The 71,767-nt window shown below is 42.9% G+C and overlaps 2 protein-coding genes and 2 pseudogenes across 4 annotated transcripts; 3 read left to right on the forward strand and 1 right to left on the reverse strand.

Annotated features, from left to right (window-relative positions):
* Window positions 1-2,267: 2,267 nt before the first annotated feature.
* On the reverse strand, window positions 2,268-10,702 carry LOC129540891 (L-amino-acid oxidase-like). 2 transcript variants are annotated; one of them, XM_055402387.2, is made up of 7 exons: window positions 10,541-10,702; window positions 8,662-8,876; window positions 8,034-8,146; window positions 6,444-6,645; window positions 5,860-5,925; window positions 5,515-5,651; window positions 2,268-4,733 (listed from the first exon to the last, which is right to left on the reverse strand). In XM_055402387.2, the coding sequence occupies exons 1-7, from the start codon at window positions 10,638-10,640 to the stop codon at window positions 3,890-3,892; spliced, it is 1,677 nt and encodes a 558-aa protein (XP_055258362.2). In that variant the 5' UTR covers window positions 10,641-10,702; the 3' UTR covers window positions 2,268-3,889. The 2 variants fall into 2 exon arrangements, with proteins under 2 accessions (XP_055258362.2, XP_088690949.1); XM_088834823.1 differs by lacking the exon at window positions 8,662-8,876 and having other exon boundaries at window positions 10,541-10,581.
* Window positions 10,703-14,171: 3,469 nt separating this feature from the next.
* LOC129541231 (52 kDa repressor of the inhibitor of the protein kinase-like) lies at window positions 14,172-18,802 on the forward strand (annotated as a pseudogene).
* Window positions 18,803-34,649: 15,847 nt separating this feature from the next.
* LOC129541226 (olfactory receptor 2A12-like) lies at window positions 34,650-37,227 on the forward strand. 2 transcript variants are annotated; one of them, XM_088834825.1, is made up of 2 exons: window positions 34,650-34,659; window positions 36,296-37,227. In XM_088834825.1, the coding sequence occupies exons 1-2, from the start codon at window positions 34,650-34,652 to the stop codon at window positions 37,225-37,227; spliced, it is 942 nt and encodes a 313-aa protein (XP_088690951.1). The 2 variants fall into 2 exon arrangements, with proteins under 2 accessions (XP_088690951.1, XP_055258959.2); XM_055402984.2 differs by lacking the exon at window positions 34,650-34,659 and having other exon boundaries at window positions 36,138-37,227.
* Window positions 37,228-58,717: 21,490 nt separating this feature from the next.
* On the forward strand, window positions 58,718-59,625 carry LOC129540311 (olfactory receptor 2A12-like; annotated as a pseudogene).
* Window positions 59,626-71,767: the final 12,142 nt, after the last annotated feature.

Genomic DNA, 71,767 nt, shown 5'->3' on the forward strand with positions numbered 1-71,767 from the left:
CGTGTTATCTCACCATCACCCAGTCAGAGAACTGTGCACAAGCTGATCACAGACCCGGCAACCCAACCGCCCCTGCGCTCTGCCCCACACCTGGCTTTAAAAAATGCTTTGTTGAAACCCTTTGGAGAGTTCAGGGCTTTTTAGAGCATGAGCCCCCATCTCTTTGCATGGCCCAGCAATAAACCTTTCTCTGCTCCAAACTTCGATGTTTCAGTTTGGCCTAACTGTGTGTCGGGCACAGGAACTTGCACTAACAGTTTCTCTCTCCAGACTAGCAGCATTGTGCTGTGGTAAGAGCTAGACTTCTGAGTCAGGCAGTCCTGGCTGTGAATTCTCTTCCAACACCTGGCTGTAGAAGCTTCAGCAAGTCACTCTATCCCACTAAGCTTTGAGTCCTTACCCTTACCCAGGGAATAATTCCTCTCTCAGTGCACTGGAGGCAAAGGCCTCCTGCATGCTCTATGCACATAGAAATCTCCAGGAGCCTTTAGTACATGATCTCTAACCCCTTCAGCTACGATATGCTGGGGTATTACCCTGATTGATCACCTGGGGAAGTGAGACTCAAAGAGATTCAGTGGCTCATGTGGCAGAGGTGGTATGTGCCCTGTCCTTCCCTTAGTCAGGGCTTACCTTGACTTTGCCTTTTGGTTGCTTCCTGTGCCCGAAGAACCCACCACAGTAAGGTCTGATGAAAGGCAATACCTCGCTTCCCACTCCAAAAGAGTATTTTTGGTTACTTGCTTTCCCTGACCCTGAAGCCAGCGAGTGGGTGCTGACCTAGGCTCAGCTAGGATACTCCCATTCATGATTTTGAATCTGGGGGAAATGCAAAAGCATTAGACAGAAATAGCTCTGGCAGCAGTAGACAAGAGCATGGTGGTGGTCCCAATAGCCAAAGCAGCATTCACTGGCCACAGTGAATCTATTCGGCTGCCCCTGTGGCAGGAGCTCGGCTGTGGCTCAGGTCACAGGTCTCCTTTGGCATCTACCCACTTACGTTCCTGTCAATTTTGTGAGCCTCTTGATAGTCTTCCTCAAAGTCCTTTTCAATTTAAATCACTCAGATTTCATTTCAGATTTTTGTCATTGAGAACCTCATGTGCAGTTCTACAATAAAAAACTATCTCTGAACATTTTTATCTTCTGCCTAATACTCCCACCCAAATGCTGGGAGTCATTTCCCTCCGAACTACAGATTGGGTCTGTGGTTCCATCCTCCATTCTCCGCTCCCCCTACTTCATCCTCTTTTGTACAGCTGATTTCCATGCCCCTGGGGCCTCAATTTTATATCCAATGGGCAGAGGCCAGCAAAGAGCCCTTTGCTTCCTTGTTCTTGCCTCTGCTCTTCCCTGATTTGTTTCTTCAGGGTCCTTCTCTTAGCCGAGGGGGTTTATGGTGAGCTCTTCCCCAGGGACCTTGCTCTCCCCCAGTCTCACCTTCTTCTTCTTTCTCTGCCTGGACTTCACTGGGTCAGGATTCCTCCTCTTTTCTAAGAGCCTCAAGAAGGCATGGCCTTTGTCATGACACTAATGGGGTTATTAGATAAACAGTCCAGAAGACAGTTTGGAAAGTGACTCCTCCCTTGATATAGACAGGGTCTAGGGAGTTCACCATGTGCATCATGACTGTTGATGGTGAATCATCTTGCACTGGAAACTCCAAGGGAGCTGATTTAATCCAGGCCTGGAATGGCTCAGCTATATTCCCCAGCCCAGCCTAGAGTAGTGTCCATCTTTTATATTTGTCTGTCTAGCCTATAATTCCTAGAAGATTGTCCCATTTTTCGCTTCCACTGGCTGCTGATCACAAGATCTACTTTCTAGGCTGAGAGGTGGGTCCGACTAAGCAGGTGGATGGGCAGGATGAAAATATAAATGAATGCTCTGGCTTCCTGGGTGGCTCAGTGATAAAGAATCCTCCTGCCAAACTGGAGACGTGAGTTCAACCCCTGGGTCAGGAAGATCCCCTGGAGAAGGAAATGGCAATCAACTCCAGTATTCCTGCCTGAGAAATCCCATGGACAGAGGAACCCGAGGGGCTACAGTCCATGGGGTCGCAAAGAGTTGGACATGACTTAGCAAGTAAAACAACCACCTGGGAGAAAGAAGCGCTTTCTTTCCCCTTGAAGGGCAACCTGTGAGGATGTAATCTTGGAGTTGCTTCTGACTGTATTTCTTGCCAGAAGAATGAAGGAAGCTGTATTAGATTCCTAGGGCTGCTGAAACAAATTACCATAAAATTAGGTGGATTAAAAGAGCAGAAATTTATTTTCTCACAGCAGTGGAGACTAGAAGTTCAAGACTGTGTCACAAGGTTGGTTCCTTCAGAGTGCTCCGAGGCAGAGTCTGTTATATGCCTCCTCCAATTTTTTGGCAGTTTCTGTGATCCTTGGCATTCCTTGGCTTGTAGGTGCATCACCCCAGTCTGCCTCCATCTTCACATGGCTGTCTTCCCTCTGTGTATGTTTGTGTTCAAATTTCCCTCTTATCAGGACACCAATTACTGGATGAGGGACCATACAAATTCAAGATGGCCTCATCTTAACTTGATTACATCTGCAAAGACTATTTCCAAATAAAATCACCTTCACAGGTTTGGGGTAGATATGAATTTTGGGGAACATCATTTAACTCAATGTGGACGTTAACTGAGGAAAGCAGAGTCAAGAGGTGGAAAGAGAGAAGCTTAATGATGACTTATCAATTCCTGAACCCAATTAGTCTTGGTGAAGTAAGCTTCATCCTGGACTTTTCAGATATGTGAGCCAAAGCATTTCTTTTTCCCTAAGGTAGTTTGGGTTTGATTTCCAGCACCTGAATTGGAAAAAGCCTTGACTAATATAGAGGTACATAGAAAACCCAAATTAAGTAGGCTGGGGTTTTAACAATAGACCAAATGCAGTAAGAAAATGTCTCCTCCCTCTATCCCTTCTTCCTATAAATATGCCATTTTCAAGACATCATGCTGATCTTGAGTCCTCCTGGTAGGAAAGCTCTCTAGTGAGAGGGCTTACCACTTTATTTACTTCTGTTTACTTGGATAAAAAAGAGGTAATAGTACCAGAAGATCCACAGTCAGGATGTTTGGGACTCTAGGTAGAAAAAGTTGTGGTTCAAAGGAAAGAGGTCCCTGGGGGTCTAAGTTTGGTCATTAAGAAAGGATTTCAGGAGAGGGAACACTTTCAGCTAAGCCTGGAAGGACAGGGCAGGTGTTAGTGAGGAACAGAGTGTGGAGGGAACATCTAGAATGTAATTGGTATCCTCCTAGGGGGACATGTGGACTGGACAGGCAGAGGCAGGGAGGTGAGTTCTAATTGGTGATGAGGAGATCAGGGTAGAGAGAAAAAGTCCTCAGGCCAGGAGATGTCTAGGAAGCCAGGTCCTGTTTTCCAGGCTCAAAAAAGAGCAAAAAAGAACTGTTATCTCCCATCCACCCTGACTCCAGCTGAACTAAGATGTGAGGCCCCTGGCTCAGGCACTCGATGATGGGGTTTTCTGAACTGTGGGTTCATGTGGCCAATCTGTGTTTTAACAGTGCTATGGTTTGAGTTTGTCTGTTCCTTTAGGGGCTTCTAATTGTAGATGCCAGAAATTTGGGTGTGTTGAAACCTTCCTCTTTTCCTTGTTACTATTATGCAAGCTAAGGTCTGATTCTAGCACCTCCATCTTTGATTTTTTTCCCTATCTCTCCAAATACCCTGACTCTGTTGACCCTTCTCAAGGGCTTGCAGGAGACAGAAGCAGGAAAGGGGATGAATTTGCCAGCTGGGGTCTTTGTCTGGTATTTGGGGGTTCCTGTTTGTGGGCCAGGGAAAGTAACATTGACCTCTCTCCAGGGGCTTTGCCCCCAACTCCTCCCTCAGAGGCTGCCTCCTGCCAGATTCCCTCAGGGATTTCTCTTAGGGTTAGAAATGATTGTGACTGTTGGTGAGGTCTTCTCTCTCTCGGTGATCTCTTTGTCCACGGCAGCCTGGATGTTCTTGGCTACCTGGAGGCCAGACTTGATGGCTGTGTCTATCCAGCCATGGGGCAGGCAGGTGTGCTCGCCAGCAAAGTGGATGCGGCCTTCTGGCTGGAAAAGTTGCTGCGAATAGTCCACAAACTGATAGGGTGTGAACTCAGCGAAGGCGCCCATGGAAAGGGGGTCCAGAGACCAGCGCTTGACCACAGAAGAGGGGCACATGCGCCGCAGCTCCTCCTCAGGAATCTGGTGCACCACCGCCAGGTCCCTCAGGACAATATCCACCACCTGGTCCTGCTTCATGGATATGAAGAAGAGGGAATCTTCGTCCAAGGTGTAGGAGGCCAGCAGGACACCCTTGCCACTGGGGAGGCGGTGGCTGGGGTAGTAGATGTAGCGGGAGGGCAGGTCGGTGATGGAGACCCCGCCCTGGATGCCGTCCCGCTCCCAGAAGGACTCGTTGCATGCCAGAACCACCTTGGTGGCGCTGGTATAATGCACTGAGCTGAGTGCGTCCGTCTTGTCCTGGGAGAGCAGGGGCTCAAAGGTGATGAGACGCGTCGCCTTGGCTGAGGCAGAGATGATGACAAAGTCTGCGGTGAGGGTGTGCAGGGTAGAGTTGGATTCGCCCGTCCGGTAGGAAATCCGGACCTCAGGCCCATCTCTCACTACCTTCTCCACCTTGGAGCCCAGATGGATGGTGCCAGGCTTCAGGCTGGCGTTGAGGGCTTTGGGAAGCTGGTCAAAGCCATCGGTGATCTCGGAAAAGCTGTAGTGGTGAAGAGAGGGAAGCGGGGGGGTGGGGGGGGCGGAGGAGGGGGAGTGTGGGAGGCACAGAGTCAGTCTGCTGAGTTGCCAGCAGAGATCCCAGTCCCAAAAGGGAGGAAGCGGGCCTCCTGCAGTATGTGGTGGATACTTCATGTGTGTTCAGTCCTGTCTGACTCTTTTGCAACCCTATGGACTGTAGCCTACCAGGTTCCTCTGTCCATGGAATTCTCCAGGCAAGAATACTGGAGTGGGGTGCCATTTCCTTCTCCAGGGGATCTTCTGCACCCAGGGATGGAACCTGTGTTTCTTGGGTCTCCTGCATTGCAGGCAGATTCTTTACCATTGAGCAACCTGGGAAGTCCGTGTACTTCACACATCTCACCTTAACTAGTCTCTGTGAGGACGGGTTCATTGCTTACTTTTATAGTTTGGAAAATGAACACCCAGAAAAAAGGGACTTTCTCACAATGACATGTGCAATCTAGCAGGAAAGCCCATGGCTTCAGCCACCATGCAATTCTGCATCCCAGGAGGCATCCTGCAGACCTACGTGTTCCAGCCCTTGCCCGGCTTGTGTGAATCTGAGTTCATGACTTCTCTGAGCCTCAGCCTCCTTAGTGCCCTACTTTCCAAGTGAATATAGCATTAAATGTGATCATCCTTGAAAAATGTGTAGCATGGCACCTGGCACACAGGAACTACTCAGTAATCAAAGTTCCCTTTCTCTGTTCTGCGTGTTTGAGAAAGGGGCAGACTCAAGGTCTGGTCCAGATCAGCCTTACTCATTACTTGTGAAGATCATGTCAATCTGAAGGGACTCCAGAAGGGACTTGTAGTATCCAGCATTCTCATTCATCACATCCTGGATCATCTGTACTGCTCCTCGGTTCAGTATCCCTTCCTTCAGCAGGTAAGCTTGCTGGATGGGAGCATCAGATAGAGGGCACGGAGGAAGGGGCCTCAGTAGGGGCCTGGGGCTGGCAAGGCTGAAGCAGGGGTGAGGGGACTCCAGGGAGGTGAAGCCTTAGGCATTGGAAGAAGGTCCTGGTAGGAAGGGGACAATCCCAGGGGTCTAGGTTGAGCACAGACCCCCTTTCATCGCTATCTTGGGACTTTGCCTCACTCACCTTGGTGGAGTAAGATTCGTTAAAGGACATCAGGTGGCTGCAGTTTAATTCTTTCAGGCTTTTGAGCTGTAGAGAAGAGCAAGGGGTAGCAACGTGAAAGTCATAAAGCCAGAGGCGGGACTTCTGGGTTCTCTGGATGATCCTTTGAAGAGGGTGGGGACTGAGAGGAAGTAGATGGAAGGAAAAGGGGGAGGGAGTTTCTACCTCCTAAATTTTCTCTTTTCCCCCAGATCTCCCCTTCATTTAATTTAAAGGTGAAGACATTTGCTTCAATCCAGGAAGACTGATTCATTACCAAGGATTGGATTACCTGGTGATTCCCCTTCCTTCTACTGCTTAATCAAGGAATGGATGATTGGTCCACATGGGAAAGAAGAGATGGAGCTGGGCACTAGGGCTCGGGTGGCGACATTCTTAGGGGGTGTTAGAAGGAAGATAGACTAATCATAAGAGTATCAGGTAGGAGTAAGGTGGCCTGATGGATGGTCACCTAATTTGCTAGCTGACTTTTGGCCAGACCTGTTTTTTCCTGACCCTGGGGTGGCGGCAGGGGGAGGTGGGGAGAGGGAGGAGGCAGGAGTCACCTTGCCAATGGACTGGTAGAAGAGATTTATAGCATTCTTGCCCTTTTCTCTCAGTTTCATGGAATGGCTTAGAAGCTCTGGGTTGGCCTTAATCTCCCTGGCGCGGTAGCGTTTTCTGTTGATGAGGTACCAGGTGTTGCCATCGTACTGGAGGAACTTGTTTAGCTTCAGGTCCAGCTTCCTGACATAGGTGTGGACCAACCTGGAATAGACACAGGCACAGCATGGCCCTCATCCATGTGACACCTGATTCCTGTTTACCTCACAGTGGAAACTATTTCCAGGAGAACCAGTTTCTTCGCGTGCCCGAGGAGCCCAGCCTGACTGCCTCCTCATCTCTAACCCCTTCTCCTACTGTTGCTTTAGTTCTTTTTCTCCTGTTTTTGCAGAGGGAGACAGGGAGTAGGTAGTTCCCCATGACTGAAAGAAGGCCCTTAAGGAAATCCCAGCATATAGAGCTCAACTACAGAGCCCAAGACATTTTGTTTCAGACAGAATTTAAAATTCCATTTCTAAGTAAGCTTGAAAAGTGAAAGTGTTAGTCACTCAGTTGTGTCCGACTCTTTGCAACACCTTGGACTGTAGCCCACCAGGCTCCTCTGCCCATGAGATTCTCCAGGCAAGAATACTGGAGTGGGTATTCTTGGGGGTCTTCCTGATCCAGGTTCTCCTGCATTGCAGGCATATTCTTTACCATCTGAGCCAACAGAGAAGCCCTAAGTAAGTTTGAGGCCATATCTAAAGACTCCTACTTTGGGCTGCTACTGTTAATTTTTGGTTTTGTTTAGGATAGTGTTTGTAGGGAAATCACAGGTTGAGTTTCCACTTAAGGCAAAAGATCAGGAGAAGCATCTTTTTTTCTTACAAGCCCCAGAACTGGAGGCCAGGTTCTCTTCCAGATTCTGATTTAGAAATTGAGCATATGCTTTGGTGCTAGGTACTCCCTTGATTTTGAGGAGCTTTATTGCTTCCTCCTAGGAGAACCTTAGGTCAGTCACTTAATATCTCTGAGCCCAGTTTCTTGATCTGGGAAAATAGGAAAAATAAGAGTATTACATTATAGGGTTGTGAGAGTCAAATGAATAATGCCCATATAGTACTTAGCACAGGGCCAGGCACATAGTAAGTGTTCACAAATGACAGCTACTATTATTATTATTTATTTTATAGCTTAAAGTAGTATCTGGCCTCCCTGGTGGCTCAGACTATAAAGAATCTGCCTGCAATGCAAGAGACCCGGGTTGGATCCCTGGATTGGGAAGATTCCCTGGAGAAGGGAATGGCTATCCCCTCCAGTATTCTTGCCTGGAGAATCCCGTGGACAGAGGAATCTGGCAGGTTACAGCCCATAGCGTCACAAAAGAGTCAGACAACAACAAATGGTCATTATTAGTTTGGGATCTTCCACTTTCTGTATTACCCTGAGCCCTGAGCCTCGATCATCTCCGTCAGCTGGGGGACCAGACTTGCAGGATTGAATCGCATGAGCAGTGAATCCGAAAGGGCTCTGACACAATGGCAGCAGCCCACCCCCTGCTCCTCTTAATTCTTCCTCCTTGCCTTTTATGCCATCCCTCTCCTGAGACTTACCTGTGGGACTCTGGGATCCGCATGGGCCCCAGTTCAAAGTACCAGCCCTCCTTCTCGTTCCGGAACGTCATCACTCGACCCCCGACGTGGTCACTGGCTTCCAGGATGGTTACCTGGTGTCCAGGGAGGCTGCCGTCACTCCCAGAGTCATGCAGTCCCTTTTCCCACCTGCCCTGGCCACAGGCTTTATTCTGGAATTCCTACCGGTAGGTCCCTGAATGTGCAAGGTAACCAAACTGGGCAGAATGGGGTTTCCTTCCAGAGGGACCTGAGTAACGTCAATGATGCAGAAGGGCTCCAGGGTTGCAGGGGTCAGAACACCTCTTGGCCCTTTCTGGCTAGCATAGTCCTTCTCTACTTTTATTTCCAAAAGAACACAAGTTGCAATGAAGTCTCAGGGGATGCAGTTTTTTGAGGAACGATAACTAAGGGCTAAGCCTGGCGTGCTGTGATTCATGGGGTCGCGGAGAGTTGGACACGACTGAACGACTGAACTGAACTGAACTGAAGAGACCCAGTGGGTTATGCTCAGTTGTCCAAGGGTTAGCTGTAACCCACTCCTTTTCTTTTTTCACCCAACGAAGCAGACTGGAGGTGAATGCTTGAGGTCCCTCCCACACCAGCTTACCTGATGGCCCGCATCTTGCAGGGCCTTGGCTGCCGTCAGCCCTGACATGCCAGCTCCCACCACCACTATGCGCTTGGGCACTGGGGAGGTGTGGAGGCCCTCCTGGGCTGTGACAAGGATAGACTCGTATTCAGGGTCCTGGAAACACTTAGCCAAGTCCTCAAAGAAGCCAAGGCAGCTGGGAGTGGCCAACAAAAGCCCCAAGATCAGGATTCCTGGGGCAGAGAAAGGAATGGGAGCTGGGGCTCTGTACCCTGCTCTACCTGGGATGAGCTTGTCTGTGTGGATGAGTGGGAGTGGTAAGGTCAGGAGTGTCTGTCCAACGTGTGGGTGTAAACATGTGTTTGTGATTGTGTCTGTGTTGTGTGGGATACGAATGATGTGTGAACTATACTAGCTTTAGTTGTGTGATTGTGAATGTTCACGTGTGTGGGTGTGATTGGAAAATCCTGGTTGTGTGCAACTTCCTATTGGAGGGTAAATGTGCCTGCTTCTGATGGTTAGTGTCTGTGTATGAGGTTGTCTATGATAAAATTGTTGTGGTTGTGAGTCTGTGATCATTGCCTGTGTAACTGTGCATTGTTTGTGATTTTATGTGAAATGAGTATGTTGTGGGACAGTGTAGGTACCTGAGTAAATGTGTGGATGAATCTGTACAGAAAAGTGAGAGGTGTTGTAGAAATAGTGCATGTTGGCCTGTGTTTGGAGGAGGGAGAATGATATGTATGTGTTTGCTTGAGTTTGAGAGAGGATTTGGTTGCTTGTGTTCTTGTGTTTGATTCTGTGTGTGTGTGTTTGAGCATGAAGTGGGACTGGGGAGCCTGAGGGTGTCTGTATTCTTTGGAAATATGTCCTTTTGTGAGAGGGGCTGTGTGTGTGTGTGTGTGTGTGTGTAGCACAGTTCTCTTTGGGGAAGGGGAGTAGGGGAATTGTGACCACTTTCTCAATGACTACTCATGCCCCATAGAAACTTGCTAGTCCTGTTGTTCTTCTCCAGCCTCACAGTATTTTTTTCCAAAACATTCCATGTTTTCTAATGTGCAGTCAAGATTGAAAACTATAGTTAATACATAACATAAGTCCAGAGTGACTTGGTTTTCTCCTATACAAATAACTATTCTGATGCACAGAGATATTCACCTAAGAGTCTGAAACCCTGAAAGAGAGTCTGTGTGGTTTCCTTGGTGTCACTTGCTCTAAAGGGAACAGCCAGGAGCTGTGACACACTAAGTGCCCCTGCGCTAGCTCTAGGTTTTTGGCAGGTGAGAATCCCCTTAGTCCAGTCTTTGTACTGGCAGCACAGCTGAAGCTCTCAGAAGAAAAGGGGTCTTCAAGGGCCACCCACTGAGGAGGAGCAGGGACCCCACAGGTTCCCATTGCAGGCCACTCCCAATGCCAGAAGAGTCTTCTGAAGGGGAGACTTCTCAGGAAAGAGGAGAGGAGTGACCATGGCCTATGGGACAGAGAGTCAAGCCTCCCAGCAGCCCCCGCCAGGCCTACCTCAACCTCTGGAATCCATTCTCCACCCAGGACAGGTTTTCCCATCTCCCTGAGTGATTGCCGTTCTGTCTCAGTCCCCATGACCTTCCCCTTGAGTGGGCCCGACCCTCAGATGCATTCTCCAGATCTGTATCCATCCTCTCAATTCACTTTCAACAGCTGGACCTATCCACAGCCCCTGACCTAGCTCCCGTCCCATCTCAGCACCCACCCCTCTTTCCCTAGCCTGGCCCTATGCCCAGACTCCCCTTTGGACCCATTTCACCACCCACCCCAGGCCACCCCACTCTACAATCCAGCTCTTTTGCCCTGTTTCAGCGTCCAATGCCTCCTTCCTCAGGTGCCTCTCTCTCAGATTCAGAGGAGAGACCCTCCTTACCTCTCATCTTGACCATGGCCCTGTAGCTCAGGCTGAGTCTGGTACAACTCTTCCTCTCTTTAAGAGGAGCCCAGCTCCACCCAGCAGTCACTAGCTTCATCCCAGTAGGCTACCCTAGGGGCCAATTGGCTGGGCCAAGCAGAAAAGCCCTGCCCTCCAGGCCTGGCTGTCTGGTACAGATGACTGTGGTGACTCAGTCCCACCCCCACCCCCTACCTCGTCTTCTGCATCCCTATCTTCCTTCTGGCCCATCTCCCTTCCTAGGGAAAGCCCCTCCTCCCAGCTCAGATCACAGTGATGGGAAGGGGTTGTGGGAGCCAGGTGGACCATCCCAAACCTGCTGGGACCATCTCCCAGGAAGGGGTAAGGATTGGGAATGAACCTCTGGACTGGTTTGGAAATCAGAGTCTGGGCTCCCAGCACAGGCCAGATCTCCTGACTGCTCTCACCAGAGAATGTCCCTGCCCCGCTGCCGTCTCACTGCGGAGCCTTCTGCTCCAAGGTGAGGATTGTAGCCACGAGTTCCTGTGGGAGGGCTGGGCTCTCCCCATCCCTCTCGGGTGTTCCCTCAGCAGGCAGGGTAGAGTCTCCAGTCTGGCCCATTTGCGGTGGGGAGTGGGCGTTTTTCTCCATTCCTCTGGGTCCCCCAGGGCTTCCTTAGGCACAGGCGGGCTTCCCTGGCGCTGGAACTTCTTCTTCCGGGGAATCAGGCCAGCTGGCTGTGGTGCAAGTGCTAGTCTTTGTTCTGTGTACAGTGCAGGGAGAAGGCGGCAGGAAGCCACGGAACAGCAGCCTGGGGCTAGGAGGGGGCTGGGGTGTGAGCAAATGCTCAGTAGCTGGGACACAGGTCAGATCCCGGGCACTCGGGTGGCACTGGAGCAAGGGCACCAGCAATGGAATCAAACAGACTGAGTTCAAATTCTGCTTAGTCATGTTGTAGCTGCGTGTCTTAGGACACATAGTATGCTTCTCTGAGCCTGGGTTTCCTTACCTGTAAAACTGGGTAATAATACTTTCTTTCCTTACAGGGTATTTCAAGGATTAAATGAGATGATGTGTGAAGAGCCTGGCATAGGTAGGTACCTAAGCTGGTTTCCTTCTTTCCGTTTGGAGATAGGGTTTGTCACACAACTGCAGTATCTCTCAAAAGAGGTAGTTCCTTCATCACAGAGTTGCTAGCAGCGGCAGATAGAATGATGTTTAAAGAGAAACTGTGTGAATTGCTGGGCAGGTTGAGGACTCTTGCTTTCTTGATCTCATTCTATTGTCGATTCTTTTAAAATTTTAATAGCTTTATTGAGATATAGTTTATATATCATAAAATTCACCCATTTGAAGTGAACAACTCAGTGGTTTTTAGTGTATTCACAGAGTTGTGCTACTATTACCACAACTAACTTAAAACATTTTCATTATTCTTCAGGAAACTCAAATTGGGGCTCTGTAACAACCCAGAGGGATGGGAAAGGGTGGGAGATAGGAGGGAGGTTCAAGAGGGAGGGGACATGTGTACAACTATGGCTAATTCATGTTGATGTATGACAGAAATCCAACCAATACTGTAAAGCAATTATCCTTCAATTAAAAATAAATAAATGAACAAACAAAAAAAGAAATCCCATACACTTTAGCCATCACCCCCCATTCTCTGCATCCCCCCTAGGTATCCACTATTTTGCTTCTTGCCTCTATGGGTTTGCCTGTTTTGGACATATCATATAAATGTAATCACACAATATGTGGTCTTTTGTGGCTGGCTCCATTCATTTAATATAACATCTTTAAGATTCATCCATGTTGCAGCATGTATCAGTACTTCATTTCTTTCCATGGCTGAATAATAGCCATTTCTGGCTGACTCTTATTCCTCTTATGACTGAATAATATTCCATTTATACCACATTTTGTTTATCCATTTATCTTTTGGGTTTGGCCATCTGGTGTAGTGGGAATTCCTAATAACGTACTTTCTCAGCCTTGAGAAAGTGTTTGGAAAAACAGAATATATTAAGAAACTATGTTAATAATTATCTTTCATGTTTTTCTTAGAATAATAACCTTGTTACAAACCCCAAGGCCAGACCCAGAAGGGAGTATGACTGGGATCATAAAAGCATGGACTTTGGAACACCAGGTCAGTGCCAGGCATGAACGCTGCCTACACGCTTGCTGATTGTTCTGAGACTTGCCCAAAAACGAAACGGCCTGGGATAAAAATAAGGCAATCTGGATTATGTCAGTGTAATCCATGACATTTAGGAGTATTTGATTGAAATAGAATATGTCTTGAGAAAGATAAGGCCAAAAAAATTCTTGTAGTCTGCACTTAGGAATAAAATCTGGACTCAGAGTGGACTCTGCACCTCAGTCCAATAGAGGCTGCAGGTCTCCTGACCCATTGCACCGGATTTTGTGTTCTGTCTTCATTCTTGTTGCTTGCTCCCAGACCATTAGGGCAACAATCTGGTTTCCCACTTTCTAGCTGTTATACACAGTGTGTCTATAAACATTCTTTTTATGTGGATATAGATTTTCATTTTTCTTAGGCATACACTTTGGAGTGGAATTGCTGGGTTATATGTTAGTTCTGTGTTTCACCTTTTGAGGAACTGCCAGATCAGTTTCCAAAATGGCTGTACCATTTTACTTTCCCACCAGCGACAAGTAATAGTACCAATTTCTTCTCATTCTCCATGACACTTGTTATTATCTGTGCTTTTGATTATAGCCATCCTAGTGGGGGTAAAGTAATATTTCAATTGTTTTCTCATTTGCACTTCCCTGATGATAGGTGACTTAAAACTCAACATCCAGAAAACAAAGATCATGGTATCTGGTCCCATCACTTCATGGCAAATAGATGGGGAAATGATGGAAACAATGCCAGACTTTATTTTCTTGGACTCCAAAATCACTGCAGATGGTGACTGCAGCCATGAAATTAAAGATGCTTGCTCCCTGGAAGAAAAGCTATGACCAACCCAGACAGCATGTTAAAAAGTAGAGACATTACTTTGCCACCAAAGGTCCAGCTAGTCAAAGCTGTGGTTTTTCCAGTAGTCATGTATAGATGTGAGAATTGGACCATAAAGAAAGCTGAGCACCGAAGAATTGATGCTTTTGAACTGTGGTATTGGAGAAGACTCTTGAAAGTCCCTTGGACTGCAAGGAGATCCAATCAGTCAGTCATAAAGGAAATCAGTCCTGAATATTCATTGGAAGGACTGATGCTGAAGCTGAAGCTCCAATTCTTGGGCCACCTGATGTGAAGAACTGACTCATTTGAAAAGACCCTGATGCTGGGAAAGATTAAAAGGAGGAGGAAAAGGGGACGACAAAGAATGAGATGGTTGGATGGCATCACAGACTTGATGGACATGAATTTGTAAAAGCTCTGGGAGTTGGTGATAGACAGGGAGGCCTGGCATGCTGCAGTCCATGGTGTTACAAAGAGTCCGACATGACTGAGGGACTGAACTGAACTGAATTGATGTTCAGTGACTTGAGCATCTTTTCATGTGCTTAATGGACATCTGTATATCTTCTTTGGAGAAATGTTTATTCAGATCCTTTGCTCATTTTTTCATTTGGTTAGTTGTCTCTTTATTATTGAATTGTAAGGGTTCTTTATGGTAGCTCAGCTGGTAAAGACTCTGCCTGCAATGCAGGGAAGATCCACTGGAGAAAGGATAGGCTATCCACTCCAGTATTCTTGGGCTTCCCTGGTGGCTAAGACAGTAAAGGGTCCACCTGCTGTGCGGGAGACCTGGCTTTGATCCCTGGGTTGGGAAGATCCCCTGGAGGAGGCCACAGCAACCCACTCCAGTATTCTGGTCTGGAGAATCCCCAAGGACAGAGGAGCCTCTTGGGCTACAATCCATGGTGTCACAAAGAGTCCTAGGGGTCACAAAGAGTCGGACATGACTGAGCGACTAAGCACAAGGGCTCTTTATATTGTAGATAAAATCCTTTTCACATACATGATTTGCAAATATTTCTGGCAGCCCCATTCCATGGGTTGCCTTTTTACTTTCTTGATGGTGTCCTTTGAAGCACAAATGTTTTTCATTTTGAAGAATCCTTATTTTTCCTTTTGTTGCTTGTGCATTTGGGGTCCTAAGAAACTATTGCCTAATCCAAGATCACGAAGACTTACCCTTTGCTGTCTTCTACAAGTTTTATATTTTCAGCTGGTATATTGAGGTCTTTACTCCATTTTGAAGTGATATTTGTAAATGATGTGAGGCAGAGTTCCAACTTCATTCTTTTGAAGGCGACTATTCATTGTCTCAGCACATTTTATTAAAAGGACTATTCTTCCCTCCCTGGCCCTGAAGGGCAGGCAGGCTGCTCTGAGCAGGCGGAGTGGTGGTGGTGGGTTGGGGCTGGGCCAGCCGGCCGGCAGACAAAGATGCCGAACTTCTGCGCTGCTCACAACTGCACGCGGAAGAGCATGCAGTCGGACCTGGCCTTCTTCAGGTTCCCGCGGGATCCGGCCAGATGCCAGAAGTAGGTGGTGAACTGTAGGTGAGCAGACTTAGAAGATAAAATACCTAATCAACTAAATAAACATTATCGACCGTGTGCCAAACACTTGGAAACTTCTGTGATCTGCAGAACTAGTCCTTGTGGGACCGTTCTCCGAGATAATTCAATACCAATAGTTTTCGAGCTTGACAGCCATTTGAATAATCCACATAGTAGACATAGAAAGCGAATAAAAAGAATTGAGTGAAGATGAAATTGAGACACTGAAACAGAAAAAAAGTGATAGTGTTAATGACTCAACTTCTGAATGCCTTTTTAAAAGGCCTTGACCTGTTGATGAAACTTCTGAACAGGAACCGAAACATCAGGAAATAAACAACAGCAATGCTCAAAATTCCAGTGCAGAAGGAGGGGGTGAAGAGCAGGATGAAGACATTTTACCTTTAACTCTTGAAGAGAAGGAAAACAAAGCATACTTAAAATCTTTATCTAAAATTTTGATTCTTATGGGAAAACAAAACATCCCTCCAGACGGCCATGAAGCTGACGAAATCCAAGAAAGTCTTTTTACTCCTGATAACTTTCAAGTGCTGCTAGAGTGCCGGATCAGTTCTGGTGAAAAGGTTCTGAGAAAGCGCTTTGAGACAATAGCAGTTAACACATTGTTCTGTTCCAAAACAGCAGATATAGATGCTAGAGATCTGTGAGAGCTGCATTTGGGAAGAAACCCTCAGGGAAGTGAGAGATTCTCACTTCTTTTCCATCATCACTGATGATGTGGTGGACATCTCAGGGGAAGAGCACCTGCCTGTGTTGGTGAGGTTTGTTGATGAAGCTTACAATCTGAGAGAGGAATTTGTAGGCTTTCTGCCTTATGAAGCTGATACAGAAATTTTGGCAGTGAAATTTCACACTATAATACCTGAGAAATGCTTACATTGTGTCTAGTGGACTTTCATCCAAAATGAAAGTTGTTGCTTCTAGACTTTTACAGAAATATCCCCAAGCTACACACTCTGCTCTTCTTGTGCCTTAAATATGTGGTTGGCAAAATCAGTGCCTGTTGGGGGGTATCTGTCTCACTAGGAAAGCTGATCGCCAAAGAACTGATGCTTTTGAAATGTGGTGTTGGAGAAGACTCTTGAGAGTCCCTTGGACTGCAAGGAGATCCAACCAGTCCATCCTAAAGGAGATCAGTGCTGGGTGTTCATTGGAAGGACTGATGCTAAAGCTGAAACTCCAATACTTTGGCCACCTCATGCGAAGAGTTGACTCACTGGAAAAGAGTCTGATGCTGGGAGGGATTGGGGGTGGGAGGAGACGGGGACGACAGAGAATGAGATGGCTGGATGGCATCACCGACTCGAGGGACGTGAGTTTGGGTGAGCTCTGGGAGTTGGTGATGGACAGGGAGGCCTGGCGTGCTGTAGTTCATGGGGTCGCAGAGAGTCGGACACGACTGAGCAGCTGAACTGAACTGAACTGAGGAACAACTGAGGAAGTTTGTTCTTTTTTCCATTGATCACCACAACGGCTTTTAGAGCTTGAAAGTGTAATTTTTGTCCTCTTTCAGAACAATGAAGAAAGGGGCAAAGAACTGAAGGAAATTTGCCATTCTCAGTGGACAGGTAGGCATGATGCTTTTGAAATCTTATTGGACCTCCTACAAACACGTGTTTTATGTTTAGATGGTATAAATACTGATACAAATGTTAGATGGAATAACTGTATAGCTGGCTGAGCATTTGTGCTCTGTAGTGTGGTAACAGATTTTGATTTCATCGTTACCATTGTTGTTCTTTAAAATGTTTTATCTTTTACAAGAGCGTTTGGGGAAAATCTTCAGGGGCATACCTCTAATGTCTTTTTTGCAGCCAGTAGCTTGACTGCAATGTTACATTCACTAAATGAAGTGATGGGAAATATTGAATTTTATCATGAATTTTGGCTTAAGGAAGCCACAGATTTGACAACCAAACTGTTTTCGGATGAAACTCCCAGGGAAGTTTCGCAGAGCTCAACACAGTAACCTGGAATCTCAGCTAACCTCTGAGAGTTACTATAAGGAAACTCTAGTGTTCCAACTGTGGAACACATTATTCAGGAACTGAAAGATATATTCTCAGAACAGCACCACAAAGCTCTTAAATGCTTATCCCTGGTACCCTTTGTCATGGGACAGCTCAAATTCAATACATCAGAAGAGCATGCTGACATGTACCGAAGTGACTTACCTAATCCTGACACACTCTCTGCTGAACTGCATTGTTGGAGAATCAAATGGAAACACAGAAGGAAAGATATAGAACGTCCACCCACTATTTATGAAGCCCTTCATCTACCAGACATAAAGTTTTTTCCTAATGTTTATTCATTGCTGCAGGTCCTATGTATTCTTCCTGTGATGAAGTTGAGAATGAACGCTATGAAATTGGGCAAAAACGTTTCAAAGCATACTTGAGGAACACTTTGACATATCAAAGGTCAAGTAACTTGGCTTTGCTTAACATAAATTTTGATATAAAACACGATTCGGATTTAATGTTCGATATGTATATCAAACTCTATACAAGTAAGTCAGAGCTTCCAACAGATAATTCAGAAAGCATTGAAAATACCTAAGAGACTTTTAACCTAGACTTTCTCTTATATTTGATATTTGAAAAAAACCTGTGATACAGAAATTTAAAAATATCTTACAGAAAAATTGGAAACTGGTCAGCCATTTGTAAAGGAATGAAACTAGAACACTTCCTAACACCATACACAAAAATAAACTCAAAATGGATTAAAGATCTAAATGTAAGACCAGAAACTATAATACTCCTAGAGGAAAACATAGGCAAAACACTCTCCGACGTAAATCACAGCATGATCCTCCATGACCCACCTCCCAGAATATTGGAAATAAAAGCAAAAATAAACAATGGGACCTAATTAAAATTAAAAGCTTCTGCACAGCAAAGGAAACTATAAGCAAGGTGAAAAGACAGCCTCCAGAATGGGAGAAAATAATAGCAAATGAAACAACTGACAAAGAATTAATCTCCAAAATATACAAGCAGCTCCTGCAATCAATTCCAGAAAAGTAAACGACCCAATCCGAAAATGGGCCAAAGAACTAAACAGATATTTCTCCAAAGAAGACATACAGATGGCTAACAAACACATGAAAAAATGCTCAACATCCCTCATAATCAGAGAGATGCAAATCAAAACCACAATGAGATACCATTTCACACCAGTCAGATGGCTGCTAGTCAAACGTCTACATGCAATAAATGCTGGAGAGGGTGTGGAGAGAAGGGAACCCTCTTACACTGTTGGTGGGAATGCAAACTAGTACAGCCACTATGGAGAACAGTGTGGAGATTCCCTAAAAAACTGGAAATAGAACTGCTATATGATCCAGCAATTGCACTCCTGGACATACACACCAAGGAAACCAGAATTGAAAGAGACACATGTACTCCAATGTTCATTGCTGCACTGTTTATAATAGCGAGGACATGGAAGCAATCTAAATGTCCATCAACAGATGAATGGGTAAGAAAGCTTTGGTACATATACACAATGGAGTATTACTCAGCCATTAAAAATAATACATTTGAATCAGTTCTGATGAGGTGGATGAAACTGGAGCCTATTATACAGAGTGAAATCAGCCATAAAGAAAAACAGCAATACAGTATACTAACGCATATATATGGAATTTAGAAAGATGGTAATGATAACCCTGTATACAAGACAGCAAAAGAGACACAGGTGTATAGAACAGTCTTTTGGACTCTGTGGGAGAGGGTGAGGGTGGGATGATTTGGGAGAATGGCATTGAAGCCTGTATATTATCATATGTGAAATGAATCACCAGTCCAGGTGCACGGGGATGACCCAGAGCGGGAGGATCAGGGGAGGAGGGAGGTGGGAGGGGGGTTCAAGAAGGGGAACATGTGTACACCCAGGGTGGATTCATGTCAATGTATGGCAAAACCAACCAATATAATATTATAAAGTAATTAGCCTCCAATTAAAAAAAATAAAAATGTCTTACAGAAAAATTGTAAGGGTAGGCCACATAATTACTGAATATCTTAACCTGTAAGCCTCCCATTGAGTTCATTAGTCATTGATAATTTGCCTGTTTAAATTGCCTGTTTGAATGCACATGCTTTGGAGACCTAACTGTTCTTCCAGAATATAGCCTTGAAAGTACCACGTTACATTTATATGTGATCTCTGCTAATGGCACTTTGGAATTGTTTTAGTTAAGTTATTTTAGACATTATGTTTATCTCTGTGGACCCAATTGTCAGGTATTAAGTTATCAGATCTTTGAAAAAATAAAATTAGAGGAGGTATGGGAGGAAGGAACACATTTTGTAAAATGTTACAATGAAGCTCATGATTGACTTTTTAATAGTAGAAGTTTTAAGTATGCTATTAAAAATCTGGAAAGGACAGTTAAGAAAATTATCAGTTTATAAGAGAAACGTGTGAGCTTGTCAAACAAGAATTTCAGTGTAGATTTTGTCTTTATCAAATGAAGTTAAAGCAACAAGTTAAAGTTTGAATGAAGAGCCTGCCATTGTTCTTCCACACCTGGTTATTGCTGTTTACATTCCTTTATTGAGCCTACGTCTGCATAAGCTTTTTGGCAGGTATATGTTGAACACTTCCATTTCATAGTCATAAAGGATCAGAGGCCATGGATACCGGCAACTGATTTGTCTATTTTCTTCTGTCTTTTTCATGACTGTATCTACTGCCTCATCTCAATTTATAAGCAAAGCCTAGAAAACCTACAAAAATAAGTGTTTTGTAGTTTATCTAAGAATAATACAGAAAATATTGCTGTTACTTTTGGTGAAGAAAATAAATTTTGTATAGTTTATTTCAACCTAAATAAAATGTGAATTTTGTTTTTTTTAAAAAGGACAATCTTTCCTCATTAAATTATCTTGGAAAATTTATCCTTGTCAAAAATCAATTGGCCATAAATGTGAACATCTATTTTTGGACTATCAATACTATTCTACTGAATTATAGGCAAATCCTTACGACACTAACACACTGTCTTAATTATTGGTTACTATAGTTTTATAGTATAGTTTTGTATGAACAAAGCTAGTGGAGATGATGGAATTCCAGTTGAGCTATTCCAAATCCTGAAAGATGATGCTGTGAAAGTGCTGCACTCAATATGCCAGCAAATTTGGAAAACTCAGCAGTGGCCACAGGACTGGGAAAAGTCAGTCTTCATTCCAATCCCAAAGAAAGGCAATGTCAAAGAATGCTCAAACTACCACACAATTGCACTCATCTCACACGCTAGTAAAGTCATGCTCAAAATTCTCCAAGCCAGGCTTCAGCAATTCATGAACCGTGAACTTCCAGATGTTCAAGTTGGTGTTAGAAATGGCAGAGGCACCAGAGATCAAATTGCCAACATCCGCTGGATCATGGAGAAAGCAAGAGAGTTCCAGAAAAACATCTATTTCTGCTTCATTGACTATGCCAAAGCCTTTGACTGTGTGGATCACAATAAACTGTGGAAAATTCTGAAAGAGATGGGAATCCCAGACCACCTGACCTGCCTCTTGAGAAACCTGTATGCAGGTCAGGAAGCACCAGTTAGAACTGGACATGGAACAACAGACTGGTTCCAAGTAGGAAAAGGATTATGTCAAGGCTGTATATTGTCAGCCTGCTTATTTAACTTATATGCAGAGTACATCATGAGGAACGCTGGGCTGGAAGAAGCACAAGCTGGAATCAAGATTGCCAGGAGAAATATCAATAACTTCAGATATGCAGATGACACCACCCTTATGGCAGAAAGTGAAGAGGAACTAAAAAGCCTCTTGATGAAAGTGAAAAAGTAGAGTGAAAAAGTTGGCTTAAAGCTCAACATTTAGAAAACTAAGATCGTGGCATCTGGTCCCATCACTTCATGGGAAATAGATTGGGAAACAGTGGAAACAGTGTCAGACTTTATTTTTTTGGGCTCCAAAATCACTGCAGATGGTGATTGCAGCCATGAAATTAAAAGACGCTTACTCCTTGGAAGGAAAGTTATGACCAACCTAGATAGCATATTAAAAAGCAGAGACATTACTTTGCCAACAAAGGTCCATCTAGTCAAGGCCATGGTTTTTCCAGTGGTCGTGTATGGATGTGAGAGTTGGACTGTGAAGAAAGCTGAGCGCCGAAGAATTGATGCTTTTGAATTGTGGTGTTGGAGAAGACTCTTGAGAGTCCCTTGGACTGCAAGGAGATCCAACCAGTCCACTCCAAAGGAGATCAATCCTGGGTGTTCATTGGAAGGACTGATGCTAAAGCTGAAACTCCAATACTTTGGCCACCTCATGCGACGAGTTGACTCACTGGAAAAGACTCTGATGCTGGGAAGGATTGGGGGCGGGAGGAGAAGGATGGCATCACCGACTCGATGGATATGAGTTAGCGTGAACTCCGGGAGTTGGTGATGGACAGGGAGGCCTGGTGTGCTGTGGTTCATGGGGTTGCAAAGAGTCAGACATGACTGAGCGACTGAACTGAACTGATCTGAACTGATAGTTTTTTAGTAACTTTTAAAATTGGTTAAAGACTGTTTTTCCTATTCTAGGTGCCTTGAACTTCCATATGAATGGTTTTTCCCTTCCTTTTTAAAAATTTTATTTATTTTTATTTGAAGGATAATTGCTTTACAATATTGCATTGGTTTCTATCAAACATCAAGATGAATCAGCCTTAGGTTTACCCATGTCCCCTCCCATTTGAACATTTCTCCCACATCCCTTCCCATCCCATCCATTTAGATTGTTACGAATGTTAGGATCAACTTTCCAATTTCTGCCAAATGCTAGTGGGATTATGATAGGGATTGTGTTGAATCTGTAGACAATTTAGGAAATATTCACATCTTAACACAGTTTATTATTCTGATACATGAACCTGAGATGTCTTTCCATGTATATGCTGCTGCTGCTGCTAAGTCACTTCAGTTGTGTCTGACTCTGTGTGACCCCATAGATGGCAGCCCACCAGTCTCCCCCATCCCTGGGATTCTCCAGGCAAGAGTACTGGAGTGGGGTGCCATTACCTTCTCCATTCCATGTATATAGATCATCTTAATTTCTTTAAACAATGTTTTATAGTTTTCATAGTATAGTTTTGTACTTCTTTTATTAAATTTATTCCTAAGGATTTCATTATTTTGATATTATAAATAGACTTTGCTTAATTTCATTTTTAAATTGTTTATTCCATCTATTGAAATACATGGTAAGAGCTCAAGTGGTTTCTGTGTTTTATTCTATTGATATGGTATATTACATTAATTGATTTTCAAATGTTAAACTAACCTTGCACTCCTGGGAGGTTGGGGATTTTTGCAGTTGTTACTGTCACTGACAAAGAGATGAGGTGGCCCCACACTCAAAAGTAGAGTCTGGGTTGGAAATCCTGGTGGAGCCTCAAGTTATCATGGGTCTCTTACACCTACTCCGTGTACTTTCTAGAGAGCACATTCACCTGCTGGATTAGCTTCATGCTGATGATCTTCCTGGGGCCTCAGCAAACCAGGAAAGGTCTCGGGGAGTGAGCTGACTGAGGAGGATTTTTTTGAGACCCTGTTTTGTAGGCTGAAAAATGGCTCCCCAAGGATGTCCTAAGTCCTGGAGCCTGCCTTATACAGCAAAAGGGAGTTTGTGTGTGTGATTAAATTAGTCTTCTGAGATGGGGAGATGATCCTGGGCTTACCAGGTGGGCTCTAAATATAGTCACAAGGGTCTTTATTAGAAGGAAGGCAAGAAGGTCAAAGGGTAAGAGGATGATGCGACCATGGATGCAGAGGTTGGAGTGATGTGGTTACAACCCAAGGGACACCAAAGTAGCCTCTAAAAACTGGAAGATGTAAGGAACAGAGTCTCCCCTGGAGCCTCCAGGAAGAACCAAGCCTGCAAACACCGTGATTTTAGCTCCTTAAGACTCACTTTGGGCGTCTGACCTCCAGAACTATAAGAGAATGCATTTGTGTCATTTGAGGCCACTAAGCTTGTGACAGCAGCAACGGGAAACTAATATACCCTAGCTCCTGGTTTTCTGGGCAGCACAGGTCTGAGCCCTAGAACTCTTCCTCAAACCCTATCACAGCTGACTTCCCAGGGTTCTTGTTCCCCTGTCCCTCCTAGTTCTACATCCTGAATCTCAAAACACTCCTGTGTATGCTCCTGATAGTTCCTCTGAGCTTTGCAGGTGAGACGGGAACACACAGTAAGGCAGTCAGCCCACTAGGATTTACTTCTTGTATCTGCTACTTGTGAGCTGTGTTGGTGGGCAAGTCACATCACTTTTCTGGGCCTCAACAGATGTGGGTTTCCTCTTTTCCTGTTTTGTGTTCTGGGAGAGACTGGTGCAGTGGGAACAAGCCCTTGACTCGGAACCAGGACAGCTGGATGTGGGATCTTTCATTGCAGCGCACAGATTTCTAGTTGTGGCACGTGGGCTTCAGAGCATGTGGGCTTTGGTAGTTGAGGTGTGTGGTCTTAGTTCCCCGAACAGAGATCAAGCCCATGCCCCCTTCATTGGAAGGTGGATTCTTAACCACTGGACCGTGAGGGAAGCCCCAGTTGTTAACCTTGTAACATCACACCATTTATAGTCCTAGTCTGCCAGTTAGTGGGTATAGGACATTTGTCACACTACAGAACTCTATGACTCAGTTCCTTCATCTGCAAAATCATGAAGATTACAGCACCTGTCATAGGAATTTTAAAAAATTGAAGTATCGTTGATTTACAATATTATGTTAATTTCAGATGTGCAACATACTGATTCAGTATTTTTACAGATTATGCTCCAATAAAAATCATTAGAAGATATTGGCTATAATTTCCTGTGCTATACAGTGTATCCTAGTTGCTTATCTAGTTTATACATAATATGTATTTCTTAATCCCATATCCCTAGTCTGCCCTTCTCCCTTTCCTCTTCGCATAGAAAACTAGTTCACTTTCTATAACTGTGAGCCTATTTCTTTTTGCATATGCATTAATGTTTATTACTTTTTAGATTCCATATGTAAGTGTTATCATACAGTATTTGTCTTTGTCTGACATTTCAGTAAGCATAATATTCTCTAGGTCCATCCACGTTGCTGTAAATGGCAGAATCTCATTCTTTTTTTTATGGCTGAAGCTGAGTAACATTTTACTGTATGTATCCAGCACTTCTTCTTTATCAGTTCATCTGTACATGGACATTTAGATTGCTTCCACATCTTAGTTACTATAAGTAGTGCTGTTCTGAACATGAGGGTGCATGTATCTTTCAAAATTCGTGTTTTTCTTTTTTTTCTGGATATACCCAGGAGTGCAATAGCTAGACCATATGGCAGTTCTATTTTTAATTTTTAAAGGAACCTCCATACTATTTTCTACAGTGGCTGCACCAATTTCCATTCCTACCAGCAGTGTGCAAGTGTTCTGTTTCTCCTCTTCTCCAACATTTATTATTTGTAGATTTTTTATGATATTCATTCTAACAGGTGATATTTTACTGATATTTTGATTTGCATTTCTCTAATAATTAGTGATGATGAGCATCTTTTCACTTGCTTGTTAGGCATCAATCTGTCTTCTTTATAAAGTTGTCTATTCAGGTCTTCCATTTTTTGATTGGATTTTTTTTGGTATTGAGTTATATGAGCTGTTTATATATTTTGTATATTAACTCATAGGAATATTTTGAATATTAAGTGGATTATTGTAAGCAAAACACATAAGAGGCAATGCTTATAAGGTTTGCTCTTATTATTATTATCACCATCATTGTTATTGTTTTGTTGTTGACATTATTGGAGAATTCCATGGACAGGGGAGCCTTGCAGGCCATAGTCCATGGGGTCACAAAGAATCAGACATGACTGAATGACTAACACTTTCAGGGGATTTTCTAGTGGCTCAGTGGTAAAGAACCTGCCTGCCAATGCAGGAGACCTAGGTTTGATCCATGGGTCAGAAAGATCTGCTGGAGAAGAAAATGGCAACCCACTCCAGCACTCTTGCCTGGGAAATCCCATGGACAGAAGGAGCCTGGCGGGCTATAGTACATGTGGTCACAAAAGAACTGGACACAACTTAGTGACCAAACAGCAGCAATCCTATTATCTTCTTTGACCTACATGTACTTTCATTGGCTCACACAAGATTTAGTCTTGGGGGATACAAATACCCAGGAATCAAGATGCTGAGGGCATGCATGATAAGATACCTGCAACTAACTAATTATTACTACACAGATGGACAGCTCTTTCTTCAAATTTCTAGAGAACAAAGCAGGGAAGGAGCATAGAGTCAATGGAATGGGTCTGTGGCTGGGAGGCAGGACTTCTAGGTTCTAATCCCCTACACACTACCTCATGCAGACTAGTGACTTTCCTTCTCTGAGCTTCAATTTTCATGGCTGTAAAAGAGAGTAGGGAACTGGACATGTTGACCTTGAAGGCCCCTTCTGATGTAGAGAGCAGTGAAGTGACCAAAACCAGCATCAATGACTCCGTCAGGACTTAGTCCATGACAAGTGCTCAGTGAGTATCTGTTTCCATCATTGTCATCATCTGTAAAACAGGGACCATTACACCTCCCTCCCAAGTGTGTTGGGAGGACCTGATGAGGAAATATACATGAAAGTGCTTTGTGTGCAAGGCTGTCCCAAAGGACCTCTAAGATGCTCTTGATCATTTGAACCATCAGCAACTGCTACCATTTCCCTCAGCTCCCTCCCCAGACGTAAACCCAGAAACTTTCTAGTACACCGTTCTTAGAGACCGGTGAGGAGAGCTAATTCCCATGGAACGCCTCCCAGAAGCATTCTCAGCCTGGGGCTGATTACAGAGTCCCTGGATATTAGGACTGCCACATCCCTAGCTTTTCCCTTCTTGGAGCCCACCCTCTTCTCCTTGAGGCCTGCAGGACTACCTGGCTCAAAATTCAACATCCAGAGTCCAGTCTTGCCCCTCATACCAACCACCCCCACCCCCAGCCCAGCCCCACTGGTGGTCACAACCAGCTCCAGGACAGCAGGAAGGATTTCAGTTAGAGTTCAGGTAGAGCCATTGGTTTAGACACAAGCACTGAAGCCTGTGATACTGTGGACACAGCCCTAGCCAAGAGGTTCGTAACAGGGCTCTGTTGCTGGCTCTCCCACTATCTAGCTGCACGGACTTTGTCAAACCCCTCATTTCTTCCAGATCGTATCACTTACCTGGAGTATGGAGAGTAGATGGATAGTAGGACAAAGCTTGACAGTCTTTTAAGTAATTTTGTCATTTAAAGAGTCAGAATGGCATGAGTTTCATCTTATCTTTGATCCTAGATTGCTTCTGACTTCAGGCAAGTCACTGCACCTCCCTGGGCCTCAATTTCCTCATCTATCCAATGGACAAATGGGTCCTGCATGGGCTCTCTCTTCAGAGCTGCCGAGGGTCAGTACATGGGGGAGAGGTGTCAGGGCCTGGCTCAGGGAAGAGTTGGTTATCATTTCCATTCTGGTTCTGAAGAAAAGGATTAACAAGGCAAGTTTTCATCTGTCCTGAGTTCTAGGCCCAACTCCCTCTCTTTCCTGAATCTCTGGGCCCGTCGGGCTGGAGGACATGTGTGTGTTGGGGGGGCGGGCGGTGAGGAAGTTGGGCTACAGGAGAAGATGCCCACAGGGCACTCCTCTGAGACTGTAGTTGAGTCTGAGGAAGAGCTGACAGTTGCAGGGAGCCCTGGGATCAGAGTCCCCCGCCTCTGCTTCACAACCGGAAGAACCCGGATGGAATACTCAGGTATTTCTGACCCCAGGGACAGTTCAGGGGCACACAGTGGCTCAGAGATGCCATGAAGGAAGGAATGTGTCCCCTCCCTGTAAGGTGTGATTCCAGGAAGAGGGAATGGGAAGGGGGATCAGGAAGTAGACACAGGGAGGGGATTAACTTTCATGAACTGGTTGTTCTGTGCTGAGCATCAGGCTCACGTGTACCATCACTGGATCTGCATCATCACCTGTGAGAGAAGAAAAGAATCTTCCGCATTTTAAAGAAATGGAAACAACCTTGCCTCCGAAGACAGAGCCAAGTGGGGGTAGCAGTGGCCTCCATGTGCTTCTGGGCTCCTCCTGTTATCAGCCTTTCTGATCTTGTTTGGAGAAGTTCCTTACCCTTTCTGACACTGTTTTCTCATCTGTCAAATCCCTGCCTCCCAAGGCCTGTGCAAAGTAGGCTCTGAGTGCACTTGGCCTTCATTCCTAAAGGTGGGATGCAGAACTGAATCTCCCTGAATGCAGAGCTGGTCTTCCACATGCTCTGCATAAGAAGGCCTCGACCATGGTTGGCCTTGTTGAGGCTTGTAAGGAGGCTGGTGAGGGTCCAGAGGACAGTGCCAGGCTGTGTCTCACTGTCTGGGAGCCTCTGTCAGGGCCAGGCAAGAGGACTGGGCTGAGAGGGTCTGAGCTGCTGGGCTGGACTCTTCCTAGATGAGGGTTGCTCACTGCTGGCTCCCCCAACCCCTGCCAATAGCAGAGTGGGGAGTCTCCAGCACTAGGCCATCCTGAGACGTCTGGCTTCTTAGGACTCAGGACTGGAAGCAGCGGTGTGCTGGTAAACACCTAACACCTATCCATCCTGGGAGGGGAGGGAGGAGTTCTGAGTTGTACTGCTTTCTGGTTTCTGTGTTGGGTAGATATACCCATCGTGGCCAAATGTCAAGCAAACATGATGTCACTGAACTCAGAGGTAGGGAGAGACTATGGAGCTCTCCATTATTAGAGCATTTCCACTATCAAAATCCAGTGATGCAGACAACTTCTAAAACACTTGAAACAGATGTTTGCATTTTGTAGTAGAATGATCAGGACGTGAAGAATTTTGAGCTTTTGTTTCTACCCTTTTTGTTTGCTTGTTCGTTTCATTTTATGAATGGATTTTTCATTTCTTTTTTCACTCCTAACTATGAAGATTTAATTGACATATAACTGTGTGTAACTTTAAGGAGTACAATGAGTGAATGGATACACTTATATATTGTGAAACAGGCATTCCTTCACCTCACCATTATATGTTGTTGCTATTTTGGTGTAAAACTTGACTCTTATAGCAACTTTCCAGTATACAATAGAGTATTTTTAACTGGAGCCAATATGCTGCTGGTTAGATCCACAGGACTTACTTTCTTTGTACCCTTTGAGCAACCCCTCTCCATTTTCCACCCCACTCCCCACCTGCCCCCAGCTCCTGGCACCCATACTCTACTCTGTTTCTATAAATTTCATGTGTTTCGATTCTACAGGTAAGTGAGATCATACAGTGTTTGTTTATCTCTGCCTGACTTAGTTCAGTTAGCATAGTGCTTTCAAGGTCCATTGTTTTTATGTTTAACATACTTGACTTAATTACAGTTTATATACTTAACTTTAGTAATGACCTCATTTAACACCATCCCACAGCATTTCTGAAAAGTCAGTGCGTGACTCTGGTGACCTGTGGCTGACTGAGAGGGACCTCTGAGTCCAAACTTCTCTTCCTGAAGGGATGGGGAACCAAGGCACAGACAGAAGGCAGGATGGGAACTCAGTCATGGGTGGCACAGGCAAGACTTGTGCAGGAATTTCACCACATTGTCTCACTGAATTCTCTCAGCAACCCCAGAAAGTTGGGTTATTAAGATATTATTCCTGTCATTTTCCAGAGGTGAAAATGGAGGCAAATAACAGCAAATTTAAGAAAACGGGCAGTAGAACATGACAGATCCTGATTCAGATCTCTTTGTGCCCTTAGAAGATATGAGTCCTTGGGCAGTTTCTTGTCTCCACTGGCCCTTGACTTCCTTGTATGTAACATGAAGCTGATGCTACTTTCCAGATAACTTTTGCCAGGACCTGGTTCAAACTCTGTATAAGGTTTGTGCTCCATGGTCAACTCATAAGTATCATGTCCAAGTTGTTCTGTGGAATGGAGGAAGATTTTGATTTGCCCAAGATGGTTCAATAAAGAATAGGGATTTGACTCATTCTTGGTCTAATTGACAAGTTGGACATAGGGTTTAGAAGGTAAGAGGGAAATCAGCATGAGACCTTCAGTTCTTGTCATCTCTACAAGGTGACCAGGTACAATAGCCTCTCCCCTAAGCCAGTCATATCCCTCAGAAGGCTAGAAAAGGAAATAGACAAGTCACTATGCCTCCCCAACCAGGGCGTGGTTTTCTCTTGCTCTGTCCACAGGGACCTTTCCTTGTGGGGTTCTTGTTGACAACAGTCAGAGAATTCCATCTTGGCATCCCCACCAGAGACAGGGATGGTGGTAGCAGGTGGCAGAAGGATGGTCCTCCACCCACTCTCCCAGAAAAACCTGGTAAGGAGGCAGGACTGTAAAGCCTCAGCAGCCTGGCCCATTGGGAGGAGCTTGGATTGGCTGAAGCTCCATCTACACCTGAGGACCTGGCAGGGAAAGCCTTCAGGAGCCAGGGCTGGTCAGGTCAAGTGCAAAGAGCTGAGCAGTGGAGAGTAGGCAGGGGATTCATCCTTCCATCTCTCAGAAGCCTAGTGCTTTTCTGGAGACTGGGTTGCCCGGAATCCTGGCTCACTGGACTCAGTTGCCCTGGGCACTTCCTGTCCAGTCTCTTTCCCTTAAGAACAAGGGGCAGTCTCTCTGGGACCTGTGAATGCCTGAGGGGTGAGATGGTCACTGTGCTTGGGGCTCTGGGTGGGATCCAGGCATCTGTTGGGTCTGGAGGTCAGCAGTGGCCAGGTCACCCAGACACTGGGTCCCCTCTGTGCTTCTGCCCCAACATCCCTCCATGGAACCTCCCACATCCCTTACTCTTCTTTCTTCCCCACCTCACATCCCATTCTTTCTTCCTAGACCTCCTTCTTTCTTCCGTTTGTTCATGTAGTAAATATGTATGGATGGTTTGTCTGTTCCAAACCATGTTCTAGGAGCTAGAAAGAGAAAATGAGTAATTTCCTGACCCTCAGGTCTCCAAGTTCAGCTAAGAGACATCATGAAAGGACAATGATGGTTATGCTGGGAGAAGCCCTCAACAATGACATCAGGACCACAGTGATTTGTTCCCACTGTCCCCTAGAGACCTGGGCTGTTGTGAATTAAAACCCTGTCTCCTGCATTGTAGGCAGATTCTTTGCCATCTGAACCACTAGGGAAGCCTATATATATTATATAATATATATATATATATATAATTTTATGTAATTATAGGTGGTATATACAATTATACCAAGATATATTATTTATCACTTTTTTCTCTATGGCTAGTGCTTTTTACATCCTGTTTAAGAAATTTCTGCCTATTATTAGGTGACATAGATATGTTTTTGTGTTTGATTCTAAAAATGTATTGTTCTGTCTTTACCATTTAAAGCTTTAGTATATCTGCAATTAGCTTTTGTGTACCATGTGAGGTAGGATTTAATGAATTTTTTTTGCCTGTGTGAATATTCACAGGATCCAGCAGAATATGTTGAAAAGACCATACTTTCCCCATTGCGTTGTAGAATCAGCTTTGTCATGAATCAGATGGCTCTATATTCACAGGTCTGTGATGGACTCTATTTTGTTCCATAAATATTATCTCCAGTTTATTTTTGTGCCAATGTCATGCTAGCTTAGTTATTGCAGATTTATAGTAAGTGTTGAAAGTTGCTCAGTCACGTCTGACTCTTTGTGACCCCATATAGTCCATGGAATTCTCTAGGCCAGAATACTGGAGTGGGTAGCCTTTCTCATCTCCAAGGGATCTTTCCAATCCAGGGATCGAACCCAGGTCTCCTGCATTGCAGGTGAATTCTTTACCAGTTGAGCCACAAGGGAAGCCTAAGAATACTGGAGTGGGTAGCCTATCCCTTCTCCAGGGGATCTTCCCAAACCAGGAATCAAACTGGGGTCTCCTGCATTGCAGGCAGATTCTTTGCCAACTGAGCTATCAGGGAAGCCCCATAGTAAGTGTTAATATCTGATAAGTCCTTCAGGTTTTATTTTATCCTTCAAGATTCTTTAGAATTTCCATATAAATATTACAACCAATGTGTCAATTTTCTGTGGAAAAAAATTGTTGAGGTTTAGACGGGGACTGAATCTATAAATCAATTATACGTATTGATAATGTCAAATTGTCCTACACACCCCTCATGCAAGAACATGGCATATTCCTCCATTTACTTGGCTCTACCTTTATTTCTCTAAATAATGTTTTTCCACACATATTTTATTAAAGTTATTAATACATTTTTTAAAATGCTCTTATAAGTAATTTTCTAGCTCCTGGTGTAGAGAAAGATGTTGGATTTTTGTATACTTATTAATTCCAATTTCTCTTTGGGTTGGTAAAAATTTTCTACCTATACAATTAGGTGTTCTGCAAATAATGATCGTTCTTCCTTTTCAATCCTTTGGTCTTTTGTTTATTTCTCTTGACTTATCTCACTGCCTAGGGCCACTAATACAATAGTCAAAAGAAATAGTAATAGTGAACATTTTTGTTTCATTTTCAGTGTTAGTAAGTTATCAGTGTTTCACCATGTAGTATGATAGTTGCTATAGGTTGCTTCTTTACTGGAGATAGTATTTATTACATTAAGAAAGTTCCCTTCTATTTCTACTTCACTAAAAAGTTTATTTCTAATCTTAATTGATGGTTGACTTTTTTTTTACCAGATGCTTTTTCTATATCTAAGTTAATCACATAATTTTTCTCCTTTACTTCCTGTAATCAGATGAATTACATTGTTTGCTAAATAAACCTTGAATTCTTATAATAAACCCAATCTTATTGTGATATATTATCCTTTTTAATATAGTGCTAAATTAAATTTGCTAATATGTTGTAAAGGAATTTTGCAGCAGTCCCCATGAGAGAGATTCATTTATGCTTTTTCCTTCTTATATGTTTTTGTTATTTTTTGTATTGAGTTTATACTAGTCTTATAAAATGAGTTGGTTAATATTCACATTTTTTTTATGCTTTGAAAGAATTTGTTATGATTGCTATTATTCCTCTCTTAAATGTTAGAAAAATTCACCAGTAAGTCTATCTTGAGTCTAGAGTTTTCTTTCTAGGAAAGTTTAAAATTATAGATTCACCTTTTTGGAAAGATAGTGGATTCTTCTGATTTTTTCTTCTGAAGTTTTCAGAAGAACTTCTTCTGAGTTCTTGTTTGTCAGCTTTGGTAATTTGTGTTTTCATTTGTCCATTTTGTTTGATTATCAAATTTATTGTTATAAAATTATTTGTAATTTTTAAAATTAGCTTTAAAATGACAGTAGGATCTATAATAATGTTCCCCTCTTCATCCCTGATGATAATTTGTGTTTTATATAATTTTCTTTATTAGTCTTGCTAATAAATTATAAATTATTTCAAAAAGTGAACTTCAGGCTCTGTCAGTTTTTATTTATTGTAGTTTTGTTTACTATTTCCTTGTTTTATGCTCTTATCTTTATTATTCCCTTCTTTCAACTATTTTTTGGTTTTGATTTAGGGCTTCTTTTCTAGTTTCTTGAGATTAAAGTTTAGTTGTTTAATTTTTAGCCTTTTAAGCATATTCTAACATATGCATTTAAGACTATAGACTTTCTCCTAAGCTCTGATAATGTTATTTACATCATTATTTATTTTAACATATACTAATTTCCATTTTGATTTTTTCTATCCCATAAATTATTTAGAAGTATGTGCTATAATAATTCTGAACAAGTCCCAGTACTTACCTGTTATATTTACTTTGAATCCTAGCCTATCTCATGGCTAAGAGTATACTCTGAATGATTCTCACCTTTTGGATTTTTTTGAATTTACCCTTATGATGTAGCACACAGTCAATTTCTATAAATGTTTCATGAAGCTACAGAGTTTCTTTTGGTTAATGTTTGCAGGGCAATTTTTCTTCCTAGACTGTCTTCACCTTATATTAAGGTGTATTTCAAAAAGAAATACAACTTTATTGAGATATAATTGATGTAACATTGTTAAGTTGAGCAACATGTTATTTAGACATATTTGCATATTGCAGAACGAGCAAATAATGTTTCTGGTGGATAACATGTAGGTTTTAAAAACTCTGTTTGGAAATAACCTTTGATGAAAATCCTTTTGCATTTAAAGTAATTAACTACATACTAAATTCCACTATTTTCTATTGACTTACCTATTTTGTATTTGATCTTTTTCCTCACTCAAAATAGCATTATTCTTTATTGATGAATATTTTATTAGTTCATTTTCTCCTATTTTAGGTTGTTGGCTCCACTCTGCTCCGTCGCTCAGTCGTGTCCGACTCTATGCGACCCCATGGACTGTAGCCTACCAGGCTTCTCCGTCCATGGGATTCTCCAGGCAAGAATACTGGAGTGGGTTACCGTTTCCTTCACCAGGGGATCTTCCCGACCCAGGGATCCAACCCGGGTCTCCCGCATTGGAGGCAGACGCTTTAACCTCTGAGCCACCAGGGAAGCCCCAGGTTGTTGGCTATATATTATTTATTCTTTTATTGATTTTTCCTAGATATGTTGACATAAATCTTTGACTTATCACAGTCGAATGCAAGTGGTTCATTTTACCACTTTTCCAATTATGCTAAATATTTAGAACACTAACTCTATTTACCCCTTCTATTTCTTATTTTTTTGTTCTTTGCCATATCTCGTCTTTGATTTGTTTTAAATCCCACAAAATTTTATTATTGATTTGCATTCATTATTAATACATATTTATCCTTTCCCTGAGGGACTCTTCATTTCTTTTTGCAATTTTGTGTTTCAGACACTTTCTTTCTATGTGAAGAACTCCCTTTTAAATGATCTCATATTTTTTTGTCTGAAAAAGTTTTTATTTAACATTAAAAATAATTTTTAAGAACTATTTTTGGAAATGACTTAACCATCGAAGAAGCTGAAAGAGTACTACAAAGAAATCCTGTATGTCTCTAATACTTGGCTTTATTGATTTTTAGCAGTTATTATTATAATTTTCAGAAGTTTCTGAGAACAATTTACAAATATCATGTTCCTTTACCCTCTAATTCTTCAGAGAATAGTTTCTAAGATGTAAGAGATAAGAAATAGGATATTCTTTTATGTGCTAAGTCGCTTCAGTTGTATCTGACTTTGTGCAAACCTTTGGGCCATAGCCCGCCAAGCTCCTCTGTCCTAGGATTCTCCAGGCAAGAATGCTGGAGTGGGTTGCCATGCCCTCCCCCAGGAGATCTCCCCAACCCAGGGATCGAACCCTTGTCTATTGTGTCTCCTGCATTAGCAGGTGGGTTCTTTACCACTAGTGCCACCTGGGAAGCCCATTCTCTTATATAGTAGTTATAAAATACAGGGATTTTAACACTGATGCACTTATCTAAATGAATCTAATTCATATTCCAGTTTTATCAGTTGTCAAACTAATATTAATATTATTTGTAGCATTCCCCCTTCCAGGTCTACTTTTGCATTAGTTGTTATTTTTTAAATTGCCTTTTGTCTATTATACATTCTTAGCCTTCTTTGTCTTTCATGATAGTTATTTTTTAAAGATCAGAAGCTAATTACTTTATAGAATATTCCTCAATGTAGGTTTCTATGATGTTTCCTCGTTATCAGATTCAGATTTTGTTTTATTTGGCTGAAAATACATAGGTGATATATTGTTAGATTTTCACATATGGAGACACATATTGTCTATCTGCTCCTTATTGGTGACATTAATTTTAATCACTCAGTTAAGATGTCCAATTTTTCCATTGATAGCTACCACTTTTTACTTTTGTAATTAATAATTGCTTTATGGATAGATGTAATTGTGTAAATTCTATTCCTTATCAAATTCACTCCCCATAGATTTAGCGTCTGCATCAATTAGGATCCTGGCAGAAGACAGAACACAACAGTAATGTGAACAGGGAAAATTTAATACATGGAATTTTAACTGGTAAAACGTAGATAACTGCTGAAAGGGATAAAAGAGAAGTCTCTGAGATCCAGAAGTAGGAATATATATATATATATAAATTTATATATAAAGGAGCTTCTACCTGGTGGCTTAAGAAGAATACACAGGGGCTAAGGATTTAGAAGATACTTCCTCCTTCCTCCTGCTCTTCTCCTATCTTCCTCCACCAGAGAAAAAAATTGACAGCTCAAACTTTTTCAAAGAGGATGTGACTGCCGCAAGAAGACAGTCTGTTACTGGGGGTAAGGATGGATCCACAGGCCAGAGTGCTCCTAGAAGTGGCCGCTGGGTGGGCAGAGTGTGTGTAGCCTGAGTATGTGACCATGACTGATCCACACCACCCAGCTGGCTCTACCCTGAGTAACTAAGGAAGGAGAATTGAAGTCCCAACTTAAGTCCCTTCCTGCTGTCGTCATCTCACTGCCCTGGCATCTCCCTCTATTGGAAATGCCTCCCACTGTCATCTTCTAAAGAGACACGTTTACAGGGTAAGGAGAAGCTTGTAGCACATCCAGACAAATGATCTCTGAGGCAGAGGGGAAAGCCACTTCTGCAGGTTTGGGGGCTGGAGTGGATAGCTGTAAATTGATTGTTGCTAGATATTTGAGTGACCAGTTTGTCCACTGAGAGGTGGGGAGTAACACTGGGGAGATTGCAGATGGGCATTTACTACCATTTAGGGTTTTAAGGCATTGTGTTACTATGAGATGCTTCATATACATCACCCCAACTCTTCCTAAAAACCCTGAGAGATGAGTGTTATTCAGTTCAGTTCAGTTGCTCAGGCGTGTCTGACTCTTTGCAACCCCTTCGACTGCAGCATGCCATGCCTCCCTGTCCATCGCCAACTCCTGGAGTGTTATTAGCCACGTTTGACGTGAAGAGCTGCTCATTTGAAAAGACCCTGATGCTAGGAAAGATTGAGGGCAGGAGGAGAAGGGGATGACAGAGGATGAGATGGTTGGATGGCATCATCGACTCAATGGACGTGAGTTTGGGTAAACTCCGGGAGTTGGTGATAGACAGGGAGGCCTGGCGTGCTGCAATTCATGGGATTGCAAAGAGTCGGACATGACTGAGCAACTGAACTGAACTGAACTGAACAGATGAGGAGCCTGAGGCTCAGAGAGGTTAAGTAACTGCAAGGCAGTACATGAGCAGTAGGCTCAAATTTAAAATCCTAGAGCTTCTACCTCCAGATCTTACTAAACTACCATATTTTAGATGGCATCTAAATGAATGTGATTCTCTAATAGGTCCACCATGTGGATGCCTCCAGGGCAGAACCAGAGCTGGGTTTCTGAATTTATCCTGCTTGGCTTCTCCAGTGACCCCATGACCAACAGGATCCTCTTCAGTGTCTTCCTTCTTCTATACCTGAGCTCAGTCCTTGGCAATGGGCTCATCATCACCCTGATATGCCTGGACATGCATCTCCACACTCCCATGTACTTCTTCCTCTGTATCCTCTCCCTGCTGGATATGGGCTGTGTAACCACCACCATGCCCCAGATGTTGGTGCATCTTCTTTCTCGATCTCAGACCATCTCCTTTGCTGGCTGTTGGCTACAGATGTACATGTTTGGTTCCCTGGCCCTGACTGAGTGTTTTTTCCTTGTAGTCATGGCCTTTGACCGGTACATAGCCATCTGCTATCCACTGCGTTATACTGTCATCCTCAGCTGGGGCCTGTGCACACAGCTGTCAGCCGGGACCTGGGTCTGTGGTTTCTTCTTCTCTCTGATCCACACTTTTTTGACGATGAGGCTGCCCTACTGTGGGCCCAACATGGTCAACCACTACTTCTGTGAAGGCCCTTCAGTACGGAATTTGGCTTGCATGGATACCCACGTCATTGAGATGGTAGATTCGGTCATCAGTGTCTTCATGGTTGTTGCCCCACTCTCACTTATTCTGGCCTCCTACATCCGTATTGCCCAGGCCATTCTCAAGATTAAGTCCATGCAGGCCCGCTGCAAGGCTTTCTCCACCTGTGCTTCCCACCTGACTGTGATCACATTCTTCTATGCTCCAGCCACCTACATCTACATGAAGCCCAATTCAAGCTATTCCCCTGAGCGAGACAAGCAGATCTCACTCTTTTATAATATCTTCTCTGCCCTCCTCAACCCTGTGGTCTACAGTCTGAGGAACAAGGACATTAAGGGGGCTTTTCTCAAAGTGATGGGGAAGGCTAGAGTGACCTGGTGAATTTGGAGACAGGCAGAATCTAAGGGAGAATGCCCAATGCTGAGAAAAGGTGGAGTACCTATCATGCAACGAGTTGACTCACTGGAAAAGACTCTGATGCTGGGAAAGGTTGGGGGCGGGTGGAGAAGGGGACGACAGAGAATGAGATGGCTGGATGGCATCACCGACTCTGTGGACATGAGTTTGAGTGTACTCTGGGAGTTGGTGATCGTCAGGGAGGCCTGGCGTGCTGTGATTCATGGGGTCGCGGAGAGTCGGACACGACTGAGCAACTGAAATGAACTGAACTGAACCTATAATGTATGAAACCAGCATTACACATGTGAACCAATGTAGTATTTGGTCAGTTGAACAAAGGTGGGAAATGAAACTAACATGGCTATCTTGATCAACTTGCTACATTATGGTGCAATGAGAACTAACTCCCTAGTCTTAGTGGCTTACAACAGTGAAAGTTCATTTATTGTTCATTTTCCACGTCAGTTGTAAGTAGACTGTGATCTTCTGCCATTTGATTCTTGGATCCAGCCTGAAGGAGGAAGTCCTATCTGGAAATGCCAGTCTTATGACTGAGAAAAAGGAATAATGGCTGAAATATTAATACATGATTTGTATTAATACTCTCAAACACTTGTTAATGTTTTAATTCATTTTTCCCTTAAAAATTTTTTTGAATTAGAGGATAATTATTTTACAATATTGTGATGGTTTCTGCCATACATCAACATGAATTGATTATAGGAATACATATGTTCCCTCCCTCTTGAACCTGCCTCCCACCTCCCTCCCTAATGTTTTAATCCGTTTTTTGAAGAATCTGATAGAATAATCAGAAAAACAATAGAATAATATGTTATACAACAGATTACTGCAAAGAATATACAGCTTGGAACCGTGTGAGTAAAATATGTATGCATAAGAGAAAAATACAACTTATGGCAATATCCTATATAAAATTATATTTTGTCATTGTTCAGTCACTAAGTCACATTCGACTCTTTGCGACCCCATGAATTGCAGCACCCCAGGCTTCCCTGTCCTTCACTGTCTCCTGGAGTTTGATAAAACTCATGTCTGTTGAGTTGGTGATGCCATCTAACCATCTTATCTTGTCGTTCTGTCTTCCTGCCCCCAATCTTTCCCAACATCAGGGTCTTTTCCAGTGAGCTGGCTCTTTGCATGAGGTGGCCAAACTTCAGCTTTAACATCAGTCCTTCCAATGAATGTTCATGGTTGATTTCCTTTAGGACTGACTGGTTTGGTCTCCTTGCAGTTCAAGGGACTCTCCAGCACCACATTGTGAAAGCATCCTTCAGTTCAGTTCCGTTCATTCAGTCGCTCAGTCGTGTCCGACTCTTTGCGACCCCATGAATCACAGCATGCCAGGCCTCCCTGTCCATCACCAACCCCCGGAGTTCACCCAAACTCATGTCCATCAAGTCGGTAATGCCAACCAGCCATCTCATTCTCTGTTGTCCCCGTCTCCTCCCGCCCCCAATCCCTCCCAGCATCAGAATCTTTTCCAGTGAGTCGACTCGTCGCGTGAGGTGGCCAAAGTATTGGAGTTTCAGCTTCAGCATCAGTCTTTCCAATGAACACCCAGGACTGATTTCCTTTAGAATGGACTGGTTGGATCTCCTTGCAGTCCAAGGGACTCTCAAGAATCTTCTCCAGCACCACAGTTCAAAAGCATCAATTTTTTGGTGATCAGCCCTCTTCACAGTCCAACTCTCACATCCATACATGACCACGGGAAAAACCATAGTCTTGACTAGACATCCTTAGGGATAGTTAAAATTATACTTTTTATGTTACAAAATTTTTAGAAACTAAGATGCCTCACTATTTAAATGGAGGTATAAAAATTAATCTTTAGTTATTTAATTTCATTCTCTAATATATTTGCATTGAGTCTATGCAAGTGTGAATGGGCTTCCCTTGTAGCACAGCTGGAAAAGAATCTGCCTGCAATTCTTCAATTCCACATTCTTCATTGTGGGAGACCTGGGTCAAATCCCTGGGTTGGGAAAATCCCCTGGAGAAGGGAAAGACTACCACTCCAGTATTCTGTCCTGGCGAATTCCATGGGTTGTATAATCCATGGGGTCACAAAGAGTCGGACATGACTGAGTGACTTTCACTTTCGCTTTCATTCACGTGTGAATGGATGTATGGTGATGATTACAAAGTAAAAAATAGAGATAGGGAACAATTCTTCCAATTTACAAACAGGAAGGCATAAGAGAAGGTATTATTTTCTTTTTGAATTGAAGTATAGTTGATTTGGGCTTCCCTGGTGGCTCAGATGGTAAAGAATCTGCTTACAATGCAGGAGACCTGTGTTCAATCCCTGGGTTGGGAAGAGCCCCAGGAGGAGGGTATGGCAGTCCACTCCAGTATTCTTTCCTGGAGAATCCCCATGGACAGAGGACCCTGGTGGGCTACAGTTTATGGGGTCACAAAGAGTCAGACACGACTGAGTGACTAAGCACAGCACAGCACATAGTTGATTTACAATGTTGTGTTAGTTTCAGGTATACAGCAAACTGATTCGGTTATATGTATGTATGTATAAATCTATTCTTTTTGATTCTTTCCCTTTGTATGTTACTATAAGATATTGAATACAGTTCCCCGTGCTATAAGTAGGCCCCTGTTGGGTATCTATTTTATATATAGTGGTGGGCATATGTTGATTCCAAGATCTATATTTATCTTTTTCCCCTGACCTTTACCCTTTGGTAGATATAAGTTTCGGAGAAGGCAATGGCAAGCCACTCCCGTACTATTGCCTAGAAAATCCCATAGATGGAGGAGCCTGTTAGGCTGCATTCCATGGGGTCACTAAGGGTCGGACAGGACTGAGCGACTTCACTTTCATTTTTCACTTTCACATATTGGAGAAGGAAATGGCAACCCACTGCAGTGTTCTTGCCTGGAGAATCCTAGTGATGGGGGAGCCTGGTGGGCTGCCATCTATGGGGTCGCACAGAGTCGGACACGACTGAAGTGACTTAGCAGCAGCAGCAGATATAAGTTTATCTTCTGTGTCTGTGAGTCTATTTCTGTTTTGTAAATATGCTTATTTATATAAAATTTTAGATACTACTATCAGTGCTATCATATACTATTTGTCTTTGTCTGACTTTCTTCAATTAGTATGGTGCCTCCTAAGCTTCTGCTCAAAAGTGACACACATCTCCTTGCTCACTTCCTACTGGCCAAAAAAGTCCTATGCTTAAGCCTGATGGCAAAAGGTCAGGAAGTATTTTCCTCTCACAGATAACTAATGCAGGTCATGTGGCAGTGGGGATGGATGTATATTCCTTATACAGTGAGAGCAGCAAATAAAGGGGGTAATAATATAACCTACTCTAGTGGCTCTGGAACCAATAGAATACATGCAATCAAAATGAAACACAGTACCTGTAAGTGACATTGTACATGGACACAGTAAACAGTCAAGGTAATGTAAGCAATAAAGTGGTATTTATTTACAAGTGGTACATGTAAACAATAAATATCTGTGGCCAACACTTTGAAAATCAAGTCACTAGTCAATACTCTGAAAAAGCTGGCTTAAAACTCAACATTCAAAAAACTAAGATCATGGCATCTGGTCCCGTCACTTCACGGCAAATAGATGGGGAAACAATGGAAACAGTGACAGACTTTATTTTCCTGGTCTCAAAAATCACTGCAGATGATGACTGCAGCCATGAAATTAAAAGATGCTTGCTCCTTGGAAGAAAAGCTACAACCAACCTTGACAGTATTATTATAAGGCAGAGACATTACTTTGCCACCAAAGGTCTGTCTAGTCAAACCTATGATTTTTCCAGTAGTCATGTATGGATGTGGGTGTTGAACCATAAAGAAAACTGAGCACTGAAGAACTGATGCTTTTGAACTATGGTGTTGGAGAAGACTCTTGAGAGTCCCTTGGACTGCAAGGAGATCATACCAGTACATCCTAAAGGAAATCAGTCCTGAATATTCATGGGAAGGACTGATGCTGAAGCTGAAGCTCTAATACTTTGGCCACCTGATGTGAAGAACTGACTCCTTGGAAAAGACCCTGATGCTGGGAAAGATTGAAGGCAGGAGGAGAAGGGGATGGCATATAAGTTAAACAAGCAGGGTGACAATATACAGCCTTGACATTTTTCTTTTTAACATGTCAGAAAGGAGGTGACCAAACTGCCAGACTCAATTACTGGGTTACTGTGCCAGGCTATGACTATTTTTAAAACAATACAAGAGGAAGAAGACAAGACCCTCACACCTTTGTTCCTCATCATTAACTCCTGACTGCAAGCTTTTATCTTATACAAGCCCTTGGATTTCTTATTGGAGGGGAGTCTTACAAGCAGGAGCCTACTGCTCCCCTCTCTGCTGGATGAGAACTAAAGCCACCTTTCTATTTCCTCCCAATCCTGTCTCTGTATTTTTTAATTCGGCTTTGGAAGAGAAAGCCAAGATTTTGGCCAGCAACATTATCTAGTTGCATGGTTTTAGCCAAATCCCTCATTTCTTCTGCCGGAGAGGAGATTGGCTACCCTCTCTACTATTCTTCCCAAGTGGCTTAGCTGGTAAAGAATCTGCCTGCCATGTGGGAGACCTGGGTTTGATCCCTGAGTTGGGAAGTTCCCCTGGAGAAGGGAATGGCTACCCACTTCAGTAATCTGGCCTGGAGAATTCGATGGACTGCACAGTCCATGGGGTTGCAAAGAGTTGGACATGACTGAGTGACTTTTGCTTTCACTCTCATTTCTTCCAGGTCACATCACTTTACTGGGATATGGAGGGTAGGATCAAGCTTGGTAGTCTTTAAGTAATTCTGTCCTTTAAGGAGACAGGATGGCCTGGGTTTCATCTTATCTATGATCTTGGATTGCTTCTGACTTTGAGGAAGTCACTGCACCTCCCTGGACCTCAGTTTCTTCATCCAAACAATGGACAGATAGGTCCTGCCTGGATTACCTCTTCAGAGATGAAGTGAGGGTCAGTGACATGGGGGAAGAGGAGTTAGAGCATTGGCTCAGGGAAGAGTTGGTTATCATTGCCATTCTTGTTCTGGAGAGAAGGATTGACAGGGCAAGTTTTCATCTGTCCTGAGTCCTGGACCCAACTCCCTCTCCTCCCTGAATCTCTGGGCCCATCAGGCTGGAAGATGTATGTGTATGTATGGGTTGGGGGAGTTGGGGTACAGGAGAAGACTCCCAGTTTAGTCCTCTGAGACTGCAGCTGAGTCTGAGGAAGAGCTGAGGATTGCAGGGAGCCCTGGAATCAAGTTTGCCCCTGCCCGCCCCCCAACCCTCCTGCCCAAGGGACCTGAAGTACCCAGATGGAATCCTCAGGTACTCCTAACCCCAGGGACAGTTCAGGGGCACACAGTGGATCCAGCTCAGAGATGCCATGAAAGAGGGAATGTGACCCCTCCCTGTAAGGTATGATTCCAGGAAGAAGGAATGGGAAGGGGGATCAGGAAGTAGACACAGGGAGGGGATTAACTTTCATGAACTGGTTGTTCTGTGCTGAGCATCAGGCTCACGTGTACCATCACTGGATCTGCATCATCACCTGTGAGAGAAGAAAAGAATCTTCCGCATTTTAAAGAAATGGAAACAACCTTGCCTCCGAAGACAGAGCCAAGTGGGGGTAGCAGTGGCCTCCATGTGCTTCTGGGCTCCACCTCTTATCAACCTTTCTGATCTTGTTTGGAAAAGTTCCTTACCCTTTCTGACACTGTTTTCTCATCTGTCAAATCCCTGCCTCCCAAGACCTGTGCAAAGTAGGCTTTGAGTACGCTTAGGCTTCATCCCTAAAGATGGGAGCCAGTGAGGACTGGGAGCTCCCTGAGTGCAGAGCTGGTCTTCCATGTGCTCTGCATCAGAAGGCCTTGACCATGGTTGGCCCTGCTGAGGGTTGTGAGGAGGCTGGCGAGGGTCCAGAGGACAGTGCCAGGTTGTGTCTCACTGTCTGGGAGCCTCTGTCAGGGCCAGGCAAGAGGACTGGGCTGAGAGGGTCTGAGCTGCTGGACTGGGCTCCTCCTGGACGAGGGTCACTCATTGCCGGCTCCCCCAACCCCTGCCAATAGCAGAGTGGGGAGTCTCCAGCACTAGCCCATCCTGAGACGTCTGGCTTCTTAGGACCCAGGACTGGAAGCAGCGGTGTGCTGGGAAGCATATAGCAATAAATTCTGGGACGCGGGGAGGAGTTCTGGCTTGTACTGTTTTCTGGTTTCCGTGTTGGGTAGATAAACCCGTCATGGCCAGATTTCAAGCAAACATGATGTCACTGAACTCAGACCTAGGGAGAGATGTTCAGAGCACTCCATGATTAGATTATTTCCACTGTACAAATCCAGTAGATTCAAACAACTGTTAGAACACAGAGAACAGATATCTGCATTGTAGTAGAATAATTAGGATGTGAAGAGTTTTCAGTTTTTTTCTTTAAAATTATTTTTCCATATGGACAATTTTTTAAAGTCTTTATTGAATTTGTTGCAATATTGCTTCTGTTTTATTTTTTAGATTTTTGGCCACAAGGCATGTGGGATTTTATCTCCTTGACCAGTGATCAAACCTGAACCCCATGTATTCAAAGGCAAGGTGTCGACCACTGAACCACCAGAAAAGTCCCCCAGCTTTTGTTTCTAACCTCTGGTTTTCGTTTTCTTTTTCTGGTAAATTGAATTTTGCTTTCTTTTTTCACCCCAAATTATCGAGATTTAATTGACATATGATATTCTGTAAGTTTAAGGTGTACAATGTGATGAAGTGATACGTGTGTATATTGTGAAACTGTTACCACAATAAAGTTAGTTTATGCGTTACTTTGGGCTTCCCTGGCGGCTCAGATGGTGAAGAATCTGCCTGCAATGTGGAAGACCTGTGTTTGATCCCTGAGTTGGGAAGATCCCCTGGAGGAGGGCATGGCAACCCACTCCAGTATTCCTGCCTGGGGAATCCCATGGACAGAGGAGCCTGGCGGCCTACAGTTCATGGGGTTGCAAAGAGTCGGACACAACTGAGCAACTAAGCACAGCCAGCACATGTGTTACTTTACCGCACCACTACCGTTTTGTTGTTGCTCTTATAGTGAGAACCTTAAAACCTTGCTCTCATAGCGACTTTCCAGTACACAGTACAGTATTGTTAATGATAGTCACCATATTGAGGGTTAGATCCCCAGAACTTATTATCTTATAACTGAGGATTTGTCCCATTTGACCAACCTCGCTCCATTTTCCTGCCCCCAGCCCCAGACCACCACCCTCTGCTCTCTGTTTCTAAGAGCTCCATGTTTTCAGATCCCACGTGTAAGTGAGATCATACAGTGTTTCTCTTTCTCTGCCTGACTTACTTCACACAGCATTGTGCTTTCAAGGTTCATTGAACTTTGTTTTTAACATACTTGAATTAATTATTGTTTATGTAATTTAACTTTAATAATGACCTCATTTAACACCATTCCACACACTTCTGAAAAGTCAATGATTGACTCTGGTGACCTGTGGCTGACTGGGCAGGACCTCTGTACCCAACCTTCTCTTCCTGAATGAATGGAGAACCGAAGCCCAGACAGAAGGCAGGACAAGAGCTCAGTCATGGGAGGCCTGGGTAGGACCTATGCAGGCTTTCAGCACGTTTTCTCATTTAATTCTTCTGCAACCCCTGAATGTTGGAGTTATTAAGATATTGTTATCATTTTTAGATGTGCAAACAGGTTCAGAATAACAGCAGTTTATTAGAACAGGCACTAGGACATGACAGATCCTGATTCAGATTCTGTTACTGTCCTCAGAAGATGTGAATCCTTGGGCAGGTTCCCGCCTGCACTGGACTTCAACTTCCTTGTATGTAACATGTGACTGATGATACTTTTCAGATGCTGTCTTCCAGGACCTGGTTCAAGATCTGTATAGTTCTCCATGGTCAACTCATAAGTATCATCGTGTCCAAGGTGTTGTTATGGTGGGGAATAGAGGAAGATTTGTTCAAGGTAGTTCAGTAAGAAATAGGAGTGTGACTCAGACATGGGCTAATTGACAAGTTGGGACACAGGGATTTGGGCTAGAAGAGAGGAATCCACATGAAGCCTTCAGTTCTTGGGATCTCTGCAAGTGGGCCAGGTACTTAAAAAATATAAAGACAGGTCACTATGCCTCCCCAACCGGGATGTGGTTTTCTCCTGTTCTGTCCCCAAGGGCCTCTTCCTTGTGGGGTTCTTGTTGACAGCATTCAGAGAATTCCATCTTGGCATACCCACAAGGGTTAGGGTTTGTGGTGGCAGGAGGCAGGGGGATGGCTCCCTTTGCTCTCCCAGGAAAGCCTGGTAAGGAGGCATAAAGCCTCAACAGCTTGGCTCATTGGGAAGAACTTGGGCTGGCCGAGGCTCCCTCCATCTGCACCTGAGGACCTGGCAGGGAAGGCCTTCAGGAGCCAGGGCTGGTCAGGTCAAGTGCAAAGAGCTGAGCAGTGGAGAGTAGGCAGGGGACTCATCCTTCCATCTCTCAGAAGCCTAGTGCTTTTCTGGAGACTGGGTTGCCCGGAATCCTGGACTCAGTTGCCCTGGGCACTTCCTGTCCAGTCTCTTTCCCTTAAGAACAAGGGGCAGTTTCTCTGTGACCTGTGAATGCCTGAGGGGTGACATGGTCACTGTGCTTGGAGCTCTGGGTGGGATCCAGGCATCTGTGGGGGCTGGAGGTCAGCGGTAGCCAGGTCACCCAGACACTGGGTCCCCTCTGTGCTTCTGGCCCAGCATCCCTCCAGCCACCTCCCACATTCTCCACTCCTTCTTTCTTCCCCACCTCACATCCCATTCTTTCTTCCTAGACCTCCTTCTTTCTTCAGTTTGTTCATGTAGTAAACATGTATGGATGGTTCATCTGTTCCAAACCACGTTCTAGGAGCTAGAAAGAGAAAATGAATAATTTCCTGAGCTTCAGGTCTCCAAGTTCAGCTAAGAGACATCATGAAAGGACAATGATGGTTATGCTGGGAGAAGCCTGCAACAATGACATCAGTGACCACAGTGATTAGTTCCCATTCCCCTGTCCCCTAGAGACCTGGGCTGTTGTGAATTAGGACAGAGACTGTTGGCGTAACGCAATCTTAGGAGACTTTTTTTTTTCACTAGAAGATGTCCCCCTTCCTATGAAAATCAAAGTTGACTAATAAAAGGGAGGTTTTTACAAAGATTTACTAAATTCTAATATGGTACTCAATTCCCAAGTCTCTTGCTATGGATGCCTTCTGCTTCTAGCGCAACCCCATAGCTTTCCACATCCAAGTGATGGGAGCAGATGGAGAAAACTTTATCATGAGAGATAGTCTGTGGCTGCCACTTTAGCCCTTTATCCTAGGAGGGTTCTTATCCTATCTTATTTGGTGGCTGTAACACATAGGCCATGATTCTATAGTATCTCATTCCAAACCTCAAGAAGCTCAAATTGAGGAGCAATGGGGGCAGTTTGCATTCTTTACCCTTCCCACTTAGAGAGTGTTCAGCTGAACCAGGAGAAGATTCTGGTTAAGAGCTGGCTCTGAAACCAAACTGCCTTGATTCAAATCCTGGGTTCATTATACAAGTCATATAATTTGGAGTGAATCACTTAATTTCTCTATGATTTAGTTTTCTTTTTTCTGTAAAAGTGGAGGTACTAGTACTTACCTCAATGAGTTGTTGGGAGGATTTGATAAAGTTAGTGTAGCAATGCCTGGCACATAGAAAGTGTTCATTAAATATTAGGTATTATTATTACTGAAAGGGACATTATAAACTCACCCCATTATCCATACTTTATTATAGATATTCCAACTCAATGAGTGGGAGTAAAATTAACACTAGAGGGAGAAATTTTTTCCAAGATATTAGACCTCTAACTTTATATCAGAACCTTCTAGGATTACTAGGGTTATAACTTGCCAATTATCACAATAGATTCTGAGAAATAGAGAAAGCATCCAACCAAGGTTTGGTAGTGGGAGATGGAGTGGGTCTGGGAAGGCTTTTTGGTGGGATGATAAATGAATTGAGTCCTAATATGGGAATAAACATTGTGTGTTTAACAGAGTATGTGTGGGCGGCAAGAATGCAGGGGTTGGTGTTCTTCCACGCTTTATAAAGACCTAGGCAAGGGTCTGAAGATGTGATAGGGGTAGAGACATACATGACTCTGGGCATGCTTGTATGGAAAAGATGGGATGAGGGACAGAGCTGGGTGCTGAGGCTAAAGAAGTCTGCAGGGTGTCAGTCATTTAGGAAGGGTTCTATGTGGGTGTCAAACATTATCTGGCATTGGGAACCCTTAAAGGGTTTTGAACAGGAGACAGTTAGGTCAGTGTTATATCTTGAACAATAACTTGTAGTAATATGTATGGAGAATGTACTAAAGGAAAAGAGTCCAGAGGCAGGGAGACTAAGGAGAGACTTCTGCAGGATTATGAATGAGAAATGCTGGGCTTCTAATCCAGGGCAAAGGAAGCGATGGCTTTGAGGGATATGTAGGTGGTCCATTGGTCAGGTAAGGAGCTGGGCCTGGGGATAGTGAAGACTGAGGATGGCCTGACGTCTCCTGTGAGGTTTCATCCTCCCGAAAGCTAACCTCTATAGAAACACAGTACAGTGCTTTTATCCATTATACTGTTGATTGAAACTTGGGTAGTTCCCTATCGGGGGCTTTTTTGTCTAGTGTTTTGAACATTTCTGTACATTCCTCCCAAGAATATGGGCTTCCCTGGTGGCTCAGATGGTAAAGAATCTGCCTGCAATGCAGGAAACCCAAGTTCAATCCCTGGGTTGGGACGATCCCCTGGTGAAGGGAATGGCTACCCACTCCAGCATTCTTGCCTGGAGAATCCCATGGACAGAGGAGCCCAGAGGGCTACAGTCCATGGGGTTGCAAAGAGTCAGACACAACTGAGGGACTAACAGCTAATGTTTTCCTAGAATATATGTGTGTGTCTATGAGTATGGAGGAGTATAGTTAGGAATAGAATTGCTAAGCAATATGGAATGCATATGTTCAATTTTAAGAGATACCATCAGATGTTTTCCAGAGGAATAATACAAAGGTAATCTCTCATCAGCAGTGTAAGAAAATTCTGGTTACTGTTGCCACCACCATGTATTTTTCATTTCAGCCATTCTAGTAGGTGTGTAGTGGTGTTGTGCTGTGGTCTTAATTTGCAATTCCTGGATGACTAATGATGTTGAGTTTCATTTGATTACTGTCTGTTTAGATAGCCTCATTTGTGACGTGCCTTTTAGAATCTTTTGCTCATTATTATATTTGGTAGCCTTTGTTTATTTTAAATAATTTTTTATTCTGGATATAAATTTTAAGTTCTTAATTTTACTATAATCTGTGTATATAATTACATGTAATCATATATAAGCAATTATATGTAATTATCTATAATGTACATAAAATATATAATTTATCATCTTTTTCTCTATGTGTCCTGTTTAGTAAATTTCTGCCTATTGCAAGGTGACATAGATATTTTTCTGCATTTGATTCAAAAAATTTATTGTTCTATTTCACCATTTAAAACTATAATATATCAGGATTAATTTTAGAGGTTCAGTTCAGTTCAGTCACTTAGTCGTGTCTGACACTTTGCGACCCCATGAACCGCAGCACGCCAGGCTTCCCTGTCCATCACCAACTCCCAGAGTCTACCCAAACTCATGTCTGTTGAGTCGGTGATGCCATCCAACCATCTCATCCTCTGTCGTCCCCTTCTCCTCCTGCCTTCAACCTTTCCCAGAATCAGAGTCTTTTCAAATGAGTCAGCTCTTCCCCTTAGGTGGCCAAAGTATTGGAGTTTGAGCTTCAGCATTAGTCCTTCCAATGAATATTCAGGATTGATTTCCTTTAGGATGGACTGGTTGGATCTCCTTGCAGTCCAAGGGACTCTCAAGAGTTTTCTCCAACACCACAGTTGAAAAGCATCAATTCTTTGGTGCTCAGCTTTCTTTAGTCCAACTCTCACATCCATACGTGACCACTGGAAAAACCATAGCCTTGACTAGACGGACCTTGGTTGGCAAAGTAATGTCTCTGCTTTTCAATATGCTGTCTAGGTTGGTCATAACTCTCCTTCCAAGGAGTAAGTGTCTTTTAATTTCATGGCTGCAGTCATCATCTGCAGTGATTTTGGAGCCCCCCAAAATAAAGTCAGCCACTGTTTCCACTGCTTCCCCATCTATTTGCCATGAAGTGATGGGAGTGGATGCCATGATCTTAGTTTTCTGAATGTTGAGCTTTAAGCCAACTTTTTCACTCTCCTCTTTCACCTTCATCAAGAGGCTCTTTAGTTCTTCTTCACTTTCTGCCATAAGGGTGGTGTCATCTGCATATCTGAGGTTATTGATATTTCTCCTGGCAATCTTGATTCCAGCTTGTGCTTCCTCCAGCCCAGCGTTTCTCATGATGTACTCTGCATATAAGTTAAATAAGCAGGGTGACAATATAATTTTTGAGGTAGGTTTCAACACTTTTTTTCCTGTGTGAATATCTGCATGATCCAGCAGAATTTGTTGAAAAGTCCCCATTGCATTGTAGTATCAACTTTATTATAAATTAGGTGACTATATATTCATAGGTCTGTTCTGTACCCTGTTCCATTAATCCATTTGTTTATTTTTGTGTCAATTTCATACTTGCCTAATTATTGCAGCTTTATAGTAAGTCAATATCTGGTAAGTTTTCCAACTTTGGTTTTTTTCCTTCAAGATTCTCCAGAATTCCATATAAATATTATATCCAGGTTGTCAATTTTCTGTAGAAAAACCTATTAGGATTAAGACTAGGATTGCATTTAATCTATAAATCAATTTTGTATCTTTTAATATTGAATTGTCCAACCCATGCATGAAGATAGCATATTCCTTCATTTACTTGACTCTACCTTAATTTCTTTAAATAATGTTCATCTACTAGAGAATTGAGTAATTGAGTATTACTAGGTTGCTTTTTTGTATATATTAATGTAATCACATAATTTTTCTCCTTTACTTTAATTATCAGATGAATTAAATTATATATGGCAACCCACTCCAGTGTTCTTGCCTGGAGAATCCCAGGGACAGGGGAGCCTTGTGGGCTTCCGTCTGTGGGGTCGCACAGAGTTGGATACGACTGAAGCGACTTAGCAGCAGCAGCAGCAATGTTCATCTACATACATTTTATTAAAATTTTACTACATGTTTTCTTTTATAAAATGCTCTTATGAACTATTTTCGAGCTGCTGATATAGAGCAATATGTTCGATTTTCTTGTACTTACTAATTCCAGTTTGTCTTTGGGTTCTTTAAAAATTTTTTAACTGCACAATCAAGTATTCTGCAAATAAAGACAGTTTTGTTTCTTCCTTTCCATTTCTTTAGTCTTTTGTTTCTTTCTCTTGACTTATTTCACTGACTAGAACCATTAGAAAGAAAGAAAGTGAAGTTGCTCAGTCGTGTCCGACTCTTTGAGACCTCATGGACTATAGCCTGCCAGACTCCTTCATCCATGGGATTTTCCAGACGAGAATACTGGAGTGGGTTGTCATTTCCTTCTCTAGGGGATCTTCCTGACCCAGGGATTGAACCCGGGTCTCCAGCACTGCAGGCAGACTCTACCATCTGAGCCACCAGGGAAGCCTCCTGTAGGACCATAAGTATAACGGTTAATAGAAATGGTAATAGTGAACACTTTTGTTTCACTTTCACTGTTAGTGAGTTATTAGTATTTCACCACGTAGTATGACATTTGCAGTAGGTTGTTTCTTCTGGAGATCATATTTACCACATTAAGGAAGCTACCTTTTATTTCTACTTTCCTAAGAGGTTTTTTTCAAATTTGAATTGATAATTGAGTATTACTAGGTTGCTTTTTTGTATATATTAATGTAATCACATAATTTTTCTCCTTCACTTTAATTATCAGATGAATTAAATTATATATCAAATGCTAAACCAACCTTGAATTCTTGTAATAAACCCAATTTGATTGTGATGTTTTATCCTTTTTAATACAGTGCTAAATTAAATTTATTAATATGTTGTTAATGAATTTTGGTGAAGAAAGCTGAGTGCTGAAGAACTGATGCTTTTGAACTGTGGTGTTGGAGAAGACTCTTGAGAGTCCCTTGGACTGCAAGGAGATCCAACCAGTCTATGCTAAAGGAAATCCTGAATATTCATTGGAAGGACTGATGCTGAAGCTGAAGCTCCAATACTTTGGCCACCTGATATGAAGAACTGACTCCTTGGAAAAGACCCTGATGCTTGCAAATATTGGAAGCAGGAGGAGAAGGGGACGGCAGAGGATGAGATGGCTGGATGGCATCACCGACTCTATGGACATGAGTTTGGGTAAACTCTGGGAGTTGGTGATGGACAGGGAGGCCTGGTGTGCTACGATTCATGGGTTCACAAAGAGTCGGACATGACTGAGCGATTGAACTGAACTGAACTGAATGAATTTTGGTGGCTTCCCCAGTGGCTCAGAGAGTAAAGAATCTGCCTGCAATGCAGGAGACTTGAGTTTGATTCCTTGGTTGGGAAGATCCCCTGGAGAAGGAAATGGCAACCCATTCCAGTATTCTTGCCTGGAAAATTCCATGGACAGAGGAGCCTGGCGGGCTACAGTCCATGGGGTTGCAAAGAGTCAGACATGATTGAGCGACTAACACACACACACAATGAATTTTGCAGTAATGCCAATAAGAGAAATTCATTTATGAGTTTTCCTTCCTGTAATGTCTTTGTTATATTTTGGTATTAAGATTATGCTGATCTCATAAAGTGAGTTGAGAAATTTTTCCTCTTTCTCTATGCTTTGATAAACTTGTTATGATTGATATTATTCCTCTCTTAAATGTTGGAAAGACTCATCAGTTAATCTGTCTGGGCCTAGAGTTTTCAGTCTAGGAAAGTTTACAGTTCTAGATTAAGTGTTTTGGAAAGACAGTAGACTCTTCTGAGTTTTAGTTTTCCTTTGTCATTTTTGGTAATTTGTGTTTTTTAAAACATTTGTCCATTTATTTTAAGTGTCAAATTTGTTGTTATAAAGTTGTTTGTAGTTTTTAAAATTAGCTTTTAAATGACTGTAGGATCTATACTAATGTTCTCCTTTTCATTTCTGATGTTGATGATTTGTGTTTTATTTGTTTTTCTTTATCAGTCTTGCTAAGGATCTTTATATTATTTCAAAAAATGCACTTTCAGCTCTGTCAGTTTATCTTCACTGTAAGTTTGTTTACCCCTTCCCTGTTTTCTGCTCTTATCTTTATTAGTTCCCTCCTTCAACTTCTTTTGGGTTTGATTTGGGTCTCCTTTTCCAGCTTCTTCAGATGAAAGTTTATTTGATTAATTTTTAGCCTTTTAAGTGTATTCTAACATATACATTTAAAGCTATAAACTTCCCCCAAGCACTGATAATGTTTTATTTTCATCATCATTTATTTTAATATATAGTAATTTTTATTTCTGTTTATTCCTAACTTATTTAGAAATATATGCCAACTTCAAAGGAGTCAGGTGTTTACCCATTATATTTATTTTGAAATTAATTTTTAACCAATTTCATGGTTTAGAGAGTATATTCTGAATGATTTCCAAGCTTTGGAGTTTTCTGAGCCTACATTTATGATGCATCATACAATCGATTTTGACTAATGTTTCATGAAGCTATAATGTTAGTTTTGGCTAATATTTGCTTGGTACATTTACTTCCTATATGTCTATAACCTTATATTAAGGTGTGTTTCTTTTCTCCCACCCAGCTTTATTGAGATATAACTGATATAACATTCTGTAAGTTTAAGACAAACAACATGTTGATTTGATATATTTATATATTTCAGAATGAACAGGTAAATTTTTTGTGAATAATATGTAGGGTGTTTTAAAAACTCAGTTTGAAAATATGCCTTTGATGAAAATACTTAGTCCTTTTGCATTTAAAGTAATTACCTACATAGTTCAATTCAGTTCAGTCACTCAGTTGTGTCTGACTCTTTGCGACACAGCACGCTAGGCCTCCCTGTCCATCACCAACTCCCGGAGTTCACTCAAACTCATGTCCATAGAATCGGTGATGCCATCCAGCCATCTCATTCTCTGTCGTCCCCTTCTCCTCCCAGCCCCAATCCTTCCCAGCATCAGAGTCTTTTCCAGTGAGTCAACTCGTTGTATGAGGTGGCCAAAGTATTAAGTTCTGTTAATTTTCTACTGACCTGCCTGTTTTACATCTGATTTTTTTCTCTCTCAATAAAGCATTATTTTGGATTAATGAACATTTTTATACATTATTTATTCTTTTATTAATTTTTCCAGATATTACAACATAGATCTCTGATTATCACAGTCTAATGCAAGTGATTAATTTGACCATTTCTCCAGTTATACTAAATATATAGAGCACTAACTCTATTTATCCCTTCCATTTCTTACACTATTGTTGCCATAATCTTTAGTATTTCATTTGTTTCAAATCCCACAAAACTTTATTATTCATTTATATTCATTATTAATTTATATCTATCCTTTCCTTGAAGGACTTTTCATTTCTTTTTTTCATTTGTGTTTCTGTCACTTTCTTTCCGCCTGAAGAGCTCTCTTTAAATAATCTCACTTTACGTTTGTCTGGAAAGCTTCTATTTCACATTAAACTTTTTTTTCAAAAACTGTTTTTGGAAATGATTTTGAAACACTCATAAAATCTGAAAGAATACTGCAAAGAAATCCTTTATGTTCCATACCTAGAAACTGATACTTTTTAGCACTGTTGTTATTGTAATTTCCTGAACTATTTGAGAATAATTTGCAGATATGTTCCTTTACCCTTTTTCTGCTTCAGAGAATAGTTCCTAAGATGCAAGAGAATGAGGATATCCTGTTATATTTTTGTTGTTGTTGTTTAGTGGCTAATTTGTGGCCGACTCTGTTGTGACCACATGGACTGTAGCCCGCCAGACTACTCTGTCCACGGAATTTCTCACGCAAGAATACTGGAGTGGGTTGTCATGCCCTTCTCCGGGGGATCTTCCCAACCCAGGGATCAAACCTGAGATTTCTGCAGCTCCTGCATTTCAGGGACACTTTTTATCACTGAGCCACCAGGGAAGCCCATCTTCCTTATATAGTAGTTATCAAATTCAGGAAATTTAACATTTCCTGAATTAATTAATTTAACATTAACTTACCTAAACTAACTTAATTTATATTCTACGTTTATCAATTGTCAAACTAATGTAATCCCTCTTCCAGCATTACATCTTGCATTAGATGTTAAGATTTTTTTTTAGTCTCCTTCCATCTATCATAGATTTCTTGCTTTTCATGTTCTTTCATGGTAGTTTTTTTTTTTAATTCTATTGGAGTATAGTTAAGTTACAATATTGTGTTATCATGGTAGATATTTTTTGAAGATTTGGAACTAGTTCTTTTATAGTATATTTCGTCGATTTGGGTTTCTTTGATATTTCCTCATGATTAGATTCAGGTTTTACTTTTTTGGCTTAAATCCATGGTCTCCAGCCTTCTTTTGGCATCAGAATCCAGTTTCGTGGAAGACAATTTTTCCACAGGCTGGGCGTGCGGGATGATTTGGGGAAGATTCCCATAAGGAGCATATAACCTAGATCCCTTCCACGCACAGTTCACAGTAGGATTTGTGCTCCTATGAGAATTTAGTGACACCGTTGATCTGACAAGAAGTGGAGCTCAGTTGGTAATGCCAGTGATGGGCAGCGACGGTGAATATAGATGAAGCTTCACTTGCTGGCCCACCACTCTCCTCCTGCTGTGTGGAATGGTTCCTATCAGGCCACAAACAGGAATCAGTTTGTGACCTGGGGTTGGGGACCCCTGGCTTGGATATATAGATGATATATTGTTAGGATTTCACATATGGAGACGCATTGTATCTATCTGGTCCTTTTTGGTGGTATCAGTTGTAATCACTCAGCTAAGATATTGTCCAGTTTTTCCACTGATAGCTATTGCTTTTTACTTTTGTAATTAATAACTACTGTATAGCTAGATAGCTTATAGCTCTGTATTATTCTGTTCCTTATCAATCTCACTCCCCATAGATTTAGCATATGTATCAATCAGGATCCTTGCAGGAGATACATCACATCAGTAATGTGAACAGGGAAAATTTAATACACAGAATTTGAATTAGTAAAAGGTAGACAACTGATACGGAGAAGGCAATGGCAAGACACTCCAGTACTCTTGCCTAGAAAATTGCATGGACAGAGGAGCCTGGTGGGCTGCAGTCCATGAGGTTGCTACTAGTCGGACACGACTGAGCGATTTCACTTTCACTTTTCACTTTCACACATTGGAGAAGGAAATGGCAACCCACTCCAATGTTCTTGCCTGGAGAATCCCAGGGACGGCGGAGCCTGGTCGGCTGCCGTCTATGGGGTCGCACAGAGTCGGATATGACTGAAGTGACTTAGCAGCAGCAGCAGCAGACAACTGATAAAAGGGATAACTCTAAGAGAACAAGGGATAGCATTTGGAAAAAAAAGCAGCTACTACCTTATGGCTGAGGAAGATATAAAGGGACTAAGGATTTAAGAAGCATTTTCTTCTTCTCTTTGTTCCTGACAGCTCTCCTTTTCCCCTAAAAATTAAGACTAAGGTCAGACTTTTTCTTTTTTTTTCCTTTTGTCTTTTTTAATTTTTTTTTTTTAAATTAGAGAATGGTCCCTTTGCACTGATTCAGCTATATTATACATCTATCCCTTCTTTTTGGATTTCCTTCCCATTTAGGTACCAGAGAGCATTGACTAGAGTTCCCTGAGCTAATACAGTATGTTCTCATTAGTTATGTTTTACACGTAGCAGTGTGTATGTGTCAGTTCCAGTCTCCCAGTTCATCCTACCCATCTCTTCCCCTTTGGTGTCCAAGAACTTGCTCTCTACATCTTTGCCTCTATTTCTGCTTTGCAAATCAGTTCATCTGTATCACTTTCCACATATAAGTGATTTATATGATATTTGTTTTTCTCTTTCTGATTTACTTCACTCTGTGTGACAGTTTTTAGGTCCATCCATGTCTCTGCAAGTGGCACAATTCTGTTTCTTTCACAGCTGAGTAATATTCTGTTGTACGTATGTACCACATCTTTTTATTCATTTCTCTGTAGATGGACGTTTAGTTTGCGTCCAAGTCCTGGCTATTGTAAATAGACTGCACTGAACATGGGGATGAACAAAGAACATCTATCTTTTTGAATTATGTTTTTCTCAGTATATATATCCAGGAGTGGATGTTTCTGGGGATATCGTAGTTTTATTTTCATCAGTAGATTTTTAAGGAACCACCATCTTCATAGTGGATGTATCTGTTTACGTTGATCTCAGACTCTTTCAAAGAGGGTGTGACTGCCACAGGTATACACAGTCAGCTCCTGGGGGTGGGAGTGGAGCCACATACTAGGGTTTGCATAGAAGTGGCCCCTAGGTGGACAGGGTGTGTGAGACCTGAGTATGTGACTGCAGTTTGTCCACACCAACCCACTGGCTTGCCACCTATGTAATCAAGGAAGGAGGACTGCAGAGCCACCTTAAGTACATTCCTTCTTCCGTCATCACATTGCCCCTCTATCGCCCTCTACTGGCAATGCCTCCCAAATTCTGCTGCCAAAGTTGACATTACAGGGTGAGGAGAGGCTTGTAGCACATCCAGACAAATGATCTCTAAGGAAGAAGATAAGGCCACCTCTACAGGTTTGGTGGCTAGAGCAGATGTGGTGTAAACTGTTGCTAGACATTCGAGTCACTACTTTGTCCACTGAGGGATGGGGAGTAAGACTGGAGAGATGGCAAATTAGTGCATTGTATGAGATGCCTTTCTTATCTCTCCTTGCTATTCTTTGGAACTCTGCATTCAGATGCTTATATCTTTCCTTTTCTCCTTTGCTTTTCACTTCTCTTCTTTTCACAGCTATTTGTAAGGCCTCCTCAGACAGCCATTTCGCTCTTTTGCATTTCTTTTCCATGGGGATGGTCTTGGTCCCTGTCTCCTGTACAATGTCACGAACCTCCGTCCAGAGTTCATCAGGCACTCTATCAATCAGATCTAGTCCCTTAAATCTATTTCTCACTTCCACTGTATAATCATAAGGGATTTGATTGAGGTCATATCTGAATGGTCTAGTGGTTTTCCCTACTTTCTTCAATTTAAGTCTGAATTTGGCAATTAGGAGTTCATGATCTGAGCCACAGTCAGCTCCTGGTCTTATTTTTGCTAACTGTATACAGCTTCTCCATCTTTGGCTGCAAAGAATATAATCAATCTGATTTTGGTGTTGATCATCTGGTGATGTCCATGTGTAGAGTCTTCTCTTGTGTTGTTGGAAGAGGGTGTTTGCTATGACCAGTGCATTCTCTTGGCAAAACTCTATTAGCCTTTGCCCTGCTTCATTCCGTACTCCAAGGCCAAATTTGCCAGTTACTCCAGGTGTTTCTTGACTTCCTACTTTTGCATTCCAGTCCCCTATAATGAAAAGGACATCTTTTTTGGGTGTTAGTTCTAAAAGGTCTTGTAGGTCTTCATAGAACCGATTAACTTTGGCTTCTTCAGCATTACTGGTTGGGGCATAGGCTTGGATTACTGTAATATTGAATGGTTTGCCTTGGAAACGAACAGAAATCATTCTGTCATTTTTAAGATTGCATCCAAGTACTGCATTTCGGACTCTTTTGTTGACCATGATGGCTACTCCATTTCTTCTAAGGGATTCCTGCCCACAGTAGTAGATATAATGGTCATCTGAGTTAAATTCACCCATTCCAGTCCATTTTAATTCACTGATTCCTAGAATGTCGACGTTCACTCTTGCCATCTCCTGTTTGACCACTTCCAATTTGCCTTGATTCATGGACCTAACATTCCAGGTTCCTATGGACAGGGAGGCCTGGCGTGCTGTGATTCATGGGGTCATGGAGAGTTGGACACGACTGAGCGACTGATCTGATCTGATCTGATCTGATGAGATGCCTTGGGCTTCCTGGTGGCTCAGATGGCAAAGAATCTGCCTGCAATGCGGGAGACCTGAGTTAAATCCCTGGGTCAGGAAGATCCCCTGGAGAAGGGAGTGGGAACCCACTCCTGTATTCTTGCCTGGAGAATTCCATGGACAGAGGAGCCTGGCGGCTACAATCCATGGGCTTGCAAAGAGTCAGATATAACTGGACAAGTGACACTTTTTTTTAAATAACTTTTTACATGAGATGCTTCACATGAATTGCCCCAACTCCTCCTAAAAACCCTGAGAGATGAGTGTTATTAGCCACATTTTACAGATGAGGAGACTGAGGCTCAGAGAGGTTAAGTAACTGTGCAAGGCTCTAGGTGAATAATGGGATCAGAATTAAAAATCCTAGCTGGTCTGCCTCCAGTTCTTACTAGACTATTACATTTTAGATGACATTTAAATGAATGTGATTGTCTTATAGCCCTACCATGTGGATGCCTCCAGGGCAGAACCAAACCTGGGTTTCTGAATTTATCCTGCTTGGCTTCTCCAGTGACCCCACGACCAACAGGACTCTCTTCAGTGTCTTCCTTCTTCTATACCTGAGCTCAGTCCTTGGCAATGGGCTTATCATCACCCTGATATGCCTGTACATGCATCTCCACACTCCCATGTACTTCTTCCTCTGTATCCTCTCCCTGCTGGATATGAGTTATGTCACCACCACAGTGCGCCAGATGCTGGTGCATCTTCTTTCTTGATCTCAGACCATCTCCTTTGCTGGTTGTTGGCTACAATTGTACATCTTTGGTGCCATGGGCCTGACTGAGTGCATTTTATTTGTCGTCATGGCCTTTGATCGGTACGTGGTCATCTGCTATCCACTGTGTTATACTGTCATCCTCAGCTGGGGCTTGTGCACACGGCTGTTGGCTGGAACCTGGGCCTGTGATTTCTTCTTCTCTCTGACCAAATTTTTTCCATCATGAGACTGCCATACTGTGAGCCCAACATGGTCAACCACTACTTCTGTGAAGGCCCCTCAGAATAAACCTTGGCTTACATGGATACCCATGTCATTGAGATGGTGGACCTAGGCATCAGTGTCTTCATGGCTGTTGCTCCACTGTCCCTCACTGTGGCCTCCTACATCCATATTGCCCAGGCCATTCTCAAGTTCAAGTCCATGCAGGCCCGCTGCAAGGCTTTCTCCACCTGTGCTTCCCACCTGACTGTGATCACATTCTTCTATGCTCCAGCCACCTATATCTACATGATATAGCTCAATCCAAGCTATTCCTCTGAGCGAGACAAGCAGATCTCACTCTTTTATAATGCTTTCACTTCCCTGTTTAATCCTGTGGTCTACAGTCTGAGGAACAACGACTCAAAGTGATGGGGAGGTAGACTGGCCTGGTGAACTGGGAAACAGGAGGAGTCTGGGGTAAAGTGCTTAATGATGAGAAAGGAACATCATCTATAACATATGAAAATAACATTCAGTAAAACCAACATAGTACTTGGTCAGTGGAACAGATGTGGAACATGAAACCAAGGATGGCTGTCTTGATCAACTTTCAACATTGTGATGCAGTTAACAACAACTCCATAATCTCATAGGATTATGCAGTAAAAATCCATATATTTGTCATGTTCCAAGTCAGTTGCAAGTAGACTGTGGCCTTCTGCCATGGGACTCTTGGATCCAGCCTGAAGGAGGAGGCCCTATCTGGAACACGTCAGACTTATGACAGAGAGAAAAGAACAGTAGCTGAAATACATGACGACTCTTAAAATTTCTCCTTGAAGTAACACACATCTCTTTGCTGACATCCTATTGACCAAAGCAAGTCCTATGCGTAGGCCTTCTGACAAAAGGGCAGGAAGTATTTTCTTCCCACAGAAAAGTAATGCAAGTCATGTGGCATGGGGTTGGATGTGTATTCCCTCTACAGTGAGAGCAGCAAATACTAAGGGTGATAATGTCATCTACAATAGAGGCACTGGGACCAATAGTATGCATGTAACTAGCGTGAAACATGGCACCTGAAAGTGATGTGGTATATGGACATAGTAGAACATCAAGTAGTAGGCAATCATAGTGGTACACGAAAATAATAAATATGTGCAACCAACACTGAAAATTAAGCCAATGGTATATGGAGCCAGTGTAACACATGGACCTGGCCTGATGCATGGAAGCAATATGGTTTATGGGACTGATACGGTGTACTCTACATCATCTTGTGGAGGAACAGAACTTGATATTAATTGACCTGGGTTCTAGTCCCAACCTTGGTAACTTGTTATGTGACTTTGGGCCATTTACTTCATTTCTCTGGATCTCACCTTACTCATAAATAGAATGAGCACCTCAAGTTGAAAGATCTCTAAGACCTCTGTGTCTCCAAAATTCCATGTCACAGTAGGTGAAATTCATGAAACCAAATGCAGTAAACTAGTGTATCTTCTGTGAACCATAGGGTGAATTAAAACACCATAGAAGAATGAAAGTCATTGCAGGTACAGTCCATTTTAAGCAGTGCCTCTGATTCTTTCAAGAGACCTAAATGACATAAAAGATTCTATAAGAACTCTGGCACAAGCCTCAGAGTTAGCATGGGAATCCAGCTTTCTTTCAGGTCTCGTTGATGACCCAGAGGTCTTGGGGATGAGAGATGTAACAGGGCTGGGCTAAGCAGAGGCTTGTGTAGATGAGTACTGGCACCAATGGTGTGGCAAAGTTCCAGGCAGCATTTCCAGAGTATTTCGGGCAGAAAGTGAAGGGTCCCATGTGCTGTTGTAGTGTTCCTGCCTTGTAGGAAAAGGGTAGGAAGCTATATGGCTGGTGGAAGGGACTTAAAACTTTTGAGAGCTTCCTGCTTCTGACTTTGTGGGGAAGGAGGCTGCCTGGATACTGGGGAAGAGGTCTTATTGGCTCTTGGAGTTCATTCCAGAAGGTGTGGAGTCTACCTGGTGGCTCTTCTACAACTAGAGTCAGTAATCAGGGTAGTGGAGAGTGAGTCTTCTGGGTGAAGTGATGAAGTTTTATTTGTCTCTCTACTTAGATAGATAGTAGAGTTTGTATTTCAAGATGATAATAGATTTTTAAAAAAATTAATTTATTTATTTTAATTGGAGGCTAATTACTTTACAATATTGTAGTGATTTTTGCCATAAATTGACATGAATCAGCCATGGGTGTACATGTGTTCCCCATCCTGAATCCCTCCCACTTCCCTCCCCATCCCATCCCTCAGGGTCATCCCAGTGCGCCGGCCCTGAGTGCCCTGTCTCATGCATTGAACCTGGACTGGTCATCTATTTCACCTATGGTAATATACATGCTTCAATGCTATTCTCTCAAATCCCAACCTTGTCTTCTCCCACAGAGTCCAAAAGTCTTTTCTTTACATCTGTGTCTCTTTGGCTGTCTCTCATATATGGTCATTGTTACCATCTTTCTGAATTCCACATATGCGTTAATATACTGTACTGGTGCTTTTTTTTCTGACTTACTTCACTCTGTATCAGTCAGTCAGTCAGTTCGGTCACTCAATCGTGTCCGACTCTTTGCGACCCCATGAATCACAGCACACCAGGCCTCCCTGTCCATCACCAACTCCTGGAGTTCACTCAAACTCATGTCCATCGAGTTGGTGATGCCATCCAGCCATCTCATTCTCTGTCGTCCCCGTCTCCTCCCGCCCCCAATCCCTCCCAGCATCAGAGTCTTTTCCAGTGAGTCAACTCGTCGCATGAGGTGGCCAAAGTATTGGAGCTTCAGCTTTAGCATCAGTCCTTCCAATGAACACCCAGGACTGATCTCCTTTAGAATGGACTGGTTGGATCTCCTTGCATAATAGGCTCCAGTTTCATCCACCTCATTAGAACTGATTCAAATGCATTCTTTTTAATAGCTGAGTAACATTCCATTTTGTATATGTATGACAGCTTTCTTATCCATTCATCTGCTGATGGACATCTCGGTTGATTCCATGTCCTGGCTATTGTAAACAGTGCTGCAATGAACATTGGAGTACATGTGTCTCTTTCAATTCTGGTTTCCTTGGTGTGTATGCCCAGAAGCGGGATTGCTGGGTTGTATGGGAGTTCTATTTACAGTTTTTTAAGGAATCTCCACACTGTTCTCCATAGTGGCTGTACTAGTTTGCATTCCCACCAACAGTGTAAGAGGGTTCCCTTTTCTCCACACCCTCTCCAGCATTTATTGCTTGTAGACTTCTGGATAGCAGCCATTCTGACAGGTGTGAGATGGTACCTCATTGTGGTTTTGATTTGCATTTCTCTGATAATGAGTGATGTTGAGCATCTTTCATGTGTTTGTTAGCTATCTGTATGTCTTCTTTGGAGAAATGTCTGTTTAGTTCTTTGGCCCATTTTTTGACTGGGTCGTTTATTTTTCTGGAATTGAGCTGCAGGAGCTGCTTGTATATTTTTGAGATTAATTCTTTGTCCATTGCTTCATTTGCTATTATTTTCTCCCATTCTGAAGGCTATCTTTTCACCTTACTTATAGTTTCCTTCATTATGCAAAAGCTTTTAAGTTTAATTAGGTCCCATTTGTTTATTTTTGCTTTTATTTACATTACTCTGGAAGGTGGGTCTTAGAGGATCCTGCAGTGATTTATGTCAGAAAGTGTTTTGCCTATCTTTTCCTCTATGACTTTTGTAGTTTCTGGTCTTACATTTAGAACTTTAATCCATTTAGAGTTTATTTTTGTGTATGGTGTTAGAAAGTGTTCTAATTTCATTCTTTTACAAGTGGTTGACCAGTTTTCGCAGCACCACTTGTTAAAGAGATTGCCTTTTCTCCATTGTATTCTTGCCTCCTTTGTCAAAGATAAGGTGTCCATAGGTGCATGGATTTATCTCTGGGCTTTCTATTTTGTTCCATTGATCTATATTTTTGTCTTTGTGCCAGTACCATACTGTCTTGATGACTGTGGCTTCCTCCAGTTCCATTCTTCTTTCTCAAGATTGCTTTGACTATTCGAGGTTTTTTGTATTTCCATGCAAATTGTGAAATTATTTGTTTTCAGTTCAGTTCAGTTCAGTTCAGTCGCTCAGTTGTGTCCGACTCTCCACGACCCCATGAATCACAGCACGCCAGGCCTCCCTGTCCATCACCAACTCCCGGAGTTCACTCAAACTCATGTCCACAGAGTCGGTGATGCCATCCAGCCATCTCATTCTCAGTCGTCCCCTTCTCCTCCCATCCCCAACCTTTCCAAGCATCAGAGTCTTTTCCAGTGAGTCAACTCATTGCATGAGGTGGCCAAAGTATTGGAGCTTCAGCTTTAGCATCAGTCCTTCCAATGAACACCCAGGATTGATCTCCTTTAGAATGGACTGGTTGGATCTCCTTGCAGTACAAGGGACTCTCAAAAATACTGTTGGTAGCTTGATAGGGATTGTGTTGAATCTGTAGATTGCTTTGGGTAGTATACTCATTTTCACTATGCTGATTCTCCCAATCCATGAACATGGTATATTTCTCCATCAATTTTTGTCATCTTTGATTTATATAGAAAACTATAAAACACTGATAATAGATTTTATCTTAAAGCTAGACAACCTCTATTTTTAAGAACCTGGGATGAGGACTGGGGTGGGGGAGAGAAGGTGCCATGGTGTTTTCAGAAGAATGACTTGGGAGTACTGATGAGGGGATTGGAGTGAAGAGGAACAGTTAGCGGGGGAGACATAGGCATGATTTCTGAAGGTGCTGGACTTGATAGTGGCAGTTAGTAGGGACATGCTGAATGATGTGATGAGGAAAGAAGCAAGAGCACATGATGCCTTGGGTATGTAGGTGAAAAATGGAGAAATAAAAAACTATCAGGGTTTTTAGCCAGCTTTACCACTGTCCCTGCTTCCCTGTAATTCACCGATGGGGGACATTGATCGTCAGCTGTCATCACCGATCCCTGGCACTGGTGACAGGAAGTCACAGCCCCATCATCATGGAATTTGTAGTCCCCAAACCAGTGGTTCTTAGGAAGTGTATAGGTACTTAGGAGTGGGGTTTAAAAATGTTGTTAATTAATTCTCTTTTAATTTGGTCTCTATGAAGGTTGTTTGGGGAAGGAAATGGCAACCCACTCCAGTGTTCTTGCCTGGAGAATCCCAGGGAAGGGGGAGCCTGGTGGGCTTCTGTCTATGGGGTCACACTGAGTCGGACACGACTGAAGTGACTTAGCAGCAGCAGCAGCATGAAGGTTGCTGTTTTGTTTTATTTATTTATTTATTTTACTTGTCCTTCTGTGTTTCCTTGAACAAAGAAAACAGCAGAGAGTTGTCACAGCACCTGTCTGGTAAGACTCAGGTCATCTATTTGGGGGAAATATTTTGCTGGTAGACTGAAATATCAGCCTCTCCAATTCTTTGCCATTTTGATCCATTTTTGCACTAATGATCTCACAGTTTCTGTTTGGGCAGTTTGGTAAACTACCACTTATCAGCTGTGTGCTCTTGTGCAAGAAACTTAAGTCCCCCAGCTCTGCTTTCTCTGTTTGCTGATCCATATGCAAATAAAATTGCAAACTTAGAGGCAATGGATGTTTATCTAGGAAAATGTAGATTACTAAAATTAAAACTTTTAAAGATAGAAAGTTTTAACAGACTGATGCATAGGAAAATGAGAAATACAGAGAAAGCTATTAAATAACTACCCCACTACAAGATTCAAAGAAATCTTGCGAGAAAGTTTGGGCAGAGGGGAGATGTATGTGGATGGACTTCCTCAGAGTGGACACAGACTGTGTCACACATGCATATTCATAAAAAGGTATGAACTGCAGAGGAGACAAATCAGGTGGAAAAAAATGACACACTCTGTGGGTGTCAGTCAGGTTTCCCCCCCAGACCTTTGTTCAGTAAACACATGAGCAAAATGTCCATGGTGCCAGCATAGAGGCTGTCCACATGGGCTCAAAATGGACTTCCCCTATCCACACCTGACCTGGCTACCATACTGATGAGTGCTTCATCTGCAAATAGCAGAGATCAACTCTATGACACCATTCTCTAGGAGAGCAGGTTGCCACCTGTGGCAGTATGATACATTGAATCTCTTCCATCGTGGAGGGGACTATGATCTGTCTTCATAGGAACATATGCAGATGCTAGATACAGATTTTCTTCCCTTGCCCATAAAACTTTTGCTAGCATCATGATCTTTGATTTCAGAGCATGCCTAATCCCACCATCAGGGCATCCCCACAAAATTGCATTTGATTTAGAAACTCATTTTACATCTATGGGCTCATAATTATAGAATCAATGACCTTACCTAACCTCCAACACTTAGGATCAGTTCAGTTCAGTTCAGTCGCTCAGTCGTGTCAGACTCTTTGTGATCCCATAAACCATAGCATACCAGGCCTCCCTGTCCATCACCAACTCCCAGAGTCTACCCAAACTCATGTCTGTCGAGTTGGGGATGCCATTCAACCATCTCATCCTCTGTCATCCCCTTCTCCTCCTGCCCTCAGTCTTTTCCAGCATCAGGGTCTTTTCAAATGAGTCAGCTCTTCTCATCAGGTGGCCAAAGTATTGGAGTTTCAGCTTCAACATCAGACCTTCCAATGAACACCCAGGACTGATCTCCTTCAGGATGGACTGGTTGGATCTCCTTGCAGTCCAAGGGACTCTCAAGAGTCTTCTCCAACACCACAGTTCAAAAGCATCAATTCTTCAGCGCTCAGCTTTCTTTATAGTCCAACTCTCACACCCATACATGACTACTGGAAAAGCCATAGCCTTGACTAGACAGACCTTTGTCGGCAAAGTAATGTCTCTGTTTTTTAATATGCTGTCTAGGTTGGTCATAACTTTCCTTCCAAGGAGTAAGCGCCTTTTAATTTCATGGCTGCAGTCACCATCTGCAATGATTTTGGAGCCCCCCAAAATAAAGTCAGACACTGTTTCCACCATTTCCCCATCTATTTGCCATGAAGTGGTAGAACCTGATGCCATGATCTTAGTTTTCTGAATGTTGAGTTTTAAGCCAACTTTTTCACTCACCTCTTTCACTTTCATCAAGAGGCTCTTTAGTTTTTCTTCACTTTCTGCCATAAGGGTGGTGTCATCTCCATATCTGAGGTTATTGATATTTCTCCTGGCAATCTTGATTCCAGCCTGTGCTTCCTCCAGCCCAGCATTTCTCATGATGTACTCTGCATATAAGTTAAATAAGCAGTGTGACAATATACAGCCTTGACATACTCCTTTTCCTATTTGGAATCAGTTTCTTGTTCCATGTCCAGTTCTAATTGTTGCTTCCTTATACGTTCATACAGGCTTCTCAAGAGGCAGATCAGGTGATCTGGTAGTCCCATCTCTTTCAGAATTTTCCACAGTTTATTGTGATCCACACAGTCAAAGGCTTTGGCATAGTCAATAAAGTAGAAATAGATGTTTTTCTGGAACTCTCTTGCTTTTTCCATGATCCAGTGGATGTTGGCAACTTGATCTCTGGTTCCTCTGCCTTTTCTAAAACCAGCTTGAACATCTGGAAGTTCGCCATTCACGTATTGCTGAAGCCTGGCTTGGAGAATTTTGAGCATTACTTTACTAGCATGTGAGATGAGTGCAATTGTGAGGTAGTTTGAGTATTATTTGGCATTGCCTTTCTTTGGGATTGGAATGAAAACTGACCTTTTCCAGTCCTGTTGCTGCTGCTGAGTTTTCCAAATTTGCTGATATATTGAGTGTGGCACTTTCACAGCACCATCTTTTAGGATTAGAGTCAACTGGAATTCCATCACCTCCATGAGCTTTGTTCATAGTGATGCTTCCTAAGGCCCACTTGACTTCACATTCAAAGATGTCTGGCTCTAGGTGAGTGATCACACCATCATGATTATCTGGGTCAGGAAGATCTTTTTTGTACACTTAGGATAAGGTGGCCTAATTGAAAGGTGGAATGGCTTATTAAGACTCAGTTATTGTTATATGTCAGTAAAAATTCCTTGAAAGAATAGGGCCTATCTTACATATGTCTTTAAAATGAACATGATGCTAAGTTTATGCTTTGAGTCAGAGACTATATGGCAGTGTTTCCTCCCATCCAAGAATGCATAAATATGGGAATAAAGCAGTGAAATGGAAGTGGAATCTGTGACTCTTATACCTAGTAACTCACTCACAGAATATTTTGCCCTATTTCAGGATCTCTGAACTCTGCTATCTTGGAGATCTTAGTGTTCCAGTAGGGAGTTTTCCCACTGGTAGTCAAATCAATGTTCCCACTGAAGTTGAAGATGAGAAGTCATCTCAAGACATTTGGATACAAATGGGTTATTGTAAGTAAAGGACATAAGAAATAAAACCTACAAGGTTTTGCTATTTTTATAATAATTTCTGGAGAAGGAAATGACAACCCACTCTAGTATTCTTGCCTGGAGAATCCTATGGACAGAGGAGCTTGACAACTCCAATACATAGGATCACAAAGAGTTGAACACAACTTAAGTGACTTAGCATGCATGCACCCATAATAATTATCACCACTGTTGTTATTGCTTTGTTGTTTTTTTCTTTATCATTATTATTACTACCCCATTACCTTATCTGAACTTTGTGTACTTTCATTGGCTCAAACAAGATTTACAGCATTGGGGGATACAAACACCTAGGGATGAAATGTTGAGGGCACGCATGATGAGATGGACAGGTGGACAGTTTTTCTTCAGACTCCTAGAGAATGAAGCAGAGGAAGGAGCCTGTGGTCAATTGAATGGGTCTCTGACTGGGAAAAAGGACTTCTAGGTCAGGATCACCTACAGTAACTCCTGCAGAGTGATGACTTTGCTTCTCTGAGCTTTAATTTTCATGGCTATAAAAGAGAGTATGGAACTGGACATGTTGACTTTGAAGCCCCTTATCACTTAGAGAGCACTGAAATGACCCAAACCTGTATCACTGACTCCCACAGTACACGGCCCAACACAAGTGCTCAGTGAATCACCATCATTGTCATCATCTATAAAACCAGGACCATAACACCTCCCTCCCATACTACCTCCCTCCCAGGAGTACTGGGAGGACCTGGTGAGAAAAGGCACGTGAAAGTGCTTTGTGTATGGGGCTGTCCTAGAGGACCGTTAAGATGCTCTTGATCATTATTACCATCACCACCTCCTGCCATTTCCCTCAGCTCCCTCCCCAGACATAAAATCAGAAAACTTTCTGGGGCACCTGTCTTAGCAAACAAAAGATAATTGCCAGAGTCCTTCCCAGAGGTATTCTCAACCTCCACAGAGTCCCCCATTGTTAGGACTGCTGCAGCCCTGGCTTTCTCCCCTCTTGCCAGCTCACCCTCATCTCCTTGAGGCCTGCAGGCCCACCTGGCTCAGAATTCAGCATCCAGAGTCCAGTCTTCATCCTCCTACCAGTGCCCCAGCTGGCCCAACCCTGCTGGTGATCAGAACCAGCTCTGGGACAGTAGGAAGAAATTCAGTTAGAGATCAGGTAGAGTTGTTATTCTGGTCAGCAGCAGAGGAAGAGTTTGATTTGCGCAGAATCTCCCACTGTAAAGAATAGGAGTATGACTGAGCCATGTTCTAATTGACAAGTTGGAGCACAGTGGTTTGGGAGTAAGAAGAGAATCAACATGAGGCGTTTAGTTCTTGACATTTCTGCAAGAAGACCAGGTATAATTTCTTCTCCCCTGGGCTGGTCATATTCCTCAGAAAGCTGGAAAAAGAAAGGACAGGTCACTATGCCTCCCCAATGGGGTGGGTTTTCTCCTGCTCTAACCCCAAAGGACTCTTTCTTGTGGGGTTCTTGTTGACCACATTCGGAGAATTCCATCTTGGCATCCCCACCAGGTACAGAGACAGTGGCAGAGGGATGGCCCTCCCCTCCCTCTCCCAGAAAAGCCTGGTAAGGAGGCAGGACATAAAGCCTCAACAGCTTGGTCCATTGAGAGGAGCGTGGATGGACCAAGGCTCCCTCCATCTAACCTTGAGGACCTGATAGGAAAGGCCTTCAGGAGCCAGGGTTGTCCGGGTCAAGTGCAAAGAGCTGAATCATAGAGGGAAGTCAGGGGGTTCATCCTTCTACCTCTCAGAAGCCTGGTGTTTTTCTGGAGACTGGGTTGCCTGGAACCCTGCCTCACTGGGCTCAGATGCCCTGGGTGCTTCCTGTTGAGTCTCTTCCCCTTCAGGACAAGTGACAGTCTCTCCGTGATGTGTGAATGCATGAGGGGTGAGGTAGTCACTGGGCTGGGCTGTGGGTGTGATCCAGGCATCTGTGGGCCTGGGTTTCAGAGGCAGCCAGGTCACTCAGCAACTGGGTCCCCGCCATGCTTGTTCCCCAACATCCCTCTAGCCCCTCATTCCTCATTCTTCTCTCCTCCCCACTTCATATCTCAGTCCCCTCCCCATTCTTTCTTCCTAGGCCTCTTCCTTTTTCTATTTGTTTGTTCGTTTAGGAAATATATAAGGACAGGTCCTCTTTGCCAAGCCAAGTTCTAGGAGTTAGATGCAGAAAATGAATTTCTTGAGTTCCAGATCTCCAAGTCCAGATACGAGACATTATGAAAAGAAAATGATGGTTATGCTGGGAGAAGCCTTCACCAATGACATCAACGACCACAAGGATTTGTTCCCACTCCCCTCTTCACTACAGACCTGGGTTTTGTGAATTAGGACAGAGACTGTTGGCTTAATGGAATCTTAGGAGATTTTTTATTTTCACTAAATGGTTGTCCCTGTTCCCTTTGGAAATCAAGGTTGACTAAGAGGGAGGATGTGACAAAGATTTACTAAGTTCTAGTATGGTGATCAGTTCCCAAGTCTCTTTCTATGGATTCCTTCTGCTTCCAGTGCAACCCCATGGTTTCCCACCTCCAAGTGATGGGAGCAGGTGGAGAACATTTTCATGAGAGATAGTCTGTGGTTGCCACTTTATTCCCTTATTCTAGAAGAGATCTGATTCTTTCTCATCTGGTGGCTGTAACATGTAGGCCATGATTCTATAGTATCTTGTGCCAAGCCTCAAGAAGCTCAAATTGAGGAGCAGATGGGGGCAGTTTGCATTCTTTGCCCCTCCCTGTTAGAGCCTGTTCACCTGCAGCAGGAGAAATTAATGATTAAGAGTTGGCTCTGAAGCCAAACTGACTTGGTTCAAATCCCAGTATGCAAACAGTATAATTTGGAGTGAATCACTTACTTTCTCTATGGCTTTGTTTTTTTTTTTTTCCCCATCTTAAAAGTGTAGGTACTAGTACTTACCTCAATGGGTTGCTATGAGGATGAGATCAATTAATGTAGCAATGCCTGGCACAGAGAAAGTTTTCACTAAACATTAGCTATTAATATTTCTGGAAAAAGTATATATACTCACTCCTTTGTGCATGCCTGCCCATTGCTTCAGTCATGTCTGACTCTCTGAAACACTATGGACTAAGGCCCACCAGGCTCCTCTGTCCATGGGATTCTCCAGGCAAGAATACTGGGGTTGGTTGCCACTCCCTTCTCCAGGGGATTTTCCTGACCCAAGGATTGAACTCGTGTCTCCTACAACTCCTGCCTTGCAGGTAGATTCTTTACAACTGAGCCATGGGGGAGCCTGCCACTCACTCCTTTATCCATACTTTATTACAGATATTCCAACTCACTGAGTGGGAATAAAGTTACCATAAGAGGGAGAAATTTTTCTCAAGGTATTAGAGCTCTAACTTTATATCAGAACAATCTAGACATTCTAGGGTTATACCTTGCCAAAAAGCACAAGGGGTTCTAAGAAACAGAGAAACAATCTAATCAATGTTTGAGAGTGGGAGATGGTGGAACAGATCTGAGAAGAGATTAAGAAGAGGTGGCAAGATTACACAGAAGAACTGTACAAAAATGGTCTTAATAGCCTGGATAACTACAAGGTTTTGTCACTCACCTAGGGTCAGACAAACTGGAGTGTGAAGTCAGGTGGGCCTTAGGAAACCCACCTATGAACAAAGCTAGTGGAGGTGATGGAATTCCAGCTAAGCATTTTCAAATCCTAAAAGATGATGCTGTGAAAGTGTTGCACTCAATATGCCAGGAAATTTGGAAAACCCAGCAGTGGCCAAAGGACTGGAAAAGGTCAGTTTTCATCCAACCCCAAAGAAGGACAATGACAAAGAATGTCTAAACTACTGCACAATTGTGCTCATTTCACATGTTAGCTCAAAATCCTTCAAGCTGTACTTCTAGATGTACAAGCTAGATTTAGAAAAGGCAGAGGACTCAGAAACCAAATTGCCAACATCTGTTGGATCATAGAAAAAGCAAGAGAATTCCAGAAAAACTTCCACTTCTGCTTCATTGACGAGGCTAACTCCTTTGACTTGTGGATCTCAACCACTGTGGAAAATTCTTGAAGAGATGGGAATACCAGATCACCTGACCTGCCTCCTGAGAAACTTGTATGCAAGACAAGAAGCAACAGTTAGAACTGGATATGGAACAATGGATTGGTTTCAAATTGGGAAAAGAGTATATCAAGGCTGCATATTGTCACCTTGTTTA

This window comes from Moschus berezovskii, chromosome 4 (assembly GCF_049115385.1).
Source record: "Moschus berezovskii isolate FMDL1 chromosome 4, NW_MosBer_1.0, whole genome shotgun sequence".
Lineage (NCBI taxonomy): Eukaryota > Metazoa > Chordata > Mammalia > Artiodactyla > Moschidae > Moschus > Moschus berezovskii.

What these genes read in the sequence shown, in the direction of transcription:
- LOC129540891 (XM_055402387.2), bottom strand. Translation starts at nt 10,640, where the DNA reads ATGAAGCTAGTGACTGCTGGGTGGAGCTGGGCTCCTCTTAAAGAGAGG. An exon ending in TGCAAGATGCGGGCCATCAG is followed by an intron (nt 8,147 to 8,661) that starts GTAAGCTGGTGT and finishes CCTGGACACCAG; the next exon opens with GTAACCATCCTGGAAGCCAG. An exon ending in ATGATCTTCACAAGTAATGA is followed by an intron (nt 4,734 to 5,514) that starts GTAAGGCTGATC and finishes TCACCACTACAG; the next exon opens with CTTTTCCGAGATCACCGATG.
- LOC129541226 (XM_055402984.2), top strand. Translation starts at nt 36,280, where the DNA reads ATGTGGATGCCTCCAGGGCAGAACCAGAGCTGGGTTTCTGAATTTATC.